Below are 72,089 nucleotides of genomic sequence, written 5' to 3' on the forward strand. Positions count from 1 at the left end.
CCTTGCAGTCCTCGCACAACCTTCTGTCGCATCTCCTGAGGAGGAGATAGTCAATCTGAGTCTTCGCCACCGAACTTTGGTAAGTAACCAAATGCTCATCCCGCTTCGTAAAACTTGAGTTCGCAATGACTAGATCGAAAGCCTTGGCAAAGTCCAACAGCGAAATGCCCCTCCATTCCGCTCCCCGAAACCAAAGCCGCCATGCACCTCAGTGTACCCACCTGCAGATGACCCAATATGACCATTGAAATCTCCTCCTATGAATAACCTCTCAGAAGGCGGTATACTACGAACAATCTCATCCAACCCCTCCCAAAAGCGCCTCTTAATATCCTCATCCAAGCCTGCTTGCGGTGCGTACGCGCTAACGACATTTAAAGTACCCTCGCCCACCACCAACTTAATAGTCATTAGTCTATCATTCACTCGCCTGACCTCTACCACGGACTCTCTAAGATGGCTATCTACCAGGATACCCACTCCATTCTCTAAGATGGCTATTTCCTTATTAATCTGTTCAAAAAAGAGTGGCCCTTTTCTATATTTGGTAATAATTTAACTCTAAATTTCACATTTTACCCTTAATGGCATGCTTTTATAATCACTAAAATGTCATGGCAGGTTTAGAACCACAAGTTTCAAGAAACTTGTCTGCTTTCTTAACTCTATGCTGAGTCAAATTCCACACGTAAAATCGGAGCAGAGGGAGTAGTAAAAAAGAGTAAAGCAAATGGCTTAGAACAGTTAGTCCCGAGGCAGAAAGGGCAAAACATAAACTCCCTGAACCTGAGTGATGTCACAGTATTCTTCTCCTAATGTTTGCTTCCCTGCACCCGTTGTCAGCATATAATAGAGCATTTGCCCCAAGAGTTTTGCCTGGAAAAAAAAAAGACACCAATTCTAGTATTAGGAACGCTATCCTTGGGGTATATGTTCTAGGTAAACAACTTACGAAATTAGAACTGTTAGGCTTCACAAGTAAGATCCAAAGGCTATCTTACATGTCTTTTGGCTCCACAATTGAAAAGGAAAGGTAAAGGAGGAGAGGAAGCTAGCACAATTAATTTTGGTGTTAGGTATATTTGGAAGAGAAAAAAGAAATATACTTCTTCTTTCCCGTCCAATTCTACAGCAAAGAGTTTAATTATGCATAGCCACTGTTTGGATAACATTCTCAGTCATCTTCATAATGAGCCCTCAAGATAAGCAAGTTGCTCTTGCACTGAAATCACGTTGTTCTCTTGATGCTAGATCATTCTAATCATTTTAACTCCTTCTAATCCACTCCTATCCAACATAAAAGGAGTACACAAAATTTTCAACCCACTATTACGTCATTTTCTGATTGCCACCTATAGTTTTCTTTTATTTCTTTGATCTCCTAATGTTATTTGGATGCCATATGGAACTCTAAGCTCTAACCAACTGGGCTTACCCCAGCCAAAGAGGACTAGAATGAATAAAACGTTCTGTGTAAGTTCAAAGTAAAAGGTGAGGGTGACTCTTGCTTAAAAACTCCCAGTGGCTAGTAATCCAATTCCGAAGTTCCAAATTAGGAGAATACATACCAAATTGGAATAAATTCATTCTGACTAGTAATACAATTCCGATACATCACTAGCCAAATGGATTTTGCAATGAAGTTCATTCTAATAAACAGAGTAAATCAATCAGAGAAAACAGATCTCAAGTTATATACAAGGTCCCTTATCCACTATCAACAATAAAAAAAAATTAAAAAATAAAACATTTTTTTACCAACTATTTAGAAACAAAAATCAATCTTTTTTCTTTCCTTAATACACACTGCACATAGTCTAATGAAATTAACAACTTGGGACAACACAGTGTTAGAGCATCAAAAGGAAAAAATGGGAATTACCTCATTCTGGTAAGCTACAGCGACTCTTGTACCTGAAGAAACAGGAACTTACAAATTTCAGAAAGATATACAGTTACGAAGCGAAGCTAACTAAGAAAAAGGGTGTAGTGAGAGAGACCGAAGAGGTGACGGAAAGCATCACGGCAAGCGTCATAGACAAAGGAGGCATACTGGTCATCTTTCTCGGCGGCTCTCATAATCTCCGGCTGCGCCGCCAGTGGGAACCTCTTCACGCTGCCGGAAGTGGAGGCGCCGCCGCCGTGGCTGCTGTTTCCGGCATTGGCTGAAGTTCTAGCAGGTTCCTCCAATCCCATGATTCAGAATTCAGATAGAGTATTGCAGAGTGTTGAACATCGGTGGTCGGGAAGTGAAAAGCTATCCTAGCCTTCGAAACGACGGCATTTTATCAACGGGTTCACTAAATTGGATTACTGGCCTTTGCAACATAATCCGAGGTTGTATTTCGCGAATGATCGTGGCCGTTAAAAAGTATAGTGATATTTGCATCTCTCCCAATAGTTTTATGCAATAAAATACCTCCCTAAGATTTGAATGTTTCCACTACCTCCTCAAATTTATCATGTCTAATTATTTGCTTTATTGTAAGTGAACCTAAAAGGAACATTTTTGCAGATTAAATTCATGTTTTCCTACATTTCTTAACTATTGTTGTTCATTTTTAATCCTTATATTAAATGAGAAAAAAAACCTATATAAAAAATGAGAGATTTGCGTTTCCTAACCATTTAAGAGATTAGAAGTTTTTGCCTTCAGGGAACTTCTCATTTATTACAATTCAACCGCATAAGAACTTTAACCAGTAATGTTAGTATGAAGTCCAGAAAATAATAAAAAAAGAAAGAGAAAATTAGAAAAGCACCTAATATGGTTCAGTTAATTAAAGAATATATAATATATACTTTCATTAACCTTGTATTCTGGAAAATACACCACAGGGTCCTGAGATCCAATCTTAAGTTAAAGTCCATTTGATTCAAATCGTGAATCGAATTCGGCTTACACTTGATTTTGCAGTAGCCCAATAATATTTAGTTTCTGCAGTAGCCCAATCTCATTTAGTACGTGGACAATTCCATCGCCTACAGTCCTATGAGTAGGGCCTCGTTGTGTCAATGTTGGATCAGATAAAAAGAACCAAAAACAAAAGTGAAAAATTAAATCGCCGCCGTCGTGGCTACTGTTTCTGGCATTGGCTAAAGTTCTAGCATGTTCCTCCAATCCCATGATTCGGAATTCAGATAGGATATTGCAGAGTGTTGCACATCAGTGGTCGGGAAGTGGAAAGCTATTGACAAGTTTCTAACGTTGTATCCTAGCCTTCGAGACGACGACGTTTTATCAACGAGGCTTCACTAAATTGGATTACCGGCCTTTACAACGTCATCAAATAATCCGAGGTTGTATTTCGCGGAATGATCGTGGCCGTTAAAAAGTATAGTGATATTTGCATCTCTCCCAATAGTTTTATGAAATAAAATACCTCCCTAAGGTTTGAATGTTGCGAGTACCTCCTCAAATTTATCATGTCTAATTATTTGCTTTATTGTAAGTAAACCTAGAAGGAATATTTTGGCAGATTAAATTCACGCTTTCTACATTTCCTAACTGTTGTTGTTCATTTTTAATCCTTAAATTAAATGAGAAAAAAGGCCTACTTAAAAAATGAGAGATTTGCATTTCCTAACCATTTAAGAGATTAGAAAATTTTACCTTCAGGGGACTTCTCATTTATTACAATTCAACCGCATAAGAACTTTAACCAGTAGTGTTAGTATGAAGTCCAGAAAATAACAAAAAAGAAAGAGAAAATTAGAAAAACACCTAATATGGTTCGGTTAATTAAATGAATATATAACATATACTTTCATTAACCTTGTATTCTGGGAAATACACCACAGGGTCCTGAGATCCAATCTTAAGTTAAAGTCCATTTGATTCAAATCGTGAATCGAATTCGGCTTACACTTTATTTTGCGGTAGCTCAATAATATTTAGTTTCTGCAGTAGCCCAATCTCATTTAGTACGTGGACAATTCCATCGCCTACAATCCTACGAGTAGGGCCTCGTGTCAATGTTGGATCAGATAAAAAGAACCAAAAACAAAAGTGAAAAATTAAATCGCCGCCGTCGTGGCTGCTATTTCCGGCATTGGCTGAAGTTCTAGCAGGTTCCTCCAATCCTATTATTCAGAATTTAGATAGGGTATTGCAGAGTGTTGCAAATCGGTGGTCAGGAATTGGAAAGCTATTGACAAGTTTCTAACGTTGTATCCTAGCCTTCGAGACGACGACGTTTTATCAACAAGGCTTCACTAAATTGGATTACCGGCCTTTACAACGTCATCAAATAATCCGAGGTTGTATTTCGCGGAATGATCTTGGCCGTTAAAAAGTATAGTGATATTTGCATCTCTCCCAATATTTTTATGCAATAAAATACCTCCCTAAGGTTTGAATGTTGCGAGTACCTCCTCAAATTTATCATGTCTAATTGTTTGCTTTATTGTAAGTAAACCTAGAAGGAATATTTTGGCAGATTAAATTCACGCTTTCTACATTTCTTAACTGTTGTTGTTCATTTTTAATCCTTAAATTAAATGAGAAAAAAGGCCTACTTAAAAAATGAGAGATTTGCGTTTCCTAACCATTTAAGAGATTAGAAATTTTACCTTCAGGGGATTTCTCATTTATTACAATTCAACCGCATAAGAACTTTAACCAGTAGTGTTAGTATGAAGTCCAGAAAATAATAAAAAAGAAAGAGAAAATTAGAAAAACACCTAATATGGTTCGGTTAATTAAATGAATATATAACATATACTTTCATTAACCTTGTATTCTGGGAAATACACCACAGGGTCCTGAGATCCAATCTTAAGTTAAAGTCCATCCAATTCAAATCGTAAATCGAATTCGGCTTACACTTGATTTTGTGGTAGCCCAATAATATTTAGTTTCTGTAGTAGCCCAATCTTATTTAGTACGTGGACAATTCCATCACCTACAATCCTACGAGTAGGGCCTCGTGTCAATGTTGGATCAGATAAAAAGAACCAAAAACAAAAGTGAAAAATTAAATTGTCGCCGCCGTGCCTGCTGTTTCCTGCATTGGCTGAAGTTCTAGCAGGTTCCTCCAATCCCATGATTCAGAATTCAGATATGTCGCGACCCGAGATTCCCACCCTCGGGAGTCGTGATGGCGCCTACTGATGAGAGCTAGGCAATCCAACTCTTAACTACCGTTTTCGTTAACAAATTACTTCTTTTAACAATTATCGGTAATATCATGAAAACAACAGAATTAAATAAATATGCGGAAGACTTAAATTAAAGTAACTGAACAATAATGCGGTAATCAACATATGCCTCTACCTAAGAACCGGTGTCACATTACTCACGAACTACTAAGAGTACTAAATACATCTGTTTGAAATAAATATAAACTGTTTGTCTCGAATACATGAGATAACAGAATGAAATAAAGATAGAGGAGACGTCGGGCCTGCGGACGCCTACAAGGCTACCTCAGTGTCTCGGTGGACTGAAGGCTGGCTTCCGCACTACTGCTGCTGTCCAATACCTGGATCTGTGAAAAAGAGCACATAGTGTAGTATCTGCACAACCGACCCCATGTGCTGGTAAGTGTCCAGCCTAACCTCGGCGAAGTAGTGTTGAGGCTAGGACCAGACTCTAAATAAACCTGTGCAGTTCGTATATATATACAGCGGAAAAGAGATACAGAAATAACCAGTCAATGTGGGAGGGGGTAACATGCTGTGGGAAAGATAATAGTTCCGAATAGAAAGGCATCAAGTAAGGAAAGAATCAACATAACTAGAATATTAACAAGGAAACAGAAATCAACAATTTGCACGGCATCACCCTTAGTGCTTTTACTCTCGTTCTCACCGAAATAATACACGACATCACCCTTCATGTTTTACGCTCTTCCTCACCCACACAACAATCACAAGGCAAATAGGGTAAGGGAATCTATAATCTTGAAATAAATCAAATAACAACAAGTAGTAAAAGAAACAACATAACTCGGATATCAATAAAAGAATCAGAAAACAAATTGCACGGCATCACCCTTCGTGCTTTTACTCTCGTCCTCACCAAAACAATTATATAATAAAAATGTGCACGACATCACCCTTCGTGCTTTTACTCTCTTTCCTCACCATATAATCAATAAATATCGGTACGAAATGGTACATCGTACGACACGACATCACCCTTCATGCTTTACACTCTTTCCTCACAATAGCAAACAATGCACGACATCACCTTTCGTGCTTTAACACTCTTCCTCACCCAAACAACAATCACAAACAAAGGGGCAAGGGAGTATACAAATAATGGTAGACATCCAGGCAAGGGAATACAATTAAACAGTTAAATCCCGGCAAGGGAACAATATCAATAAATCTCAGCATCCCGGCAAGGGAGATAATCAACAAAGCAACAAAACATCTCAGCAAGGGAATAATTCAATAACTTTTTCTCTTTCTTTCACTTTTACTTCTCAACTCACTTTACCACTTGAGCCAATGCTCCAAAGGGTTCAATTATCCCATATACTTTCACAGTTCGTATTATAACTCGAGCCAATGCTCCTCGAAATTCAAAGATCACAATTTCCTTCACATGCTTTTTACAACATATAGAAATCACCATTTAGGCATGAAAGATACAACAAAATTAGAATATCCACAATATAAAGACTCACGATCATGCTGGACACCAACGTATAGATACTCGTCACCATGCCTATACGTCGTACTCGACAATTAGCACGTAGCAAATAAGATTCAACTCCTAATCCCTCAAGCTAAGGTTAGACCAATCACTTACCTCGAAGTTCTACAGTCAACTCAATCCTCAAGCACCGCTTTTCCTTTCAAATTTGGCTCCAACTCAATCGTATATATACACAATTGACTTAATATCACCAATAAATACTAAACAGTCCAATTCTAATGCCTAAATATAACTTTCTAAACATTCTTCCAAAAATTCCAAAATCGACCTCAAGCCCGCATGGTCAAAACACGAGGTTCGAACCAAATTTCGATCACCCATTCACCCACGAGCCTGAATATATAATTTGTTTTCAAATTCGACCCCAAAACGAGGTCTAAATCAAGTAAATAAAAAAAAGTCCTAACTCTACCCAGTTCTCTAATTTTCTACCCTTATTCACATGTTTTAGGCCTAGAAATCTAGTAGGTGTTGATAAAAATGGAAGAAAACAAGTTAAGGATTACTTACCCCAGAGTTCTTGGTGAAGAAAAGCTCCAAGAATCGTCCAAGAGCTTTGAAGAAGAGAGGGTTTGTGAAAAATGGGAAATTTCTCGTAAGTGTTCTGTTTTTTGAGGAATTAAAATCACTGGGCGAAATTACCCATCGCGTTCGCGACAGGCTGGTCGCGTTCGCGATGAGTAACACCTGGCAGACCATCGCGATCGCGAGAAGAGTATCGCGAACGCGGAGAATAAAATGTTGGGGTTCAGAAATTGTTCTATGCGAATGTGTGGGACTTCATGCGAACGCGATGAAGGAGTCCTGGAAACTACGCGAACACTAGGTTTGCATGGGAACGTGAAGAGAAAAAGAAGGCTAAGTCCTCAGGGTCAAATAACCCTATGCGAACGCGAGGGCTTGGACGCGAACGCGAAGGAGGAGAAATTATGGCATCGCGAACGCGAATGCGAAGAAGAAACGGGGTCTGCAACAGCTGAAGAGAAATCTGCAATTTTCTTAAGTTCGAAATCACTCCGAAACACCTCTGAAACACTCCCGAGCCCTCGGGGCTCCTAATTAATCACATGCACTAACTCAACAACATCCTACGAACTTAACCGTATGATCAAATCGCCAAAATAACATCAAAACAACGAATCAAACCTAAAAAAAAATCAAGCGTTTTTCTTCAAACTTCATTAAGTTTCAAATTTAGAACTTTAAGCCCAAAACACGTTAAACGACGTCCGATTTCAACCAAACTTTACAGAAACATCTTAAATCACATATAAGACCTGTACCGAGCGCTAGAACCAAAATACATGCCCGATACTAACACGTTCTAATCAATTTTTATTTCAATTTTCCTTAACAATTTCAGAAAAACAATTTCCTTGAAAAATTCATTTCTCGGGCTCGGGACCTCGGAAATCGATTCCGGGCATATGCCCGAGTCCCATATTTTCCTACGGACCCTTTAGGACCGTCAAATCACGGGTCCGGGTTCGTTTACCCAAAATATTGACCAAAGTCAAACTTACTCATTTTAACACCAAAATTTAGCAAATTTTCACAGAATTTCATATTTAAGCTTTCCGGCTACGCGCCCGGACTACACACGCAAATCGTGGAAACTATAAATGAGGTTTTCAAGGCCTCGGAAGCACATAATGGATAAGAACATTCTCCACCTCTAAAACAACCGTTCGTCCTCGAACGGACAGAAGAAGGAAGTACCTGAGTCGGGGAATAAATAAGGATAACGGCTCCACATATCGGACTTGGACTCCCAGGTCGATGCCTCAGGAGGCTGACCTCTCCACTGAACACGAACAGAAGGGAAACTCTTGGATCTCAATTGACGAACCTGCCGGTCTAGAATAGCTACCGGTTCCTCCTCATAGGACAAGTCCTTGTCCAACTGGACAATGCTGAAATCTAACACGTGGGATGGATCGCCATGATACTTTCGAAGCATGGACACATGGAACACTGGATGCACGACTGATAAGCTCGGCGGCAATGCAAGTCTATAAGCCACCTCTCCCACTCGATCAAGAATCTCAAACGGACCAATGGACCTAGGGCTAAGCTTGCCCTTCTTCCTAAATCTCATCACGCCCTTCATAGGCGACACTCGGAGCAATACCCGCTCACCAACCATAAATACCACATCTCGAACCTTACGATCTGCATAGCTCTTTTGTCCGGACTGAGCTGTACGAAGCCTATCCTGAATGATCCTGACCTTGTCCAAGGCCTCCTGAAACAGATCCGTACCCAACAACCGAGCCTCTCCCAGCTCAAACCATCCAACCGGAGATCGACATCACCTACCATACAAAGCCTCATAAGGAGCCATCTGGATACTCGACTAGTAACTGTTGTTGTAGGCAAACTCTACTAAAGGCAAAAACTGATCCCACGAACGCCCAAACTCAACCTGAGGATGAGGATGAAATGTTGTACTCAACTCAACCTGGGTGCCTAACTCTCGCTGAACTGCTCTCCAGAAATGTGAGGTGAACTGCGTCCTCGGTCCGAAATGATAGAGACCGGCATACCATGAAGACGAACAATCTCCCGGATATAGATCTCTGCTAACCTCTCGGACGAATAGGAGACTTCCATAGGAATGAAATGCGCTGACTTGGTTAGCCTATCAATAATGACCCAAATTGCGTCGAACTTCTTCCGAGTCAGCGGAAACCCAACAATAAAATCCATAGTGATCCGCTCCCACTTCCACTCGGGAAGCTCAATCCTCTAAAATAAACTACCAGGCCTCTGATGCTCATACTTAACTTGCTGACAATTCAAACACTGAGCCACATATGTGTCACACCTCCTTTTTACACACCCGAAGGTATATAAGGGAGTTTTTCCAATTTAAGTGACATTATTCGAAATTGGATTAATTATTCAATTCAGAGTCACCACTTGGGATAGTTTATTTGGTGTCCCAAGTCATCGATTTATTTTAAATCCCAAATCGAGGAAATTTCGACTTTCCTTTTGAAGTCTGCGAACCAGAAATTCTGAGTAGGGAATTCTGTTAACCCGGGAGAGGGTGTTAGGCATTCCCGGATTTCGTGGTTCTATCACGGTCGCTTAAACTATTACAATTGGTCTATTATCTGATTTTTAAAACATGTTTCAACCTATGGTATATTTTTAACTTATTAGCCGCTTTTAATTAATTTTTTTGGAAAAATTCAATGTCATATAAAACACGTATTGAACCACGTCACATGAAATGCACCCGCGGTCCACGACACATTTTATCTAACTTTGTTGAGATTTGGATTTGGGTCACATAAAATGCACACCCGAGTTTAGGAAATTAATTTTTCTAAAGAAAAAAAATAGCGCGCCTAAAGCAACTATGCACTTTCAAGTTTGCGAGAGCCATGAAAAATTCAACTAAATGTCACGCCTCGATTTCTAAGGATTAAAATTAATTAAATGAGGGCCATGAGTTTTGAGATTTTATTTGGCATGGCGCGCCTCGATTATTCTAAAAGGATTGTATTCAATTTAAAGCAAACTACAAATATTCATGATTATGTTTCTTCCTAAAACTACTTTGAGATTATTGCAAGGTCATGATTTATGAATATGGAATTATTATTGAAGAAATATATGATTTGAGTTATTATGGACCTAATCACCCATGTCGGTATCAAATTTGCTATTGACTTAACATCCTTTAATTTGGATCCAAGCTATTACATCGTTCTCTCTCCATTTTGAATACATTTTCCTATCTTTCCCTATGAACTACAATCTCATTGAAGAAACTCATTCTGTCTTTCACGAATTCTATTTCTTGATGCTCTTCCTTCATTTTTTTGTTCATATCTTTCAAGTTGGTAGATAACCAAAATATAATATACAAATCAAAAGGAAATACGGTGAAAGAAAAATAATGGAAACATTGGTTAAGAAAAGAATGAACCTTTTATAGATGAATATCTTATTCAATACATATGGAGCAAACAACCATCAAATTTAATGTGCAAATGAACCACAATCAGAGGCAACGAGCGGAAACCTTTCGAACCGAACTTGACTTCGACCTCTTCGGGCTAGTATTTTGGGCTATCCTTTAAATTAAGTTTGAAGCTTTTGGATTTGATTTTTGGTGTGATTTAGCTCCTCTTTTTGAGGTATTTTTTTTTTAAACAAAGTAATGAATGGCTATATGTTTTTTTATTGTTGAAAGAAATAGGTAGAAAGAATAAAACTAGTAGAAATTCTCTTTAGCATAGAAGAAGAAATTTTATTTTCTCTCAATATTCTTCCCTCTTCTCTTCTCTTCTTTTCTTCAAATATTTCTCTTCTATTTATAGGAGAATTTTAAAAAAAAATCAGATTTTTTTTTATATTTTTTTATTTAAAAGAAATTCCACTTATATTTTGCTTTTCTTTTTTTATAAAAAGAATTACCACCTTTCTTTACTTTTATTTTTTAAATTCCAACTTTAATTACTTTTATCTTATTTAAAATCCCACTTTTTTTTACTTTTTTAAAAGAGAATTTCACTTATTTTACTTTTCTTAAAAAAACAATCCACTTTCTTTTACTTTTCTTTAAAAAATTCTACTTTATTTTAATTTAAATTTTTTTAAATTTTCAGCTACCTTTATATTATTTTTTAATTCCAACTTTCTTTTACTTTTTATTTTTAAAAATTTCCACAAAACTTTACTTTTATTTTTAAAATTTTTCACTTTCTTTTACTTTTTTAAAAGAGAATTCCACCTACTTTTACTTCTTCTTTTTTTAATTCCATACTTCCCTTTTTCTTATTTTTTTAAATCTCTCCCAAAAATTTAAAAAAAAAATTAATATTTTTCGGATTTTTTATTATTATTTGAAAATAAGAATAAAAATAAAATAATATTAATAGTAATAAATCACCTTCTAAAATTTTGTATTTTTAACCTACAATAAAAAGTATAACAAAGCTAAAAATTTGTATGTTAAAACCCCCTAAAATATTTACATAGAAGAAGTGACAAAAAAAATTAAATATTGTCAAAAATTAGGTGCTCACAGCTGCCCCTCTTTGCTTGGAAACATGAAGAGTTTTCAAGCAAAGATAAGGTGAGTCATGTGACAAATTTTTGAACATATCTTTTATTCAAAAGAGAAGAAATAAGGATAAGAGAAAAGAGAAAGGGTACAACCGAGTCTTGGTTTTGGATAACCTACATATCCCGGGTTATAAGGGAATCAGGTCGCGTGTAGTTCAAGAAAAATGATGGAATGATGAGTTGAGGAGTCGAGTGAGGTTCTGTCGAGGCTCCGGTCTGCGATCATGTTATTATATCAAAAATCAAAGAGAAACTAAACAAGCCTATCAGCTATGAGTTACAAGATTCCTATCTTTGAGTCTTGTGAAACTTGTCCTTGATCTTGACTGGTTCTTCCTGCAGACCCTAATATGAATCTTGATGCTCGTTAGCTGAAACTGCTGGTTCATTCTTCTTCAGCTTTTCGGATCAAGGCGGGACATGCGAAGCTTGTGACTTCAATCATATTTTGAACAGTCCACATCTTTCTCCACATCAACACTTTGAGTTCATTTCTTTTTGCTCCTTTTCTTCTTTTCTTTATTTTTGATTGAGACTCATTCTTTTGGTTGTCTCAGACCTTGTGCCTCGAGGCCAAACCTGCTCAGACACCAAAACAAGCAAACGAACGAAATTTTTCTGCCCCAGTTTTCAGTAGGAAAATTTCGTAAGTTATTTGTAACTAAAACCTAAACTTTTTTTTGTTTTGTTTTGAAAGCGGTAAAATAAGGATTGTGTGTCTTTAGGAGGAAGAAATTAGGGAATGGAGCCCTATATCTAAAATAACCTTGACTAGGGAGTGGATACTCTATGTTGGAAAAAATGCGACTAGGGAATGGAGGCCCTATGTCTAAAAATCTCAACTCAGGGATTGGAGCCCTAATATTGGAAAAGAAAGGCGACTAGGGAATGAAGGCCCTATGTCTAAAATCTCAACTAGGGATTGAAGCCCTAAAGTTGGCAAAAGGCGACTAAGGAATGGAGGCCCTATATCTAAAAATCTCAACTCAGGGATTGGAGCCTTAATGTTGACAAAAGGCGACTAGGGAATGGAGGCCCTATGTCTAAAAATCTCAACTTAGGGATTGGAGCCCTAATGTCGGTAAAAAGGCGACTAGGGAATGGAGGCCCTATGTCTAAAATCTCAACTTAGGGATTGGAGCCCTAATGTTGGCAAAAAATGCGACTAGGGAATGGAGGCCCTATGTCTAAAAATCTCAACTCAGGAATTGGAGCCCTAATGTTGGTAAAAGATGACTAGGGAATGGAGACCCTATGTCTAAAAGTCTCAACTCAGGAATTGGAGCCCTAATGTTGGCAATAAAGACGACTAGGGAATGGAGGCCATATGTCTAAAATCTCAACTTAGGGATTGGAGCCCTAACGTTGGCAAAAGGCGACTCGGGGATGGAGGCCCTATGTCTAAAAAATCTCAACTTAGGGATTGGAGCCCTAATGTTGGCAAAAGGCGACTAGGGAATGAAGGCCCTATCTCTAAAAAATCTCAACTCAGGGATTGGAGCCCTAATGCTGGCAATAAAGATGACTAGGGAATGGAGGCCCTATGTCTATAATCTCAACTTAGGGATTGGGGCCCTAATGTTGGCAAAAGGCGACTAGAGAATGGAGGCCCTATGTCTAAAAATCTCAACTCAAGGATTGGAGTCCTAATGTTGGCAAAATGCGACTAGGGAATGGAGGCCCTATGTCTAAAAATCTCAACTCAGGGATTGGAGCCCTAATGTTGGCAAAATGCGACTAGGGAACGGAGGCCCTATGTCTAAAAATCTCAACTCATAGATTGGAGCCCTAATGTTGGCAAAATGCGACTAGGGAACGAAGACCCTATGTCTAAAATCTCAACTCAGGGATTGGAGCCCTAATGTTGGAAAAGAAAGGAGACTAGGGAATGAATGCCCTATGTCTAAAATCTCAACTAGGGATTGAAGCCGTAAAGTTGGCAAAAGGCGACTAAGGAATGGAGGCCCTATATCTAAAAATCTCAACTCAGGGATTGGAGCCTTAATGTTGACAAAAGGCGACTAGGGAATGGAGGCCCTATGTCTAAAAATCTCAACTTAGGGATTGGAGCCCTAATGTCGGTAAAAAGGCGACTAGGGAATGGAGGCCCTATGTCTAAAATCTCAACTTAGGGATTGAAGCCCTAATGTTGGCAAAAAATGCGACTAGGGAATGGAGGCCCTATGTCTAAAAATCTCAACTCAGGAATTGGAGCCCTAATGTTGGTAAAAGACGACTAGGGAATGGAGACCCTATGTCTAAAAGTCTCAACTCAGGAATTGGAGCCCTAATGTTGGCAATAAAGACGACTAGGGAATGGAGGTCATATGTCTAAAATCTCAACTTAGGGATTGGAGCCCTAACGTTGGCAAAAGGCGACTCGGGGATGGAGGCCCTATGTCTAAAAAATCTCAACTTGGGGATTGGAGCCCTAATGTTGGCAAAAGGCGACTAGGGAATGAAGGCCCTATCTCTAAAAAATCTCAATTCAGGGATTGGAGCCCTAATGCTGGCAATAAAGACGACTAGGGAATGGAGGCCCTATGTCTATAATCTCAACTTAGGGATTGGGGCCCTAATGTTGGCAAAAGGCGACTAGAGAATGGAGGCCCTATGTCTAAAAATCTCAACTCAAGGATTGGAGCCCTAATGTTGGCAAAATGCGACTAGGGAATGGAGGCCCTATGTCTAAAAATCTCAACTCAGGGATTGGAGCCCTAATGTTGGCAAAATGCGACTAGGGAACGGAGGCCCTATGTCTAAAAATCTCAACTCATAGATTGGAGCCCTAATGTTGGCAAAATGCGACTAGGGAACGAAGACCCTATGTCTAAAATCTCAACTCAGGGATTGGAGCCCTAATGTTGGAAAAGAAAGGCGACTAGGGAATGAATGCCCTATGTCTAAAATCTCAACTAGGGATTGAAGCCCTAAAGTTGGCAAAAGGCGACTAAGGAATGGAGGCCCTATATCTAAAAATCTCAACTCAGGGATTGGAGCCTTAATGTTGACAAAAGGCGACTAGGGAATGGAGGCCCTATGTCTAAAAATCTCAACTTAGGGATTGGAGCCCTAATGTCGGTAAAAAGGCGACTAGGGAATGGAGGCCCTATGTCTAAAATCTCAACTTAGGGATTGAAGCCCTAATGTTGGCAAAAAATGCGACTAGGGAATGGAGGCCCTATGTCTAAAAATCTCAACTCAGGAATTGGAGCCCTAATGTTGGTAAAAGACGACTAGGGAATGGAGACCCTATGTCTAAAAGTCTCAACTCAGGAATTGGAGCCCTAATGTTGGCAATAAAGACGACTAGGGAATGGAGGCCATATGTCTAAAATCTCAACTTAGGGATTGGAGCCCTAACGTTGGCAAAAGGCGACTCGGGGATGGAGGCCCTATGTCTAAAAAATCTCAACTTGGGGATTGGAGCCCTAATGTTGGCAAAAGGCGACTAGGGAATGAAGGCCCTATCTCTAAAAAATCTCAATTCAGGGATTGGAGCCCTAATGCTGGCAATAAAGACGACTAGGGAATGGAGGCCCTATGTCTATAATCTCAACTTAGGGATTGGGGCCCTAATGTTGGCAAAAGGCGACTAGAGAATGGAGGCCCTATGTCTAAAAATCTCAACTCAAGGATTGGAGCCCTAATGTTGGCAAAATGCGACTAGGGAATGGAGACCCTATGTCTAAAAATCTCAACTCAGGGATTGGAGCCCTAATGTTGGCAAAATGCGACTAGGGAACGGAGGCCCTATGTCTAAAAATCTCAACTCATAGATTGGAGCCCTAATATTGGCAAAATGCGACTAGGGAACGAAGACCCTATGTCTAAAATCTCAACTCAGGGATTTGAGCCCTAATGTTGGCAAAAAGGTAAAAGATTGATTTTGGGGCTTCTAAACTACCTTTTTTTTTTCTTCTTATCTATTTTCTTTAAATTCATTTTTTAGTAAAAAAATGCAGGAAAGAATTTGGAGGAGACTTCCCTTTTGGGTTGATTATTGTTGCTAAGCTATTTCTAGCGCTTGCACATTTCTTTTTCCATTTTGGTTACACCTGCTTCTTGCACTGTTGCTTTGGATTGCAACTGTTTCAATTTTCAAACAAAGAACAATTGTTAGTTTGAAACAGTGGTCGGTTTTGTGGCCTTCATTGTTTTTGATCACTTGATCTCGGCCCAACTCTTTTGGCGAGAACCTCTACCGCTTGCTGGCTTTTCTTAAAGATTGGTCTCTCTCCTAAAACCGAGGAATTCAACTTTTCAAAATTTATCATGACGGCTCCCCGTATAGGGATTTGACCCTTTCATTTTAATCTGCTTCTAGGGGCTTTTGACTTTGGATTTTTTTTCATTTTCAATAACTCTGATTTTAGAGCATCGGCTATCATGGCCAGTTGGGATCGACTTGATGTACCCACTTAGGCTGGGTACTTTTCTTTAGACTTGGCTTTTATTAAACAAAATCCTGTAAAACCAATCTTGCCACCTTTTCTTTGTATTAGTTTCGGAACAGAGTTAGACCGAAAGAGATTCAAGGAAAAGTAAAGAAAGGACAAGAAAAAATGAATTTAAGGAGAAGCGTCCCTTTTGGGGGAAAGAAGGACTTATCTGGGGTGCATGCAGACTTCAATAGACATGACATGCTTCTTGGACTGGATACTCGATATGCACAACTATCCAACTCATTGTGAACCACATCTCCAAATCGAGAAACCTGGCCAGGACTCTTTCAGTGGTGGGGGGTGTCTTCTTTTCGATCGACGGCGCCCTTTGCGGGTTTTCGCCAATCGCCTAATAGTACTCTTTACGAGTTTTCACTAACCAGGCTCTCTCATTTTCAATTTTTCTGCTCACCGCCACCTTATGGTGCTCGTGTGGGTTTTCACCCATAAGACTCTCTCATTTTATTTCTCTCATTTTTATTGCATCGGATCCAAGTAACCGTATTCTCTGATCCTTGAACATTCTCACCGATTGATCGGAAGGACTTGAAAGGATTTGGGTAAAAATGATTTGGATCGAATTACAACTTTGGAATCATTCAAGCGGGATTATCGCAGGACCATTACAATATCTGCCCTAGTTTCACTTTTAAGGGAATTTGAATTTTTATTTTGGTATGACTGAACCCCATAGAGAGGCTGCCTACGTCTCCTTTCGGAATCAAGTCGAACGTAGTTCAGGAAAATATCTTTTTTTTTTCATTTTTTTTTTCAATAACACTTTCAAGTTCCAAAGAGGGCAATCAAAGAAGAGTAACCGGCACAAATGGGTTTGCAAAGGGTAGATAGTGTTTGAGTAGTGAGAATAAAAGCCTTCGTCCTCCCAATCGGACAATGTTGTTGTTACAGAAAGACTAAACATAGTACCTTTTGACTGCATCCGCATTTACAGCTGCTTCAGGATCATTTCCTTCGATATCGCCCAGATACAATGCTCCTCTCGGCAATATCTTTCTGATGACGTATGGGCCCTTCCAATTAGGAGCGAATTTTCCTTTCCTGGTGATAGGGAAGAATACGCCTTAAAACGAGTTGCCCCACTTCAAAACTTCTAGGCCGCACTTTCTTGTTATAGGTACGAGCCATTCTTTGTTGGTACAACTGTCCGTGGCAGACCGCAGCCATTCGCTTTTCATCGATCAAGGTTAATTGTTCCATACGGGTTTTAACCACTCACTGTCTTCAATTTCGGCTTTAACAATGATTCAGAGAGAGGGGATTTCAACCTCGGCGGGTATTACGGCTTCCGTGCCATAAACCAAAAGATACGGGGTGGCTCCAATTGATGTGCGCGCAGTAGTGCGATATCCCAACAATGCAAACGACAACTTTTCATGCCACTGCCTGGAACTTTGAATCATCTTTCTCAAAATCTTTTTGATGTTTTTGTTTGCTGCTTCAACGGCACCATTGCCTTTAGGCCGATAAGGAGTAGAGTTCCGGTGCATTATCTTGAATTGCTCACATATCTCCCCCATCAAATGACTATTCAAGTTTGCAGCATTGTCTGTGATAATAGTTGCAGGAATGCCAAAACGGCAGATAAGATTGGAGTGCACGAAATCTACCACAGCTTTCTTGGTGACAGACTTGAGAGTGATTGCTGTAACCCATTTTGTAAAGTAGTCAATGGCAACTAGTATGAATCTGTGTCCATTTGAGGCTTTTGGCTCGATTGGCCCAATGACGTCCATGCCCCAAGCAACAAATGACCAATGTGCAGACATGAGATGCAGTTCTGTGGGAGGTGTATGAATCAAATCACCGTGCACCTGACACTGATGACACTTCCGAACGAAACTAAAACAGTCCTTTTTCATGGTCATCCAGTAATAACCCGCTCGAAGGATTTTCTTTGCTAAAACATACCCATTCATGTGGGGCCCGCATACTCCCGCGTGTACCTCATGCATGATTCTTCCAGCCTCTTCTGCGTCAACACATCTTAACAAATTGAGGTCCGGAGTTCTCTTGTACAAGACATCCCCACTCAAAAAGAAACCACTCGCGTGCCGTCTAATGGTTCTCTTTTGGTCTCCACTGGCTTGCTCGGGGTATTCTTGAGTTTTCAAAAACTTTTTGATGTCATGGTACCACGGTTGGGTATTTGGTGCTGCTTCAATTGTATTACAATAACCATGCCTTTCCCGGATTTGAATTTCCAAGGGATCTATGTGAGCATTGCCTGGATACGGCAGCATTGAGGCCAAAGTAGCAAGTGCGTCGGCTAATTCGTTGTGACAACGAGGAATGTACCTGAACTATATTGACTTGAATCGCTTGCTGAGGTCTTCCACATGCTTCTTGTAAGGGATAAACTTAACATCTCGGGTTTCCCATTCTCCTTGGGCTTGCAGGATAATCAGATCTGAGTCTCCCATGATCAACAACTCTTCGACATTTTGGTCGATTGCCATGTTTATACCTATAATGCAAGCTTCATACTCGGCGGTGTTGTTTGTACAGAAGAACCGAAGCCGAGCTGTGGCTGGATAGTGCTGACCAGTGGGTGAGATCAAAATTGCCCCAATTCCAACACCTTTTGCGTTTACCGCCCCATCAAAGAACATTTTCCAAGCATGAGTGTCTTCAGATATTGCCTCAACTGAATTTACTTCTTCATCTGGGAAGTAAGTTCTCAAAGGTTGGTACTCATCATCAATCGAGTTCTCAGCCAAATGATCTGCTAATGCCTGGGCTTTCATTGCCGTGCGAGTGACATAGACTATGTCAAACTCCGTGAGCAAGATCTGCCACTTTGCTAATCTCCCAGTGGGCATTGGTTTCTGAAATATGTACTTTAAAGGATCCAACCTGGTTATGAGGTAGGTGGTGTAAGCTTGCAAATAATGCGTCAGCTTCTGAGCGACCCATGTCAAAGCATAACAAGTTTTTTCCAATAAAGTGTACCTGACTTCATAACTAGTAAACTTCTTGCTCAGATAGTAAATGACCTGCTTCTTCTTTCCGGTCACGTCATGTTGCCCGAGGACACAGCCAAAAGAATTTTCCAAGACGGTCAGGTACAAGAACAGAGGCCTCCCTGGCTCAGGTGGGACCAAGACTGGCGAATTTGATAGATATTCCTTGATTTTATCATAAGCTTCTTGACATTCAACTGTCCATTTGATTGCCGCATCTTTCTTTAACAACTTAAATATGGGTTCACACGTGGAGGTCAACTGAGCAAATGAAACGACTGATGTAATTCAATCTTCCCAACAAACTCATAACATCTTTCTTGGTTCTTGGAGGAGGCAAATCCCGAATAGACTTTATCTTTGTTGGATCTAACTCGATGCCCCTCCGACTGACTATGAATCCCATGAGTTTTCCGGATGGTACCCCAAATGCACATTTGGCTGGGTTCAGCTTCAAATCATATTTGCGCAGCCGCTCAAAGAATTTTCTCAAGTCCCGAACGTGGTCGTCCTGGGTTTTGGATTTGATGATTACATCGTCCACATACACCTCTATCTCTTGGTGCATCATATCATGAAAAATGGCAGTCATGGCCCTCATGTAGGTTGCCCCGGCATTTTTCAGACCAAGTGGCATGACTCTATAACAGTAAGTGCCCCAAGGTGTGGTAAAAGCTGTCTTTTCTGCATCTTCTTCATCCATCAACACCTGGTGGTATCCTGCGTAACAATCCACAAAAGACTGTATTTCATGTTTGGCGCAGTTATCAACAAGGATGTGGATGTTTGGCAAAGGGAAATTGTCCTTGGGGCTTGCTTTGTTCAGATCTCGGTAGTTAATGCTCTCCCGGATTTTCCCATCTTTCTTTGGCACAGGAAATATATTAGCCAGCCATGTGGTGTATCGGACCACTCCCGCCTTTAACTGTTTTGTGACCTCTTCTTTAATCTTGTCACTGATATCAATTTTGAACTTCCTCTGTTTTTGCTGGATAGGGGAATAATCGGGGTAGGTTGGCAACTTATGGACCACTAAATCGACACTTAATCCTGGCATGTCATCGTATAACCAAGCAAACACATCTTTGAATTCAAACAAAAGTTGGATCAATGCATCCCTGGTTCTTTCATCTGTATGAATGCTTATCTTGGTTTCTTTGACTTCTTCAGAGCTACCCAAATTAACCGGCTCGGTTTCATTTATGTTTGGCTTAGGTTTATTCTCAAATTGTTCCAATTCTCGATTTATTTCCTTAAAAGCCTCTTCTTCATCATATTCCGGTTCTTGGTTCATTATTTCGCAGTTAGACAACGTGTTTGGATCTGGGCATGAAGTCAGCAAGCATGTCATGTTATTTAAAGCCACATTATTAGAGCTGAAAGAAAAAAGAGAAAAAAATAACAAAATCAGAAAGAATAAAGAAGGATGGACGATGAAATATGATTTCATTTCTTTGAATTTGAAGATAACAGGGTTTACATTGGAAATTAAAAGACAAGAAACTAAAGAAAAACATCCGAGTTACACCCTGACATAACTCGCGATGCAGAAAAAGTGGCAGGACAGGTCTACCGGGACTCCCGCCTGATTGGGAATGGCGTAGCCTTCCAATTCGGCAGCTTGGCATTGGGTCCCATATACAACACCTCAACGGTGCTTGAGCCCTCCCCTGGCTGGACCATGTGGGTTTCATATAGTATCTTCCTCATTGCCCCACAGATCTCTTCAATCTCTTCGGCAGTAAAGGCCTCATCTTCTTCTTTCTTCTGGTATTTTAGCTTGACAAATGTTCTGTACAGATGCAGAACCGGATGAGGCAAGACCCAACCATCATTCTTTCTATCATCTGCCCATCTTATATCAGTTGGAGTGGGTCGGAAGCCTACCCCGAAGAACTTTTCACTGGTGGGCAGGGTGATAAGTTCAACTATCCCTTGCAATGATTTCCCAAGTCCCTTCCCCAGTTTGAAGCCATGTCGGATCATTTCTTTGGCCACCATGATTGATGCATTAGAAAGGAAGGGTTGGGGGCAAGAGTTTCCTTCTTTGTACTGGTCTACAACCACAATTTCAAAAGCCTGATAAACTATGTGCTCACTCCCCTCTCTTGCTTCAAGACATGGGACTGATGGGTCCCGATAAATTGATTGCTCATCTTCTCCGTGGACCAAGATCTCTTGATCCTCATGCTCGAACTTCACCATCTGATGAAGAGTAGAGGGTCAGCCCCCGCTGCATGAATCCATGGTCTCCCCAAAAGAAAGTTGTAGGATGTGTCCATGTCTAGAACCTGGAAGGTTACTTCAAAGTCTACTGGGCCGATGGTCAGAATTAGATCGATCTCTCCAATTGTGTCCCTTTTGATGCCATCGAAGGCACGTACGCAGACATTGTTGGGTCGGATTATTTTGGTCCTGATTTCCATGCGCTGTAGAGTTGAAAGTGTGCAAATATCTACTCCAGAACCTCCGTCCAACATAACCCTTTTCACGTAGTGCCCTTTGCATTTGACTGTTAGGTGTAGGGCTTTGTTATGTGCGGCCCCTTCTGAGGGCAAATCATTTTTGCTGAAAGTGATCTGGTTGATTGCGAAAAATCTTTCTACCATTCTCTCCAACTGCTCTACAGAAGAGTCAATAGGCACATATGCTTTGTTAAGGGTCTTGATCAATACCTTCTGATGTTCGGCGGAGTTCATCAACAAAGCCAACAAGGAGACTTGTTCGGAAAATTTTCGAAGCTGGTCAATCACCTCATAATCTGCCATTTTCATGTTTTGAAAGAAAGCCTCTGCTTCTTCGGCGTTCACGGGCTTCTTAAGTGGGAAGCGCTTTCTAGTAGCGTTGTTCACCTCTTCCAAATTGGAATACTTTTCAACAGGGTTATTTTCTTGAACTTTTCCTGGGATTTCTTTGCCCTTATAAGTCACCACCGTTTTGTTGTAGTTCCAGGGCACAGCAGTAGGATCTTTCATGGGCTTCTGTGGCGCGCGTCCAATAACCACGGGCTTATTCAGTCTCGATGGCTTAATTGGCCCCCGCATCACATAAGCCCCCTTGGGCACATACATCTGGGTTGTTTTGTTCAGCTCGAATCTCCTAGGAGGACTCAATGCCATCTGTTTTTCTTTACGGCCTTGAGGGACGTAGAGAACAACATCTTTGGGAGGCGTTGCCCCGGTCTCAACTTTAATTTTCTTCTCTGACTTTGGAGGGGTGGTTTCTTTCTTTTTCTCCCTTTTATCTTGCTTCGGGGCAACTTTTGGTTTCTTTTCTTCGTCAGCAATGGCAATGATGGCCTTCAATGCTGGGTCAAATTCCTTATCCTCACAAATCATTCCAATTACTGGCCCGTTGTTGTAGGCTGGCAGTGGGTTGTTGGTCACATTGGGAACATCTTCATCCCTCAGCACTATCTTCCTTTGTTCTATCAAGTTCTCCACGGCTCTCTTCAGAGTCCAGCAATCATCCGTATCATGCCCTTCTGCCCCTGAGTGATAGGCGCATCGGGTACCGGCTTTGTAAGCGGGTGATGCTGGGTTTTGCCTGGTTTGAGGAACAGGCTGTAGCAGACCCATTTGAACAAGCTTTGGTAACAGGCTGGAGTAGGTTTCTCCAATTGGTGAGAAATTTGGCCTCCTGGGCGGTTCATGAGGGTGGAAATTATTTTGTGGAGGACGGGGGTTGTAGTGGGTTTGGTAAGGAGGTTGGTTTCTAGGAAATGGAGCTTGATTTCTGTTGGCTTGTTGTTGTGGCCGGACATAAGGCTGAGCATTCATAACTGAGTATGGCTAAGGAGTATAGGCCAAGTCTTGGTGAGGTAATAGTGTTGCGGGGTCCTTTCTGAGAAAAAGGATCTGGGAGTACAGTTTCTCCTTGCACCCGACACTGCCATGGATGTTTCTTCCTTTTTCTTTCCCTTTGCTATTCCTCCAGACCCACCCTGAATGGCTTGGGAGGTAGCTCTGATAGCGGATTGGCTTAGAATTCGACCCGTTTTCAGCCCATTTTCAACCATTTCGCCAATCTTGATAGCTTCAACGAACGGTTTACCCATTGCGGACATCATATTTTGGAAGTAATCAGCTTCCTAAGCTTGAAGGAAAACTGTGACCATTTCAAAATCATCCATCGGAGGCTTTACCCTGGATGCCTGCTAACGCCATTTAACTGCGTACTCTCGGAAGCTTTCTGAGGATTTCTTTTTCAAGTTTGTCAATGAATTCCTATCTGGAGCAATATCAATGTTGTACTGGAACTGCCTGACGAAATCTCTAGCAAGATCGTCCCAGATGTACCAACGGGATATATCCTGGTCCATGTACCACTCAGATGCGATGCCAATCAGACTTTCTCCGAAATAGGCCATGAGTAGTTCTTCCTTTCCACCGGCTCTTCGCAGCTGATTGCAATATCTCTTGAGATGAGCAATAGGATCACCATGCCCATCATACTTCTCAAATTTTGGGGTTTTGAATCCCAATGGTAGGTGCACATAAGGGAACATGCATAAGTCGGCATAGGATACACTTTTCTGTCCACTCAAGCCTTGTATGCTTTTGAGACTCTGTTCCATACTCCTCATCTTCCTCACAATCTCTTCTTGCTCAGGAGTTTTGGTGGTCTTTTCTTGCCCCGCAGTGAACTCAAATTGGGGTGGTTGAGGGTAAGTATAAGTAGGAAACTGAGGAGGTTCCACTAGGAAAGATGGTGCTTGAAATGTGAAGGAAGATGAATCAAAGTTAGGCCTGGGTAAAGCAGGTTGTGCCGTAGCTGAACAAGGTGGCGCGGTGAATATGTTTGAAACCGCACTTGAAGCTAACACCTGGGGGCGAAACTCAGAAGTTGTTCCAGCAAAGTGGGCTGAAATGGTAGGATATCCCAGTGGGGTATTTGGATAACTTATGGGGATGTTGGAGGTCCCACTTGCCCTGGGAAAAAGCTCAGGGAATCCAGGGATCGCACTTGGCGGTTCTTTTCCATTGGCCTAGGCGTCCCATATTTCCATCATGCAGAGACGCAGAATTCTATTTTCCTCTGCCGTTGCTGACTCAGAAGTTGGGATGGCCGAGATCGGACTATCCTCTGGAATAGGAACTGTTGGCAGAAGAATTTCCGAAGACATTTCAATGCTTCCTTTTGACCTTGTGAAGTATGAATGTGAAGCCAGACTACCACAAAACCAACCACCTTACTATAGAACCTTTACAATAGTAGACAACAAACCAGTTAGTTTGAAGCAATTAACACATAGAAAATCGCACGTTGGGGTGTGATGCACCTATACAGTTAAATGTGTTTCTACATGTTTCGCAACGGCTGCATGTTTCATCCGGACTCTGCTTATTTTCCCAATTTTCTTTTTCTTTCCACTTTTGGCTTTTGTACTTCTCCTCTTATTCCCATTTTCCACTCTTTTCTTTCCTCTCTTTCCTTGCCCTTTTTTTCGTTTTTCTTTTGGTTTTTCTTTGGCTCTCTTTTTCACATCCCTCTCTTATTTGAGTTATTTACAAAAATCGTGACCAGATCCGATGAGGATTGCCTACGTATCACGACGCCGCGTGAATCAGATCATTACGTAGTTCAAGAAAAACAAGTGCGAAAAATAAAGAAACAATTTTTTGGGAATTTTCAAATTTTCATTAATAAAACTCCTAAACTTTCTATTACAAAAGACTTCAAACTACTCATTTTCTTGGAATTTTAAAACTACCAACAGACTAAAAAATAATTTCCAAAATACAGACTCAATAAGTGAAAATCATGAATACATCAATGCTTCGACTCATGGGGCCCGTGGGACATCATTCGGTCTCATGGGCCTACGTGCGAGATCCCCTTGAAGCCGCTCCAAATCACTCATTATCTGGCGGACAAATGTCATTACAGCAGCGAAGAAAGTGGTCTGAGTCATATCCTCGCATGCGTGGCATTTCATGACGATGTAGTCGGCAATGGCTCTAACCCTCTCTCGGACAATACCCTTTTCCTGAAGTAAACGCCCGATTTGCTGATTCCGGGCTTCCAACACTTGAGTGTCATGATGATTTTGATTCCGCAATTGTTGCATATCTTCGTCCATTTGGGCCATCAAAGCATAACAATGTTCCCTATCGTCTTTACAATTCCTGGCCTGTTTGTCCGCCTCATTTTCAAGGGTGATTAGCTTTCTCTTTAAATTGGCGATTGTCCCCTCATATTTTCTTTTTATTTGTCGCACAAACTTTGCCCGCCCTTCTGCATTCTCTGCCAATTGTGCTCGGACTTTTGCTAGACTAGCCTCAGATTTTTCTAGGTTATCTTGACACTCAAGTACTTTCTTTCTCAGACCGCTTATAAGCCTTTCATCTGCCCGGCTTCTTTCAAGGTTTCTAGCAGTTATTCTCATTTTATGGATTTGAGCTTTGAGAGCTTCGTTTTCCTGAGTTAGCTTTTTCTTTTCCCTTCATCTGCGGCAACTTGGATACTATGGCCAAATTTGAGGTCCCTGATTTGTCCCTCTAATTTACTTATCTTAGCCCTATAGTTTTCTTCTTTTGCCAACCAGCCCCACTGCTCCTGCGAGTCGTTAGTGAATTGTTGGACATGAGGTCTCTTAGCAAGTCTCTCGGGCTCTCGAGGAATTTGAAATCTTTTGCCAAACCAAACCATATAATTGGGGTCCACCTCACCTCTAGCTAGATCCCGCACCATAGTCTTGGGTTCGAGAAATCTGTACTCATTCCAAACTTGGCGAACTCTTCCTTCTGGAAATACAGCCTTTGGGCCCAATTCGACGACATGTACACTCAAATCTTCGTCATGGGGGACGGTTTGAAATCTTTCTAGTTGGCGCAAAACCCTGTGAGGAGTATATGGCTGTATGCTCCAGATGCCCATTAGAAGAAAGTAGCACACTTTAGCTGACATGTATATGACTTCGGTGGCAGGGAGCCATCCGAACGTCCACTCAATTTTATCCGAAGTTAAAGAACTCAAGTGGGCAAACCAAGCTTCGGTACCCTCTGGAAATTCAACCCCCGCCACTCGGCTTTCAAATTCTTCGATGCAATCCAAACCGGTCATGCCGTAGTTCATATACCCGACACGGTGGCAGAGATGTTCCAGTATCCACAATTGTAGTAGTAAGTTGCAGCCTTGGAAGAATTTTCCCCCTTCTTGACAGATGGTCAAAGCTCGGTAAATCTCAGATAAGATCAGGGGAACTAATGTGCCATTAGCTTTCTTGATTGCGACATCAACCATTCCCATGAGGCCTAATTCTATGTTGCCGTCTTTTCGCGGACATATTATAACACCCAAGAATGCTACTATAAAAACCAAACCCCGCCTTGCCGCCCATTTATCTTTATTTCCGGCATGGGTCAGACCAGTATTCGGTGCTTCGAAACCTTGGGATTGCCATAACGTTGGTACAGGAACTGGAAAGTGCAAAACCCTCCAGATAAATTCCCATCCTGAATATCCCGGCTAATACCCAACATATCCAGAAACTTGTGAGGAGATACTGGTCTCGGTGACACCGGGTACCGACTTCTAAGGTTTCCGCTAAGGCCGACGTAACCCGCAATTTCCTCTAGCGTGGGTGTGAGCTCAAAATCAGAAAAGCGAAACACATTGCGAGTCGGATCCCAAAAAGGTATCAAGGCTTCAATCACGTCCAATCTTGGCTTGATGTTAAAAAGTCCGACAAGACCACCCAAAACTTTTATCACAGTTCCTCGGCTACCTTTTCCTAGGTCATTCCACCACATGTGGAGCTGTAAGGGGATCTCTTCAAGAGTTGCGAAGGGTTCGTTTTCATCTGTGCTCATCCTGCACATTTATTAGGGTGATTTAATTTAAAAGGTTATGACTCATTTTGACTCAAGAAAAGGTTATCACTATTTTTTTTTAATTTTCATAAAAAATTCGGCTTTGCAAATACGGCCTTTCAGCACTTCGGGGAAGAAGATTTTAAGGCTGTGTTTGCTAAACGGTCAAAACCTGAAAAAAAACTACTAAAGGTGGTTGTTCTTGCAAAAACGGCCTTCCGGCGCCCTTTTGGGGACATTCAACTATTTTAGACATGAATGACATCACCTTCTTATTTACAATCAAAACAAAATTTTTTGTTCTTTTTGGGCTATTTTTACAAAAATGAAGTTGGACCCGATGGGGGTTGCCTACGTATCCCATATCCGATGAGAATCAAACTAGCGTAGTTCGGGAAGACCAAAAATAAAGTAAATAAACTAACTCTTTTTTTTTGGAATATTTTAATTTCCGCAAAAAAGACTTATAAAGAAGAAAGAAAATATTTTTGATTTCAATTTTTTTTTTTGGAATTTTGATAGAAAAAAAAACTTCTAAAGAAGAAAGAAAAATATTTTTGGAATTTTATTTTGAATTTATGAAAGAAATCCTTCTAAAAAATGAAATATTTTTGAATTTTGAATTTTCTTTTCAATTTTGAAAGAAGAATGAAAATATTTTTGGATTTTTGGAAGAAATTAAAAGAAAATATTTTTGTATATATATATATATTTTTAAAAACAATTAGGTTCTAAAGAAGCAGTAAAAGAAAATATTTTTGTATATATTTTTTTTAAAAAAAACAATTAGTTTTTAAAGAAGCAAGTAATAGAAAATATTTTTTTTTGGATTTTTTGAAAATTGGGGTTTTAAAAAAAGACTGTTCTAGAGAGGAAGTAAAGGAAAATATTTTTGGATTTTTTTTTTGAAAATTATGGGCCGGAACCGATGAGATTTTCGTACGTATCTCACATCCGGTGAGAATCAGACCCGCGTAGTTTGCCAGTTTTGACAGAACATGGCAGTTGAAAACTTTGGCTCATTTGGGATGACTTCTTTTTTTTTTTCTGGAATTTCGGCAGAGTTTCAGAATTTTCTAAATACCTACCTATCACTCCTATATTATTATTTTTTTTTGATTTTTTGATTTTTTTGATTTTTATTTTATTTTCTTCCTCTGTTCTAGAAGCCGGTCAACATGCAAGCCGAAACAAACAGATGCGCAAGTAGCACGTAAGATGCATCAGGATGGTCTTTTTCATTTGGGTACACCTGTCCTAGACAGACCCAACCCCTGTGTTGAGTCTCCAAGGTCAAATGCACATGATGCAAACAAACGTTCCTACTAGGGATCCGGCATGAGGCTTGTTATACTAGGTTTAAAAACCTGGGTTTATTGTTCTAGACCTGGCTTACCCGAGCGGACAGCTCGAGCCGAGGGGGGGGCAGCGTACCGGGAATACAGAAGCTTCACCGGCTTTGCAACTTGTCCGAACCTCGTTCTAAAATTGGGATAAGACTCTAACAGAAAAGAAGTCACACGAAGTGCACACTTCCCAGATGATTTAGAAGACTCAGAGAGAGGAGGGTTTCGTAGCAATTTATATACAGTCCAAACAATATCAAAGCGGTAAAAGCAGCATTTATCACAGTTCCTCGGCTACCTTTTCATAGGTCATTCCACCACATGTGGAGCTGTAAGGGGATCTCTTCAAGAGTTGCGAAGGGTTCGTTTTCATCTGTGCTCATCCTGCACATTTATTAGGGTGATTTAATTTAAAAGGTTATGACTCATTTTGACTCAAGAAAAGGTTATCGCTATTTTTTTTTTAATTTTCATAAAAAATCCGGCTTTGCAAATACGGCCTTTCAGCACTTTGGGGAAGAAGATTTTAAGGCTGTGTTTGCTAAACGGCCAAAACCTGAAAAAAAACTACTAAAGGTGGTTGTTCTTGCAAAAACGGCCTTCCGGCGCCCTTTTTGGGGACATTCAACTATTTTAGACAAGAAAGACATCACCTTCTTATTTACAATCAAAACAAAATTTTTTGTTCTTTTTGGGCTATTTTTACAAAAATGAAGTTGGACCCGATGGGGGTTGCCTACGTATCCCACATCCGGTGAGAATCAAACTAGCGTAGTTCGGGAAGACCAAAAATAAAGTAAATAAACTAACTTTTTTTTTTTGGAATATTTTAATTTCCGCAAGAAAGACTTATAAAGAAGAAAGAAAATATTTTTGATTTCAATTTTTTTTTTGGAATTTTGATAGAAAAAAAAACTTCTAAAGAAGAAAGAAAAATATTTTTGGAATTTTATTTTGAATTTATGAAAGAAATCCTTCTAAAAAATGAAATATTTTTGAATTTTGAATTTTCTTTTCAATTTTGAAAGAAGAATGAAAATATTTTTGGATTTTTGGAAGAAATTAAAAGAAAATATTTTTGTATATATATATATTTTTTTAAAAACAATTAGGTTCTAAAGAAGCAGTAAAAGAAAATATTTTTGTATATATTTTTTTTTAAAAAAACAATTAGTTTTTAAAGAAGCAAGTAATAGAAAATATTTTTTTTTGGATTTTTTGAAAATTGGGGTTTTAAAAAAAGATTGTTCTAGAGAGGAAGTAAAGGAAAATATTTTTGGATTTTTTTTTTGAAAATTATGGGCCGGAACCGATGAGATTTTCGTACGTATCTCACATCCGGTGAGAATCAGACCCGCGTAGTTCGCCAGTTTTGACAGAACATGGCAGTTGAAAACTTTGGCTCATTTGGGATGACTTCTTTTTTTTTTTTCTGGAATTTCGGCAGAGTTTCAGAATTTTCTAAATACCTACCTATCACTCCTATATTATTTTTTTTTTTGATTTTTTGATTTTTTTTTTATTTTCTTCCTCTGTTCTAGAAGCCGGTCAACATGCAAGCCGAAACAAACAGATGCGCAAGTAGCACGTAAGATGCATCAGGATGGTCTTTTTCATTTGGGTACACCTGTCCTAGACAGACTCAACCCCTGTGTTGAGTCTCCAAGATCAAATGCACATGATGCAAACAAACGTTCCTACTAGGGATCCGGCATGAGGCTTGTTATACTAGGTTTAAAAACCTGGGTTTATTGTTCTAGACCTGGCTTACCCGAGCGGACAGCTCGAGCCGGGGGGGAGGCAGCGTACCGGGAATACAGAAGCTTCACCGGCTTTGCAACTTGTCCGAACCTCGTTCTAAAATTGGGATAAGACTCTAACAGAAAAGAAGTCACACGAAGTGCACACTTCCCAGATGATTTAGAAGACTCAGAGAGAGGAGGGTTTCGTAGCAATTTATATACAGTCCAAACAATATCAAAGCGGTAAAAGCGGCATTTAAGCACATTAGGCTCAACATGTAAAAATCAGATAAAACAAGCCAACTATAACAGTTATTCTAAGCTCGAATTCTTGAACCCTGAACCGAAGTTCTGGGTTTGGATCCCCAGCAGAGTCGCCAGAGCTGTCACACCTCCTTTTTACACACCCGAAGGTATATTAGGGAGTTTTTCCAATTTAAGTGACATTATTCGAAATGAGATTAATTATTCAATTCAGAGTCGCCACTTGGGATAGTTTATTTGGTGTCCCAAGTCACCGATTTATTTTAAATCCCAAATCGAGGAAATTTCGACTTTCCTTTTGAAGTCTGCGAACGAGAAATTCTGTTAACGCGGGAGAAGGTGTTAGGCATTCCCGTATTCCGTGGTTCTAGCACGGTCGCTTAAACTATTACAATTGGCCTATTATCTGATTTTTAAAACATGTTTCAACCTATGGTATATTTTTAACTTATTAGCCGCTTTTAATTAAATTTTTTTTGAAAAATTCAACGTCATATAAAACACGTATTGAACCACGTCACATGAAATGCACCCGCGGTCCACGACACATTTTATCTAACGTTGTTGAGATTTGGATTTGCGTCACATAAAATGCACACCCGAGTTTAGGAAATTATTTTTTTTAAAAAAAAAATAGCGCGCCTAAAGCAACTACGCACTTTCAAGTTTGCGAGAGCCATGGAAAATTCAACTAAATGGCACGCCTCGATTTCTAAGGATTAAAATTAATTAAATGAGGGCCATGAGTTTTGAGATTTTATTTGGCATGGCGCGCCTCGATTATTCTAAAAGGATTGTATTCAATTTAAAGCAAACTACAAATATTCATGATTATGTTTCTTCCTAAAACTACTTTGAGATTATTGCAAGGTCATGATTTATGAATATGGAATTATTATTGAAGAAATATATGATTTGAGTTATTATGGACCTAATCACCCATGTCGGTATCAAATTTGCTATTGACTTAACATCCTTTAATTTGGATCCAAGCTATTACATCGTTCTCTCTCCATTTTGAATACATTTTCCTATCTTTCCCTATGAACTACAATCTCATTGAAGAAACTCATTCTGTCTTTCACGAATTCTATTTCTTGATGCTCTTCCTTCATTTTTTTTGTTCATATCTTTCAAGTTGGTAGATAACCAAAATATAATATACAAATCAAAAGGAAATACGGTGAAAGAAAAATAATGGAAACATTGGTTAAGAAAAGAATGAACCTTTTATAGATGAAGATCTTATTCAATACATATGGAGCAAACAACCATCAAATTTAATGTGCAAATGAACCACAATCAGAGGCAACGAGCGGAAACCTTTCGAACCGAACTCGACTTCGACCTCTTCGGGTTAGTATTTTGGGCTATCTTTTAAATTGAGTTTGAAGCTTTTGGATTTGATTTTTGGTGTGATTTAGCTCCTGTTTTTGAGGTATTTTTTTTAAACAAGGTAATGAATGGCTATATGTTTTTTTTTTGTTGAAAGAAATATGTAGAAAGAATAAAACTAGTAGAAATTCTCTTTAGCATAGAAGAAGAAAATTTGTTTTCTCTCAATATTCTTCCCTCTTCTCTTCTCTTCTCTTCTTTTCTTCAAATATTTCTCTTCTATTTATAGGAGAATTTTCAAAAAATTTCAGATTTTTTTTAATGTTTTTATTGTTTTATTTAAAAGAAATCTCACTTACATTTTGCTTTTCTTTTTTTATAAAAAGAATTACCACCTTTCTTAACTTTTATTTTTTAAATTCCAACTTTAATTACTTTTATCTTATTTAAAATCCCACTTTTTTTACCCTTTTAAAAGAGAATTCCACTTATTTTACTTTTCTTAAAAAAACAATCCACTTTCTTTTACTTTTCTTTAAAAAATTCTACTTTATTTTAATTTAAATATTTTTAAATTTTCAGCTACCTTTATATTATTTTTTAATTCCAACTTTCTTTTACTTTTTATTTTTAAAAATTTCCACAAAACTTTACTTTTATTTTTTTAATTTTTCACTTTCTTTTACTTTTTTAAAAGAGAATTCCACCTACTTTTACTTTTTTTTTAATTCCATACTTCCCTTTTTCTTATTTTTTTTAAATCTCTCCCGAAAATTTAAAAAAAATTAATATTTTTCGGATTTTTTATTATTATTTAAAAATAAGAATAAAAATAAAATAATATTAATAGTAATAATTCACCTTCTAAAATTTTGTATTTTTAACCTATAATAAAAAGTATAACAAAACTAAAAATTTGTATGTTAAAACCGCCTAAAATATTTACATAGAAGAAGTGACAAAAAAATTAAATATTGTAAAAAATTAGGTGCTCACAATATGCAACAATATCCTTCTTCATTATATGCCACCAATAATGCTGCCGCGAATCTTGATACATCTTCGCGGCGCCCGGATGAATAGAGTATCGGGAACTATGGGCCTCCTCTAAAATCAACTCTCGAAGCCCATCCACGTTAGGCACACAAACTCGACCCTGCAATCTCAAAACTCTATCACCACCTAAGGTAACCTGCTTGGCACCTCCACGCTGCACCGTGTCTCTAAGGACACATAAATGGGGATCATCAAATTGCCAATCACGGATACGCTTCAATAATGAAGAACGAGCGACCGTGCAAGCTAATACTCGACTAGGCTCAGAAATATCCAACCTCGCAAATCGATTGGCCAAAGCCTGAACATCCAAAGCAAGCGGCCTCTCACCGACTGGAATATAAGCAAGACTGCCCATACTGGCTGACTTCCTACTCAAAGCATCGGCCACCACATTGGTCTTCCCCGGGTGATATAAGATAGTGATGTCATAATCCTTCAACAACTCCAACCACCTTCTCTGCCTTAAATTCAAATCCTTTTGCTTGAAAAAATACTGAAGACTCTTGTGATCAGTGAACACCTCACATGCCACGCCATACAGATAATGCCTCCAAATCTTCAATGCGTGAACAATGGCTGCCAACTCTAAATCATGCACTAGATAGTTCTTCTCATGAATCTTCAACTGCCTCGAAGCATAGGCAATGACCTTACCATCTTGCATCAACACTGCACCAAGCCCAATACGGGAAGCATCACAATAGACTGTGTAAGGCCCTGAACCTGTAGGCAATACTAACACTGGTGCCGTGGTCAGAGGTGTCTTGAGCCTCTGAAAGCTCGCCTCACACTCATCCGATCATTTGAACTTGGCACCCTTCTGAGTCAACCTGGTCATCGGGGCTGCAATAGATGAAAACCCCTCCACGAACCGACGATAGTAGCCTACCAATCCCAAAAAACTCCGAATCTCTATAGCTGATGCTGGTCTCGGGCAGTTCTTGACTGCCTCAATATTCTTCAGGTCAACCTGAATACCCTCTGCTGATATGACATGACCCAGGAATGCAACTGAACTCAACCAGAACTCACACTTCGAGAACTTCGCATATAGCTGACTATCGTTCAGAGTCTGAAGAACCGCTATGAGATGTTGCTCGTACTCCTCCTAGCTGCGGGAATATCAAAATATCATCAATGAAGACGATCACGAACAAATCCAAATAAGGCCTGAACACTCGGTTCATCAAATTCATAAAAGGTGTTGGGGCATTTGTCAACCCGAATGATATAACCAAGAACTCATAATGTCCGTACCGAGTGCGGAAAGCTGTCTTAGGGACATCAGATGCCCTAATCCTCAACTGATGGTAGCCAGATATCAAGTCAATCTTTGAAAATACCTTGGCACCCTGAAGCTGATCGAACAAATCATCAATCCTCGGCAATGGATACTTATTCTTGATGTTGACCTTGTTTAACTGTCGGTAATCAATGCACATCCTCATCGAACCATCCTTTTTCTTAACAAACAACACCGGCGCACCCCAAGGTGAAACCCTGGGTCTAATGAAACCCTTCTCAAGCAAGTCTTGCAACTGCTCCTTCAACTCTGGCGGGGCAATGCGATATGGCGGAATAGAAATGAGCTGAGTGCCCGGAGCCAAATCGATGCAGAAATCAATATCCCTGTCGGGTGGCATCCCCGGCAGGTCTGAAGGGAAAACCTCAGGAAACTCACAAACCACAGGCACATAATCAATAGAGGGAACCTCAGCACTAGAATCACGAACATAAGCCAAATAGGCCAAACACCCCTTCTCGACCATACGGCGGGCCTTCACATACGAAATAACACTGGAGGTAGAATGAACAGGAGTCCCTCTCCACTCTAAATGGGGCAAATCCGGTAAGGCTAAGGTCACAGTTTTGGCATGGCAATCCAAGATAGCATGGTACGGGGATAACAAATCCATCCCCAATATAATATCAAAGTTGACCATGTTTAAAAGTAACAAATCAACACGGGTCTCAAAACCCCCAATCACCACAATACAAGAACGATGAACTTGATCGACCACAATAGAATCACCCACCGGTGTAGACACGTAAACAAGAATACTCAATGAATCACTAGGCATGACCAGTTACGGTGCAAAATAAGATGACATATACGAATACGTAGACCCTGGATAAAATAGAACTGAAGCATCTCTATCACAAACCATAATAGTACCTGTAATAACTGCATCTAAAGCCTCAGCCTCGGGCCTAGCTGGAAGGGTGCAACATCGAGGCTGGGCCCCACCACCCTGAACTACCTCTCTGGGATGGCCTGCTACTAGCTGGCCTCCACCTCTGGCGGCCTGAGCTCCACCTCTAGGACCTCTACCTCCACCTCTAGCACCTCTACCATATGAATCTCTACTTCCATACAAGGTACCACTGAATCTGCCTGAATGGCGGGGCCTCTTATCCGACCCATGACCACCTCTCTGTGATAGAACCATCTCAACTCTGCAGGCCACATTGGCCGCCTCCTGAAATGCGATCTTGCTCCCGGCCTCCTTGGCCATCTGAAGATGAATCGGCTGAATAAGACCATCAATAAACCTCCTCACCCTCTCTCTCTCGGTGGGAAGTATGACAAGAGCATGGCGAGCTAGATCAATGAACCTGGTCTCATACTGAGTGACCGTTGTAAGCACGTGATTTTTGCCCTATATGAGAATTACTCCCAAAAAATTCAAAAAATAAAGTAATTTTTCTTGGTGTGCAATTTTGTGATATTTTGTGATATTTTTGAATAATTATTTGTATTTATCTGTGCATGTTTATTTGATAAATTAATAAAAAATACAAAAATATGTCGCATTTTGCATGTAGGATTTAATTCTATAGTTGTTAGTAATTAAATTTGTTTTACAAAAATTAAAAATTACAAAAATAGGCATCGTTTGCATTTTTAGCATTTAATGTCCAAATATACAATTTTATGCTTAATTATTACTTAATTGTGCGTTAATTGTTATTGGGAGTTAATTTGCGCTTTTATAACTTAATATAATTCTTAATAATAGTTTAAGTATTTTTATAATTTAGTTTTAGAGAAATAAAAGAAGAAAAAAGAGCGAAAATATAAAGAAAGTCGGAATTGGGCCTCTTCTTCAATTTCAAGTTATAGGCCCAAAAAATGGCCCAATCTTCCCTACGACCCAGTCCATTTCGAACTGGGTCGACCCAGTCCATAACCCAAAATACCCAAACCCCTTTGTCTTACATTTTACAAAACAAAACAAAAATTAAAAGACAAGAAACCCTAACACTAAACCAATCCGCCCCCACCCCTCCTATCTTCTTCTTCTTCCTCAAGCTCCAAAACACCCCATCCATGGCTACCCGTACCAACCTCCTCCTAGCATCGTCCCCAACTGCGACCATGTTGCCCCCAGTTCCACCATAACACCCCGCAGCCATTGCTTCGTCATCTTCGTCGCCAAGCTCAAGCTTGAGCTCCCATGGCGATTTTCCTTCTCGACGACCAGCTTCGTCCCCAGCTGCTTCCTGCTGCTTCTGTGTCGAACGGTAGCTCCAAACCAAAAGCCAAGCAGTTTGCTTCATCTTCTTCATCTTCGTCGAGCTCGAACTCGAGCTCACATGGCTGCCTCACCACCGTCCCGCGTCACTGCTGCTGCGTTTCTCTCTTCATTGATGCGGTGCTACTGCTTTTGCTTCCTCCGTCGAGTTGATGCCGCCCGTTTCTGCCACTGCTGGGTCGTCGCCGCTGCTGCCTCGTCGCAACAGTGACGCTGCCGCTGCTACTCTCTTCCTCCGCCGCTGCTTCTGCTTCTCGACGTCGTGCTGCTGCTCGTCACGGCAGTAGCTGCGGCTGCTTCTACTTCTTCTTCGTCTTCGTCGTCCTTCGTTCGAGCTTTGGTCGAGGCTCGGACAGATTTGCTTACAATCAAAGTGCGTCGTTGATTCATCTCCGGTTAGTTGTTTTTGAGTTTTATTTTTGTCCATATTTTGTTTGATATTTTCCGGATCCAAATCGTTAAATGATTTAATCCTTGTTTTGTTCGTTGTTCGTCGTTGAAATAATTTTTAGTTTGTTCATATGTTTCGTTAAATTAATTTTCAGATTTCAAAATAGAAGTTTAATTAGTTGTTTTCATGTTTATTTCATGTTTGTATTATTGTTTAAGTAAGTATTTGTTAGTTTGATGTTTGTTAGATTCAAATTGAAATTTAATCAACTATTTCTTCAATTTGTTTCATGTGTTTATGTATTGTTAGAAATTGTTAATATTGTTAAGTTCAAGTTTAAGTTCATAATTGTTTCTTCGTCGATCTTGTTATTTGTTTAAAGAATTTAGTTGTATTAAAGGAATATATTGTTTTAATCGTTTAATCCGTCATGTTTGTTGTCTTAAAATAGATTCATTCATGTTCATACTTTGTTTGGATGATCTTGAATCCGAATTTTGTATAGTTTGATTTCTTGTTTACCATTTATGATTATTGCTTGAATTGTTCTCATAATCTTGTTTAAAGTTTAATATAAGAATTGTTTGTTGTAATGTTGTTAGAGTTGATTTTAAGTTCAATATGATTGAATTTAGAAATCTTCATACTTTGTTTGTTGTTGTTGTTGAATCCGAAAATAGGATTGTTTGTTGCTAAAATATTGTTCAATCAAATTTTAGTTGTTCTTTGTTGTTCAATTCGTGTTCATGTGATTTGTTGTTGAAATGTTGTTAAAATTGTGTTCATGTGATATTGTTGTTATGATGTTCATCCATGTTCATATTGTTGTTTGAACATTGTTAGAAATTGATCATATTGTCTATATTTTGGTTAAGTTTGATTAATTGATGTGTTATATCTGATGGGTAGTTTGGTAAATTTGTAGTACGTTCAGGGGTAGTTTGGTAATTTCAGTAAGGTCGGAGGGGGTAGTTTAGGAATTGTACATTTTGAAATTGTTTATTTGAAGCATGGGGGACAAAATGAAATGGGGTGGGTTGTGATATGATTATTTAATATAAAGGGGGGACAAGATTTAAATTAAAGGGGAATCTTGCATTATTTTAAATAAAGCATGGGGGACAAAATATAATGGGGTGGTGTGATATGTTTATTTAATGTAATGGGGATGAGTGGGAAGATAATGGGTTGGGTAGAGAAAAAGTATTGATTTAATTGATTAAAGGATTTATGGGATGAGATTATATATATGTGAAGTCTTGAACACAAGAGAGAAGAGACAACAGAGAGAGATACGAGAAAAACAGAAACACAGATAGAGAGAAAAAACGGACAGAGAATAGAAGAGAGAAAAATTCCGAAAAAATATTTAAGCTTTCAAAATAAAAATAAAAGCTAAAAAATCTACTGCTTTCTTTTTTTGTTTGAAATTAGTATTAATGGTTGTTGTTTCATTTAAAGCTTAAAGCTTTTATTTTTGGGATTACTACTCCACCGGTCTGTTATCGGTTTGTTACTGTTGCTGGGCAGTTGTTGCTGTTGCACTGTTATTACTGTTGCTGATTTTCATCTTCATTTTCTTTTGCTTCCAATATCAGGTACATATCTTTTAAACTCATGTTGTGAAGAGCTTCAACATGGCAAGTAAATGAAGTTTGGAATTATAAGGATGTCTTCTACTCATTTAAATTTTATTAGTTTAAATTTCAGTTTTGTTTTAGTTGGTTAATATAGTATTAAATCAATTAGTAGATTAGTTCTCTTTCTTAATAACTAATGGCTTAGTTATTTTAGGAACGCGATCAACTCATTTCTTTTAATATATGAAATAATGTCAATGATTTTTTTACAAAATATAGAGTTAAGTGTTTGCAAATAGTCGCATAGGCAGAGAATAAGAATTGGTTTATTTATCTCAAACTCAATCTTTGTAAACAAATTAACCAAACAATTATAACTTTGGACTAAAAACAAGTATATGAGAAGGATATGGGATTTACAAGCACGAATTGCAACATTTTATGTCAAGGATATGTAGAAATAGAATTCGCATTAAATATAATAATAAAAATTCTTCAGAAACTATTAATTTGTTTATCAAATTAATTCTTTTTCCAGTTTTATATGCGATTCGATTTTTGGATATGTTAATGTTGTATCCACGATAAAAATGGTAGTATTTTTAGTTACATGTTGTTTGTTTCTTTTTCATATCATTAATTCTTTAAAATTTGAATAGTTTTGAGGTATATAATTCATACGCGTAAAATAAGACTTGTAGCAACGCCTAATAAATTTTGAATTCTTTGTCAAGAAATTTGGTGGCATCCCAATCGGTAATTCTCCACGATTCTTACATTTAAAAATAGATGGATGCAATAAACATTTATGGAAAATCTATACTACTATTAAGAATCTTTTGCGTGATTAGGGATGCGTTCGCGTAACCTGATTATATTTCTAAAAGCAATTCGGATTATGCGTTCGCGCAACTTCGAACGAACATTTAATAAAAAGGGGGCTCTTCGGAGAATATCAATATTAATTTCATATAACTCGAGATGTGCGGTTCAATATTTAATTATACAAGAGCGACGAACGTTCTTAATTTTATTTTTAGCACAATTTCGAACTTAAGTCTTTTTTTTTATAATAAAAAATTTCGAAAAAGAATAATAATTATTATATTATCATTGTGTATACGTACGCGTGACACGATTTTCACGTTAAAAAATATTAATATATAAAACGAATACACGTACGCGTGATTCGATTCGAAGAAGGGTCTTTAATTATAAACAATCTAAATAGAAGCGGTAATAATAAAATCATGCAATAAAATTGTATTTAACAAATCAAAATAATCAAGCCAAATAAAACAGTTGAGCGACCGTGCTAGAACCATGGAACTCGGGAATGCCTAACACCTTCTCCCGGGTTAACAGAATTCCTTATCCGGATTTCTGGTTCGCAGATAATAAACAGAGTCATATTCTCCTCGATTCAGGGATTAAAATTGGTGACTTGGGACGCCTTAAAATTCTCAGGTGGCGACTCTGAAACAAACAAACAAATCCCGTTTCGACTGTCCTTTAATTGGAGAAAACTCCCCACGCGCCCCGCGGGCGCGGTGAAAAGGAGGTGCGACAGCTCTGGCGACTCTGCTGGGAACAACTACCCAGAACCACTGGTTCAGGGTTCAAGAATTCGAGCTTAAAATAATTGTTATAGTTGGCTTTATTTATTATCTGATTTTTTTACATGATATATGCCCAATGTGCTAAATGACACTTTTACCGCTTTAATATTATTTGAATTATGAATATATACAACTGCTACGAAACCCCCTTCTTTCTGAGTCTTCTAAATTTATGGTGCACACGTGCGCGTGGCCCACCTTTCTGTTAAAGTCATACCAAATAAGACGAAGTTGGGACAAGTAACTAGGCCGGGTAGACTTTCGTGCTCCCGGTACGTTGCCCCCGCTTCGGCTCAAACTGTCCGTTTGGGTAAGCCAGGGCTAGATCAATATGCCTCAGGTTTTTTCACTTAGAATAACTCAGCTTCATGCCGGATCCCTAGTAGGAGCGATTGTTTGCATCACGTGCATTTGACTTTGGAGACTCAACACAGGGGTTGGGTCTGTCTAGGACAGGTGTACCAAAAAAATGACCATCCTGATGCATCTTACTTGCTGCTACTTGCGCATTTATTTGATCCGGATTTGTGTGTTGACTGACTTTTGAATATCATGAATAATATTTTAAAATTGAAAAAAAGAAATAGCGGTTAGGGAATTGACTGTTTATTTTTGAAAAAAAAAACCAATGCCCAAATACTGTCAAAACTCTGCCGAAATTTTGAGAAAATGAAAAAAAAATGTCTTATTAGTTTGTTTTATTAAAACCAAAGAAAAAATAGAAAGAAAAAAAAATCGTTGTTTTGTCTTATTTTTCAAAAAAACTAAATATATATATATATAAAGGAAAATAGTTTGTCTTCCCCTGAAAATGACAATGAAAAAGAGTCTTACTTTTAAAATAGTTTTTTTTTATTCGTTTCTGAAAAATTCAAAATAATAAAATAAAAAGAGTCGCGTTGAAAGTGGTTTTATTATTTGTTGCAAATATATATATATATATATATATATATATATATATATATATATATATATATATAAATCCAAAAAGTTTTTCTTTATTTCCAAAAATGTATATATATCTTTATTTGTTGCAAAAATATTTGTCCTGCCAAAAAGTCTAGAAAAGTTTTTTTTAGACTCCCAATTTTCAAAACAAAAAATCCAAAAATATTTTCCATTATTGACTTCTTTAAGAAAGTCTTTTTAATTATTAAATATATATATATATATATATATATATATATATATATATATATATATATATATATATATATATAATAAAATAAAACAAGTTCGAAAATATTTTCCTTCTTCTTTAAAAATTGAAAAGAAAATTCAAAATTCAAAAAAAAATAATATTTTTTTTAGAAAGCATTTCATTTATTAAAGGTAAAATTCCAAAAAAATATTTTCTTTCTTCTTAGAATAATAAAGAACAAAAAAAAAAACTTCCTTTTACTTTTGAAATTCTCAAAGTTCAAATCAAAAGAAAAGGAATTCTTAGAAGTCTTTTTTCAAAAAGAAAATCAATCAAAAATTCAAAAAAAATATATATACTTCATTTCTTCTTTCAAAGCAGTTCTTTTACAAATTCAAAATAATAATAATTTAAAATTAGTTTACTTACTTTATTCATGACCTGCCCGAACTACGCGGGTTTGATTCTCACCGGATGTGAGATACGTTGGCAACCCTCATCGGGTCCAACCCCATTTTTTTTTGCTAAAATAGCCAAAAACCAATAAATAAATAAAAACGTGTCAAAATTTTAATTTTGTCATAAATAAGTCGGGTGGTGTCTAACCTCCCCTGTTGCTAAAAATAGCCGAAAAAAAAATATGTAAATTTTAATTTAGTCATAAAGAAGTCGGGTGACGCTGTTTTATCAAGACATAGCCGAATGTTCCCGAAAGGGACGCCGGAAGGCTGACTTTGCATAAACAGCCACCTTTGGGTCATTTTTTTAAAATTTGGTTCAGTTGACCCACACAGCCTTAAAAAATCTTCATCCCCGAGGCGTTGAAGGTCCGTGTTGCAACACCTGGTTTTTATTGTAATTAAAAAAAATAAAAATAAATAGTCGGCGGTCAGGTGAATACCGTTTGAATTTTGTCATAATAAGCCGAGCCAGCTTCGGCCGCGTCTTAAACCGTTCTTGCCGAAATAGCCTCAGAGTATCTTTCAGTTGTCGAAAGGCTATTTTCGTAAAAGAACGGACAAGTGTGTAAAGTGTCATAAAATAATCCTCTCCGGCCTCAAAATTTGGAAGGGGCCACATTTGCAAAAAATAACCGTTTGGTTGCATTTGTCAAATGGAGAAAGGAAGCTGGCCGTTTGTTTTGGAGTTTGTAAAACTTTTGATTATAATATGTGGTTTGTTTGATTTTCAAGTTTGCAGGTCATTTTTAAACCTTTGAAACCCAATATGAAAATTGAAAAAAATGATTAGTATTGCTTATCTTTTATTGGTCCGAACTACGCAAGGTCTGATTCATGCGGGGTCATGATACGTAGGCAATCTCTATAAGATTCGACCACCACTGAAAAAGAAAAAAAAAGGGAAGAAAGAAAAATAAAGGAAAGCGCAAGTGCATCGCATTTCTGATAGAACAGTTTAATTGCTTAGGTGCATTGCATCTCTAATATATGATTATCTGTCAAATGCCCTGACACTAATGTGCTGGCTTCCTTTTGTTGTGTTCATATATAGAAAAGTGGTTGGTTGTGGTAACTCCTCCCTGCAAAGCAAATGACACAGAACATCAAAACAGGATGGGTCGGTACTGATGACCGACAACAATTGGTCGAACAGAACAACGGGTTGGTAGAAGAAGTGAAAATGCTGAGACAACATGTGGCAGACATGTATCAAGCATGGATAACTGGGAAAGCACCACCCCCACCACCGCCAAGCTTTTCAAACTCTGGCATTACCCATCCCCCATACTCTCCATCCCAACCCACTTATGACAGTTTTCCTAGCTACCCGAGTAGCTCCATCACTCGCCCACGCTACTCCCATCCCCGATGCTACTTCTCTCCACGAGGTTCCCAAAGATGGGCTTCACTTTCCAAATACCCAGCTCCACAGAAGGCCTATCCACCCTCACAAGCCTACCGGAAGCCCCCTGGATCAGGTTTCCGGCCCAATCAAGCATTTAGGAACGAAAGGTTGCTGAAACGAGGAAAGGCTCTCACCCCTATCGGAGTATCTTATGCAAGTCTGTTTGAAAGGCTAAAGCATGCTGGCTTGATTGAGCCGCTCCCCGCATATACTCCAGATCCACATGCAAGAAACTTTGATCCGGCAGCGCAATGCGCGTACCACTCCAATGTCATAGGGCACAACATTGAGAGTTGTCGTAATTTGAAAAGGGAAGTAGAGAAAATGATCCAAGAAGGGCGGATTGTGATCGATAACAGTAACATGGAGCACTCGAACCCTATCGAGAACTTGTTGACGGAGGTTGATGATATGGAAGCTGATAATGGTCTTGGCAATACTAATGCAAAGCTTAGTGGCTAAGATGCCAATTTTGATAAAATGGGAGGACGCTCCGTTCCTTGGTTAGCAAGAGAGAAGCTGTTGGTGGTTTATTTTGTTGTCATTTCTGTTATCCGGATTATTCTTAGGGTTGTAATCCGAATATTGTCTTGTGTCAAACCTTCTTATCTTTCCATTTTTGTCGTATCAGTTTGTTTAAGTCTCGTTAATGTTGTGTTAAGATTTTATTCGGGTTGTTTTGTTTGTTTTTCTAACCATTTCGCCGGAAGTTTAATACAAAAGCCGGTCTTTTATTATTTCCAGTCATCTTTTTATTTAGTCCTTTTGTCATTTTCGTTCAATGCCGATTCTAGGGACATGACATGCGCACACAGTTTGGGCCTAGTCTATAAAGTTAATCATAAAACCCTGGGAAGGTGATCAAAGCATTTAAAGGAAATAAGAACGGTTTGAGATTATTTGAAGCCCGAGTCATGTGGAACTGGGGCAAGTAAAACATAAAGAAAACCGTTAAATGCAAGATTCGCCAAATTGGCATGAGGGTCGTGCATGAGAGTGAGAGTGTCGCCCAGCAGTGCTTTAGAAAGGACAAATGAAAAGTAAGTGTTTAACATAATTGTCAAGGCCAGCACCGTCGGAAGAGACTATAAATCTATGTTCAATTGTGTTGTTTGCACTTGGCATGTTTTGAAGACTGGAATGACGAAGGCATTTTGTTCTGCTACCTAAACACTTTATCCTTCGTTACCCCTTTTGAGCCTTATTTTATTTTCTTTCATACCCCTCGTTCGGAATCAATAGCAACGACTAGGAAATACGAGCCTGGAAGGTAAAGAAAAAATCAACAACAAAAAAAATAATAATAAAAAAGAAAAAACGAAAAATAAGAGAAAAATGATAAAAGAAAGTCAGAAGAAAACAGAGGAATTGGGAACTACGTTTGACCTGATTCCTCAAAGAGGATACGTAGGCGCTTCACGGCTCAGTCATAGGGTGCATAGTGCGCATAATGTGCGTAGTATGCATAGTGTAACAAAAAAATTTAAAAAATATATATAATAAATAAATAATCCCCAAGCAAGAAACTGGGGCAAGGGTTGCGCTTGTTATAAACAAATATGATTTCGAAGGTTGTAATTTTGAACCCCAAATTGATTTGTTTTGAGCCTTTAATACCCTTTATTTCTAAGCCTATCCAAAAAAACCCACATTACGGTCCAAAGAAAGACCTTCTGATCAGTCTGCAAAAGATGCCAAGTCAGACAAATGAGAGTCTTACCGGCGAACATAACATTCTGTTCCACAGCAGAAAGGACTCTAATCTCCAGCAGAGAGAGTCATACCGGCAACACTCCAAATCCCCAGCTGGAAAGTGATACAAATGAGAGAGTCTTATCGGTGAAAATCTTCACGGACACCATAAGGCGATGAAAGCTGAGAGAAAAACCAAAATGAGAGAGGCTTGATAGTGAAAACCCTTCGGGCACTACAAGTTGAATAAGATTGGGAATCAGATGGGAAATTGCCAATTGAAGGTCTTGAAAGACGATTGACGGCAGAGGATAGGCCACAGGTGCATGTCATGACCATTAGAGTTGGTATATGCGTTTGATAGGTTTTTCTTTATAGTTTCTTTTGTTAAAGAGTCATCTTTTTCCGTTGTCTTTTATTCTGTTTCCTTTTATCTTTTCCTTTCATAAAAATTTCCCCAGTAGAGTCTGTTTGGTCAGAACCAGTGGGAAATGACTTCAAAATAGGCCATCAGCTTTCCAAGATAAGATCTGACTAGTACATACAAATGGTATAGTCAGCAAGGAACAAGCGCGAGGCCAGTATCAAGAAAGATATCTCCAGTAAAAGGAGATTGACAAAAGGATCAACGAGTGTCAAGAGGGATATCCTTGCCAAAATCAGAGGTTATTAAAACCTCAAGGCCAAGGCCCGTGGACAAAACAAGGAGAGCAATAAACATGACTTGGAAAATTCATGCGAGACTAAAAGGTCGGGAAAATGCAAGTGTCCGAGCCATGCCACGAAAGAAGAGGGATATCCCCAACAGAAAAGGATTATCCCCAGCAAATAATATCATCCCTTGTGGAATGCAGAGCAAGGAAGGAAAAAGGGAAAAGTCGTCCTAGTGGAGTATCACAACCAACTACCACGCTTTAAGCTAACAAATTTTGTTTTGAAACAGGTAAAAGAAATGGCATTGATGACAGAAATGCATGCCATAAGGGAGACTGTAAAACTGGGGCAGAAAATTTTCCTTTCATTTGGAAAATTTTCTGGAAGTCAGGTACCCATTTGAGGAAGAATAAAAAATAACACCAGTCTCAAGAGAAGTGGTCTTTGAACCAGTGTTGCCCCATTATAATAAGTTTCCAATGGAGGAAATTGATACCCAGCAGACAGAACAAAGGGATGACATTTGTGCTCAGAAAAACAAAAGCCATTATCATCCCCAGGAGCTTCCAGAAGAATGAAGCATCGATTTGAAGGGATAAAATTCCCCAACAACGTTATCCTCAACGACGTTATCCCAAGAAGATAACACTTTTATCCCCAGTAGTGTTGAGAGAAAATTTAAAAAAAAAAAAAAATTTGAAGGAGGGGAAGAAAGGAGACTCCCATAGTGGTATTATCCCCAGCAAGCAAGAACAAAGCAGAGCGAAGGATGAAAAAATTGAAGAAGAAATCAGGCGTCCACCTGGAGAATGAGGATGAAAAAAAAATTGAAGAAGAAATCAGGCATCCACCTGGAGAATGAGGATGAAGAATTTAAGAAGAAGTCAGGCGTCCACCTGGAGAATGAGGATGAAGAATTTAAGAAGAAATCAGGCGTCCACCTGGAGAATGAGGATGAAAAAATTGAAGAAGAAGTCAGGCGTCCACCTGGAGAATGAGGATGAAAAAATTGAAGAAGAAATCAGGCGTCCACCTGGAGAATGAGGATGAAGAATTTAAGAAGAAATCAGGCGTCCACCTGGAGAATGAGGATGAAAAAATTGAAGAAGAAGTCAGGCGTCCACCTGGAGAATGAGGATGAAAAAATTGAAGAAGAAATCAGGCATCCACCTGGAGAATGAGGATGAAGAATTTAAGAAGAAGTCAGGCGTCCACCTGGAGAATGAGGATGAAAAAAAATGAAGAAGAAGTCAGGCGTCCACCTGGAGAATGAGGATGAAGAATTTAAGAAAAAGTCAGGCGTCCACCTGGAGAATGAGGATGAAAAAAAAAAATTGAAGTCAGGCGTCCACCTGGAGAATGAGGATGAAAAGAAAAATTGAAGAAGAAGTCAGGCGTCCACCTGGAGAATGAGGATGAAGAATTAAAGAAGAAGTCAGGCGTCCACCTAGAGAATGAGGATGAAGAATTTAAGAAGAAGTCAGGCGTCCACCTGAAGAATGAGGATGAAAAAATTGAAGAAGAAGTCAGGCGTCCACCAGGAGAATGAGGATGAAAAAAAAAATTGAAGAAGAAGTCAGGCGTCCACCTGGAGAATGAGGATGAAGAATTTAAGAAGAAGTCAGGCGTCCACCTGGAGAATGAGGATGAAGAATTTAAGAAGAAGTCGGGCGTCCACCTGGAGAACGAGGATGAAGAATTTAAGAAGAAGTCAGGAGCCCCCCTGAAGAACAGAATGACGATATATTGGTTGAAGTCAGGAGCCCACCTGAAGAGAGGAATGGCGATTATTTTCAAAGTTGTTGTCAGGAGCCCGCCTGAAGAGAGGAAAGGCGTTTTAAAAAAGTTGTTGAAAACTTGCCAACCTAAAGAAAGGAATGACGATGTATGGTTTGAAGTCAGGAGCCCGCCTGAAGAGAGGAATGACGATTATTTTTAAAGCTGTTGTCAGGAGCCCGCCTGAAGAGAGGAAAGGCGTTTTAAAAAAGTTGTTGAAATCTTGCCAACCTAAAGAAAGGAATGGCGATGTATGGTTTGAAGTCAGGAGCCCGCCTGAAGAGAGGAATGACGATTATTTTCAAAGTTGTTGTCAGGAGCCCGCCTGAAGAGAGGAAAGGCGTTTTGAAAAGTTGTTGAAATCTTGCCAACCTAAAGAAAGGAATGGCGATGTATGGTTTGAAGTCAGGAGCCCGCCTGAAGAGAGGAATGGCGATTATTTTCAAAGTTGTTGTCAGGAGCCCGCCTGAAGAGAGGAAAGACGTTTTTTAAAAGTTGTTGAAATCTTGCCAACCTAAAGAAAGAAATGGCGATGTATGGTTTGAAGTCAGGAGCCCGCATGAAGAAAGGAATGGCGATTATTTTCAAAGTTGTTGTCAGGAGCCCGCCTGAAGAGAGGAAAGGCATTTTTAAAAGTTGTTGAAATCTTGCCAACCTAAAGAAAGGAATGGCGATGTATGGTTTGAAGTCAGGAGCCCGCCTGAAGAGAGGAATGACGATTATTTTCAAAGTTGTTGTCAGGAGCCCGCCTGAAGAGAGGAAAGGCGTTTTGAAAAGTTGTTGAAATCTTGCCAACCTAAAGAAAGGAATGGCGATGTATGGTTTGAAGTCAGGAGCCCGCCTGAAGAGAGGAATGGCGATTATTTTCAAAGTTGTTGTCAGGAGCCCGCCTGAAGAGAGGAAAGACGTTTTTTAAAAGTTGTTGAAATCTTGCCAACCTAAAGAAAGAAATGGCGATGTATGGTTTGAAGTCAGGAGCCCGCATGAAGAAAGGAATGGCGATTATTTTCAAAGTTGTTGTCAGGAGCCCGCCTGAAGAGAGGAAAGGCATTTTTAAAAGTTGTTGAAATCTTGCCAACCTAAAGAAAGGAATGGCGATGTATGGTTTGAAGTCAGGAGCCCGCCTGAAGAGAGGAATGACGATTATTTTCAAAGTTGTTGTCAGGAGCCCGCCTGAAGAGAGGAAAGGCGTTTTTAAAAGTTGTTGAAATCTTGCCAACCTAAAGAAAGGAATGGCGATGTATGGTTTGAAGTCAGGAGCCCGCCTGAAGAGAGGAATGACGATTATTTTCAAAGTTGTTGTTGAAGTCAGGAGCCCGCCTGAAGAGAGGAATGGCATTCATTTTTGTTGTTAAAGTTGGGAGCCCGCCCATAGAACAGAGGCATACATTTCAGTCTTTAATTTTCAAGCATTGAACTTGGGAGCCCGCCCAGATAACAGAGGCATACATTTCAAGTCTTTAATTTTCAAGTATTGAAGTTGGGAGCCCGCCCAGATAACAGAGGCATACATTTCAAGATCAAGTCAGAGAACAATAAAACAGAGGGTTACAATAGGAATCCCCAGCAGGAAACAATAAAATTCCCCGGCACCGGGGAAGCAGAAGGTTGCAACAAGAGGTCACAGCACAAATTCAAGTGCATGTGTCAAAAGAAGAAAAGTACCGGAAGAAATGCAAGCAGACAAGGAAGCAAGGCAACAAAAACAAATTGTACTCTAGCCTAGCTTCTTGTTTTCTTTTAAGCACGTTGTAACAAGGAAATCGGTAAGCAGTAGTAATAGCATGCAACAACAGTAACAGTGCAGTCCAACGGTAGTCCCAGCTACCAAAGTTTCCCGAACTACATTGACCTGATTCCTGTTTAGCCCAGGATATGTAGGAAACCTTTGAAGCAAAGGTTCGGTCAAATCTTTTTCAAAAAATGCTTCAACGGAGTACTCGAATGGGCAAAAATCGCTCGCTTTATCTTTGCACGAAAACCCTTCGTGTCTTCGGGCAAAGAGGGGCAACTGTAAGCACGTGATTTTTGCCCTATATGAGAATTACTCCCAAAAAATCCAAAAATAAAATGATTTTTCTTTGGTGTGCAATTTTGTGATATTTTGTGATATTTTGAATAATTATTTGTATTTGTCTGTGCGTGTTTATTTGATAAATTAATAAAAAATACAAAAATATGTCGCATTTTGCATGTAGGATTTAATTCTATAGTTGTTAGTAATTAAATTTGTTTTACAAAAATTAAAAATTACAAAAATAGGCATCGTTTGCATTTTTAGCATTTAATGTCCAAATATACAATTTTATGCTTAATTATTACTTAATTGTGCGTTAATTGTTATTGGGAGTTAATTTGCGCTTTTATAACTTAATTTAGTTCTTAATAATAGTTTAAGTATTTTTATAATTTAGTTTTAGAAAAATAAAAGAAGAAAAGAGAGCGAAAATATAAAGAAAGTCGGAATTGGGCCTCTTCTTCAATTTCAAGCTATAGGCCCAAAAAATGGCCCAATCTTCCCTACGACCCAGTCCATTTCGAACTGGGTCGACCCAGTCCATAACCCAAAAGACCCAAACCCCTTTGTCTTACATTTTACAAAACAAAACAAAAATTAAAAGACAAGAAACCCTAACACTAAACCAATCCGCCCCCACCCCTCCTATCTTCTTCTTCTTCCTCAAGCTCCAAAACACCCCATCCATGGCTACCCGTACCAACCTCCTCCTAGCATCGTCCCCAACTGCGACCATGTTGCCCCCAGTTCCACCATAACACCCCGCAGCCATTGCTTCGTCATCTTCGTCGCCAAGCTCAAGCTTGAGCTCCCATGGCGATTTTCCTTCTCGACGACCAGCTTCGTCCCCAGCTGCTTCCTGCTGCCTCTGTGTCGAACGGTAGCTCCAAACCAAAAGCCAAGCAGTTTGCTTCATCTTCTTCATCTTCGTCGAGCTCGAACTCGAGCTCACATGGCTGCCTCACCACCGTCCCGCGTCACTGCTGCTGCGTTTCTCTCTTCATTGATGCAGTGCTACTGCTTTTGCTTCCTCCGTCGAGTTGATGCCGCCCGTTTCTGCCACTGCTGGGTCGTCGCCACTGCTGGGTCGTCGCCACTGCTGCCTCGTCGCAACAGTGACGCTGCCGCTGCTACTCTCTTCCTCCGCCGCTGCTTCTGCTTCTCGACGTCGTGCTGCTGCTCGTCACGGCAGTAGCTGCGGCTGCTTCTACTTCTTCTTCGTCTTCGTCGTCCTTCGTTCGAGCTTTGGTCGAGGCTCGGACAGATTTGCTTACAATCAAAGTGCGTCGTTGATTCATCTCCGGTTAGTTGTTTTTGAGTTTTATTTTTGTCCATATTTTGTTTGATATTTTCCGGATCCAAATCGTTAAATGATTTAATCCTTGTTTTGTTCGTTGTTCGTCGTTGAAATAATTTTTAGTTTGTTCATATGTTTCGTTAAATTAATTTTCAGATTTCAAAATAGAAGTTTAATTAGTTGTTTTCATGTTTATTTCATGTTTGTATTATTGTTTAAGTAAGTATTTGTTAGTTTGATGTTTGTTAGATTCAAATTGAAATTTAATCAACTATTTCTTCAATTTGTTTCATGTGTTTATGTATTGTTAGAAATTGTTAATATTGTTAAGTTCAAGTTTAAGTTCATAATTGTTTCTTCGTCGATCTTGTTATTTGTTTAAAGAATTTAGTTGTATTAAAGGAATATATTGTTTTAATCGTTTAATCCGTCATGTTTGTTGTCTTAAAATAGATTCATTCATGTTCATACTTTGTTTGGATGATCTTGAATCCGAATTTTGTATAGTTTGATTTCTTGTTTACCATTTATGATTATTGCTTGAATTGTTCTCATAATCTTGTTTAAAGTTTAATATAAGAATTGTTTGTTGTAATGTTGTTAGAATTGATTTTAAGTTCAATATGATTGAATTTAGAAATCTTCATACTTTGTTTGTTGTTGTTGTTGAATCCGAAAATAGGATTGTTTGTTGCTAAAATATTGTTCAATCAAATTTTAGTTGTTCTTTGTTGTTCAATTCGTGTTCATGTGATTTGTTGTTGAAATGTTGTTAAAATTGTGTTCATGTGATATTGTTGTTATGATGTTCATCCATGTTCATATTGTTGTTTGAACATTGTTAGAAATTGATCATATTGTCTATATTTTGGTTAAGTTTGATTAATTGATGTGTTATAGCTGATGGGTAGTTTGGTAAATTTGTAGTACGTTCAGGGGTAGTTTGGTAATTTCAGTAAGGTCGGAGGGGTAGTTTAGGAATTGTACATTTTGAAATTGTTTATTTGAAGCATGGGGGACAAAATGAAATGGGGTGGGTTGTGATATGATTATTTAATATAAAGGGGGGACAAGATTTAAATTAAAGGGGAATCTTGCATTATTTTAAATAAAGCATGGGGGACAAAATATAATGGGGTGGTGTGATATGTTTATTTAATGTAATGGGGATGAGTGGGAAGATAATGGGTTGGGTAGAGAAAAAGTATTGATTTAATTGATTAAAGGATTTATGGGATGAGATTATATATATGTGAAGTCTTGAACACAAGAGAGAAGAGACAACAGAGAGAGATACGAGAAAAACAGAAACACAGATAGAGAGAAAAAACGGACAGAGAATAGAAGAGAGAAAAATTCCGAAAAAATATTTAAGCTTTCAAAATAAAAATAAAAGCTAAAAAATCTACTGCTTTCTTTTTTTGTTTGAAATTAGTATTAATGGTTGTTGTTTCATTTAAAGCTTAAAGCTTTTATTTTTGGGATTACTACTCCACCGGTCTGTTATCGGTTTGTTACTGTTGCTGGGCAGTTGTTGCTGTTGCACTGTTATTACTGTTGCTGATTTTCATCTTCATTTTCTTTTGCTTCCAATATCAGGTACATATCTTTTAAACTCATGTTGTGAAGAGCTTCAACATGGCAAGTAAATGAAGTTTGGAATTATAAGGATGTCTTCTACTCATTTAAATTTTATTAGTTTAAATTTCAGTTTTGTTTTAGTTGGTTAATATAGTATTAAATCAATTAGTAGATTAGTTCTCTTTCTTAATAACTAATGGCTTAGTTATTTTAGGAACGCGATCAACTCATTTCTTTTAATATATGAAATAATGTCAATGATTTTTTTACAAAATATAGAGTTAAGTGTTTGCAAATAGTCGCATAGGCAGAGAATAAGAATTGGTTTATTTATCTCAAACTCAATCTTTGTAAACAAATTAACCAAACAATTATAACTTTGGACTAAAAACAAGTATATGAGAAGGATATGGGATTTACAAGCACGAATTGCAACATTTTATGTCAAGGATATGTAGAAATAGAATTCGCATTAAATATAATAATAAAAATTCTTCAGAAACTATTAATTTGTTTATCAAATTAATTCTTTTTCCAGTTTTATATGCGATTCGATTTTTGGATATGTTAATGTTGTATCCACGATAAAAATGGTAGTATTTTTAGTTACATGTTGTTTGTTTCTTTTTCATATCATTAATTCTTTAAAATTTGAATAGTTTTGAGGTATATAATTCATACGCGTAAAATAAGACTTGTAGCAACGCCTAATAAATTTTGAATTCTTTGTCAAGAAATTTGGTGGCATCCCAATCGGTAATTCTCCACGATTCTTACATTTAAAAATAGATGGATGCAATAAACATTTATGGAAAATCTATACTACTATTAAGAATCTTTTGCGTGATTAGGGATGCGTTCGCGTAACCTGATTATATTTCTAAAAGCAATTCGGATTATGCGTTCGCGCAACTTCGAACGAACATTTAATAAAAAGGGGGCTCTTCGGAGAATATCAATATTAATTTCATATAACTCGAGATGTGCGGTTCAATATTTAATTATACAAGAGCGACGAACGTTCTTAATTTTATTTTTAGCACAATTTCGAACTTAAGTCTTTTTTTTTATAATAAAAAATTTCGAAAAAGAATAATAATTATTATATTATCATTGTGTATACGTACGCGTGACACGATTTTCACGTTAAAAAATATTAATATATAAAACGAATACACGTACGCGTGATTCGATTCGAAGAAGGGTCTTTAATTATAAACAATCTAAATAGAAGCGGTAATAATAAAATCATGCAATAAAAATGTATTTAACAAATCAAAATAATCAAGCCAAATATAACAGTTGAGCGACCGTGCTAGAACCACGGAACTCGGGAATGCCTAACACCTTCTCCCGGGTTAACAGAATTCCTTATCCGGATTTCTGGTTCGCAGATAATAAACAGAGTCATATTCTCCTCGATCCAGGGATTAAAATTGGTGACTTGGGACGCCTTAAAATTCTCAGGTGGCGACTCTGAAACAAACAAACAAATCCCGTTTCGACTGTCCTTTAATTGGAGAAAACTCCCCACGCGCCCCGCGGGCGCGGTGAAAAGGAGGTGCGACAACCGTCATGGAACCCTGCTTGAGGCGCTCAAACTGCCTCTGAAAGGCCTCTCTCTGAGTCAGGGGAGAAACTTCTCCAGAAACAACGCTGTAAACTGCTCCTAAGTCAAAGATGGCGAACCGACTGGTCTAGCTAAGCAATAATCCCTCCACCAAGTCTTGGCAGATCTAAACAGTCGAAAGGTGGCAAAATCAACTCCATTGGTCTCAACGATCCCCGTGTTCCGAAGAACCTCATGACAACTATCCAGATAATCCTAGGAATCCTCAGTAGATGCACCGCTGAATGTGGACGTGAAGAGCTTGGTGAACCTATCCAGCCTCCACAAGACATCGGCAGACATAACCGCTCCATCGCCGGTTTGAGCTACTACACCCGGCTGAGCTGCCACAGTTGGTTGAACTACTAGAACCTGAACCTGGGGAGCTACCTGCTCCGGAGTGCGCGTAGTAGGAGTCTGAGCCCCTCTTCCAGCCTGAGAAGTGGCTGGTGCTACTGGAAGCAAACCTGCTCGGGTGACACTCTCCATGAGGCCCACCAATCGGACCAGAGCGTCTTGAAGAACTGGAGTGGCAACGAACCCCTCTAGGACCTGAGCTGGGCCCACCGGAGCTGCTGGGGCCGGAACCTCCTCCTCAAAATCAACCTGAGGGTCTGCCACTGGTGCTGCTGCTCGGTGCTGAGCTCTGCCCCTACCTCGACCTTTAGCACGGCCTCGGCCTCGCCCTCTGCCCCTAGTGGGAGCTGCTACTGGGGGTTCGGGCTGCTGAGCGGTAGATGAGGAAGCGCGTGTTCTCGCCATCAGCGAAAGAACAGAGTAGAAATCCAATTAGCATTTGAGGAACAAATCCGTACGACAAGAAAGAACAAATGTGAAATTTTCCTAACTCTGTAGCCTTTAGGGGATAAATACAAACGTCTCCGTACCAATCCCTCATACTCTACTGAGCTTGTCTATAAGTTGTGAGACCTATGTAACCTAGAGCTCTGATACCAACTTGTCACGACCAGGAATTCCCACCCTCGGGAGTCGTGATGGCGCCTACTGATGAGAGCTAGGCAAGCCAACTCTTAACTACCGTTTTCGTTTACAAAATACTTTTTTTAACAATTATCAGTAATATCATGAAAACAACATAATTAAATAAATATGCGGAAGACTTAAATTAAGATAACTGAACAATAATGCAGAAATCAACATATGCCTCTACCGAAGAACTGGTGTCACGTTACTCACGAACTACTAAAAGTACTAAATACTACCGGTTGAAAGAAATATAAACTGTTTGTCTCGAATACATAAGATAACAGAATGAAATAAAGATAGAGGAGACACCGGGCCTGCGGACGCCTGCAAGGCTACCTCGGTGTCTCAGTGGACTGAAGGCTGGCTCCCGCACTACTGCTGCTGTCCAATACCTAGATCTGTGCAAAAGAGCACAGAGTGTAGTATCGGCACAACCGACCCCATGTGCTGGTAAGTGTCCAGCCTAACCTTGTCGAAGTAGTGACGAGGCTAGGACCAAACTCCAAATAAACCTGTGCAGTTCGTATATATATACAGCGGAAAAGAGATACAGAAATAACCAGTCAATGTGGGAGGGGGTAACATGCTGTAGGAGAGATAATAGTTCCGATAGAAAGACATCAAGTAAGGAAAGAATCAACATAACTAGAATATCAACAAGGAAACAGAAATCAACAATTTGCACGACATCACCCTTCATGCTTTTACTCTCGTTCTCACTAAAACAATACACAACATCACCCTTCGTGCTTTATGCTCTTCCTCACCCACACAACAATCACAAGGCAAATAGGGTAAGGGAATCTATAATCTCGAAATAAATCAAATAACAACAAGTAGTAAAAGAAACAACATAACTCGGATATCAACAAAAGAATCAGAAATCAACAAATAGCACGGCATCACCCTTCGTGCTTTTACTCTCGTCCTCACCAAAACAATTATATAATAAAAATGTGCACGACATCACCCTTCGTGCTTTTACTCTCTTTCCTCACCATATAATCAATAAATATCGGTACGGAATGATACATCGTACGACACGACATCACCCTTCGTGCTTTACACTCTTTCCTCACAATAACAAACAATGCACGACATCACCCTTCGTGCTTTAACACTCTTCCTCACCCAAACAACAATCACAAACAAAGGGGCAAGGGAGTATACAAATAATGGTAGAAATCCCGGCAAGGGAACAATATCAATAAATCTCAGCATCCCGGCAAGGGAGATAATCAACAAAGCAACAAAACATCTCAACATGAGAATAATTTAATAACTTTTTCTCTTTCTTTCACTTTTACTTCTCAACTCACTATACCACTTGAGCCAACGCTCCAAAGGGTTCAATTATCCTATATACTTTCACAGTTCGTATTATAATTCGAGCCAATGCTCCTCGAAATTCAAAGATCACAATTTCCTTCACATGCTTTTTACAACATATAGAAATCACCATTTAGGCATGAAAGATACAACAAAATCATAATATCCGCAATATAAAGACTCACGGTCATGCTAGAAACCAACGTATAGATACTCGTCACCATGCCTATACGTAGTACTCGACAATTAGCATGTAGCAAATAAGACTCAACTCCTAATCCCTCAAGTTAAGGTTAGACCAAACACTTACCTCGAAGTTCTACGGTCAACTCAATCCTCAAGCACCGCTTTTCCTTTCAAATTTGGCTCCAACTCAATCGTATCTATACACAATTGACTTAATATCATCAATAAATACTAAACAATCCAATTCTAATGCCTAAATATAACTTTCTAAACATTCTTCCAAAATATCCAAAAATTGACCCCGGGCCCGCTTGGTCAAAACACGATGTTCGAACCAAATTCCGATCACCCATTCACCCATGAGCCCGAATATATAATTTGTTTTCATATTCGACCCCAAAATGAGGTCTAAATCAAGTAAATCAAAAAAAGCTCTAACTCTACCCAATTCTCTAATTTTCTACCTTTATTCACATGTTTTAGGCCTAGAAATCTAGTGGGTATTGATAAAAATGGAAGAAAACAAGTTAAGAATTACTTACCCCAGAGTTCTTGGTGAAGAAAAGCTCCAAGAATCGTCCAAGAGCTTTGAAGAAGAGAGCGTTTGTGAAAAATGGGAAATTTCCCGTAAGTGTTCTGTTTTTTTTGAGGAATTAAAATCACTGGGCGAAATTACTCATCGCGTTCGCGACAGGCTGGTCGCGTTCGCGATGAGTAACACCTGGCAGACCATCGCGATCGCGAGAAGAGTATCGCGAACGCGGAGAATAAAATGTTGGGGTTCAGAAATTGTTCTATGCGAACGCGTGGGACTTCACGCGAACGCGATGAAGGAGTCCTGGAAACTACGCGAACGCGAGGTTTGCATGCGAACGCGAAGAGAAAAAGAAGGCTAAGTCCTCAGGGTCAAATAACCCTACGAGAACGCGAGGGCTTAGACGCGAACGCGAAGGAGGAAAAATTAAGGCATCACGAACACAGGAGGAAGAACGCGAACGCGAAGAAGAAATGGGGCCTGCAACAGCTGTAGCAAACTCTGCAATTTTCTTAAGTTCGAAATCACTCCGAAACACCTCCGAAACACTCCCGAGCCCTCGGGGCTCCTAACCAATCACATGCACTAACTCAACAACATTCTACGAACTTAACCGTGCGATCAAATCGCCAAAATAACATCAAAACAACGAATCAAACCTCAAAAAAATCAAGAGTTTTTCTTCAAACTTCATTAAGTTTTAAATTTAGAACTTTAAGCCCGAAACACGTTAAACGACGTCCGATTTCAACCAAACTTTACAGAAACATCTTAAATCACATATAAGACCTGTACCGGGCGCCAGAACCAAAATACGGGCCCGATACCAACACGTTCTAATTAATTTTCATTTCAATTTTTCTTAATAATTTCAGAAAAACAATTTCCTTGAAAAATTCATAGGAACTCGGAAATCGATTCCGGGCATATGCCCGAGTCCCATATTTTCCTACGGACCCTCGGGGATCGTCAGATCACAGGTCCGGGTTCGTTTGCCCAAAATGTTGACCAAAGTCAAACTTATTCATTTTAACACCAAAATTTAGCAAATTTTCACAGAATTTCATATTTAAGCTTTCCGGCTACGCGTCCGGACTGCACACGCAAATCGAGGCGACTATAAATGAGGTTTTCAAGGCCTCGAAAGCACATAATGGATAAGAACACAGGTGATGAACCCTTTGGGTCGTCACAAGATAGGGTATTGTAGAGTGTTTCACATCGGTGGTCGGGAAGTGGAAAGCTATTGACAAGTTTCTAATGTTGTATCCTAGCCTTCGAAACGACGACGTTTTATCAACGAGGCTTCACTAAATTGGATTACCGGCCTTTACAACGTCATCAAATAATCCGAGGTTGTATTTCGCGGAATGATCGTGGTCTTAAAAAGTATAGTGATATTTTCATCTCTCCCAATAGTTTTATGCAATAAAATACCTCCCTAAGGTTTGAATGTTGCGAGTACCTCCTCAAATTTATTATGTCTAATTATTTGCAATACCTCCCTAAGGTTTGAATGTTGCGAGTACCTCCTCAAATTTATCATGTCTAATTATTTGCTTTATTATAAGTGAATCTAAAAGGAACATTTTGGCGGATTAAATTCACGTTTTCCTACATTTCTTAACTATTGTTGTTCATTTTTAATCCTTAAATTAAATGAGAAAAAGGCCTACTTACAAAATGAGAGATTTGCGTTTCCTAACCATTTAAGAGATTAGAAATTTTTACCTTCAGGGGACTTCTCATTTATTACAATTCAACCGCATAAGAACTGTAACCAGTAATGTTAGTATGAAGTCCAGAGAATAATAAAAAAGAAAGAGAAAGTTAGAAAAGCACCTAATATGGTTCAGTTTATTAAAGAATATATAACATATACTTTCATTAACCTTGTATTCTGGGAAATACACCACAGGGTCCTGAGATCCAATCTTAAGTTAAAGTCCATTCGATTCAAATCGTGAATCGAATTCGGCTTACACTTGATTTTGTGTTAGCCCAATAATATTTAGTTTCTGCATTAGCCCAATCTCATTTAGTACGTGGACAATTCCATCGCCTACAGTCCTATGAGTAGGGCCTCGTTGTGTCAATGTTGGATCAGATAAAAAGAACCAAAAACAAAAGTGAAAAATTAACTTGCCGGTGCCGGGGATCGAACCCAGGTCATCCGCGTGACAGGCGGGAATACTCACCACTATACTACAACGACTTTGTTGTTAAGTTACATTAAATTGTATTATATATTCGAAATATTAAAGGGATGTTAACTCACCGACAAGTAACAGGTTTATAACAAATGATCGCACCACAAAAGAAACAAGGGTACAACTAAGACATGAACAACTGCTACATTATAAACAAAAACTTCTAACACATCACTACGACAGACTTGTACTTCCAAGAAATGTCAGAGAAAAAAGAACAACAACAACCAAAAAAAATTTCACTAGTGAAGTCTACAGAGGATAATGTACGCAGACCTTATCAATGGCGGAGTCACAATCAACCAAGGGGTGTCAATCGACACTGCTTCGCTGAAAAATTATATAGTATTGCTCGATAAATTTTTTATTTTATGTCTATTTAATGTAGGTTGACTCCCCTTGAATTTTCGATCTATTTAATGGATTATATTTTGACACCCCTTACTGAAAATCTTGACTCCGCCTCTGGACCTTACCCCTACCCCTAGGGAATAGAGAGGGTGTTTCCGAAAGACGCTTAGCTCAAGAAGACGAAAAGAGACAATATCAGTACCACCAATAGAAATCATAGGAAAATTAACATGATAAAAATGAGAAAGTAGATGCAAAGCAAAAAAGAAATGATTAAAGAAATGAATCACTATTTTGGAAATGATTAAAGTTTATAAAAAAAGGAATAAGAAGTAATTGAAAAAAAAAACTGAATATGTTGATTAAAAAAAGAAAGAAACAGATTCGTAGCAGTCTCCGATTGACCTACTTCTATTGCTCGACTTCTCACCCTCTATACAGGTGGTGCTAGAAGCATATGTAGGGGAGATAAAAGTAAGGGTGTTAAATGGGTCGGGTTAACTCGTAACCGGACCAGCCTAGACCAAAAAAAATCAGAACCGGACCGGCCTGGTACATAGGGGTCGGGTGGGGCTGGGTAGGAGGGATAGAGGGGGTTGATCCGTTTATTTTTTGGTAACGGTTAACCAGACCACGTGCACAATACCGTGTACCGGTTTAACCGGCCCGGTACAACGACTATAACGTTGCCCACTAACCGTTGGCAACGGTCAGACCTGGAATTGATCCGTTGGCCAACGAGTCAATTGCATAAATAACCTCTTTTTTTTTAATTTAAATTTAACCTTTTTTCAATTTACAAAATTAACCTTCTCTAAAACTATAAATACCCCCCTCTTCTTCCTTTCTTCACTCAACTCTCATTTCTCAATCTCAATTTCTTTCATTCTCTCATTCTCCAATTTTCAAGACTTCAAGTCTTCAATTCATCTTCTAATTTTATTTGGCTCTTTTTTCTTGAATTTAATTTATCGTGTTTTATCATTTGGATTTTGAAGTTTGAACAATTGAACTTCAAAATTGAAATACTTGCTTGACGTTTATTCGTGGTAACATCGGAATTGCGTAATCAAGTGCTCAATTTATTGTCGAATTCGGTGCACTCCTTCCAACTCTTTCTCTTATTTACTATTTTAATTGCATATTTAATTTTAGCTTATACTTTAATTTTTACAATATGTTTAATGCTGCTAAAAGAGCGTGTAGAAAAGTTACTGGTAGGGGAAATAAAAAATGAGGTAGTCCTTCAGCATCTGGTAGTAATAGTAATACCCCATTAACATTTACACATGTTTCCGAAACATCGCCTAATGATAATATAGATTATGAACAATTACAAGAAGATTTTGGAATAGAAGATAATGAATTAGGAATGGAAGATGAGGTACCAGCTACACCTACTAGTGCTGGAGCTAGTAGTGTTGGAGTTGCTACAAGGGGTGGTGGTCGTGGCACATGTGGCTCCGACTACTAATCGTAGAAAAAGAAGTAAGGTTTGGAATTTTTTTGAAATAATAGAAGGTACTGATAGAGTTAAATGCAAACTTTGTAAAGGTGATTTTAAACATTTGACTGGAGAAAATTTAGGAGGGACTAGGACGCTTAGTATACATATGAAAACCAAACTTTGTAAAGGTGATTTTAAACATTCGACTGGAGAAAATTTAGGAGGGACTAAGACGCTTAGTATACATATGAAAACTGAGCATCCCATAGAATGGGGCGCTGATGGTGATGGAAATCAAACAACTCTTAACCCTACTACTGAAGATCTTGTGAAATATGATAAAATGAAGGATCGTGAGGAGTTAGCAAAAATGATTGCTTTGGGTTGTCTACCTTTTTCTTTTGCTTCTTCATCATATCTCATTATGTATATTCAAATGATTTACAATCTTTTATTTAAAGGTATCCCTAGAAGCACTTGTAGAGCTGATATCTTTAGACTTCATGGACAATATCAAACATATATATGTTATTTGTTTAGCCACCTTCCTTGTAGAGTTTCTCTAACTTCTGATATTGGCCATGCTGTTAATGGAAATGATTATTTAACAATTACATGTCATTGGATAGATGGTATTACATGTATGCAAAAACGTATTATCGCTTTTAGATATGATGAAGATCAGAGTCATACTGCCGCGTTTATACGTAGTACTATTTGTGAAGTTGTTGAATTTTATAATCTCAAGCAAAAAATTTTGTGTATGTCTTTTGATAATGATTCTAACAATAATGCCGCAATTTCAATATTAAAATTGCATTTGCAACCACCTCTTGATGAAATTTTTCATGTTAGGTGTGCATGTCATGTTTATAATTTAATTGTTAAAAGTGGCCTTGATTTATTTTCAACTGAGATTACTCATGTTAGAAGAGCAGTTGGTGTTATTCAAGGAAATAATAGACAATCTAGAATAAAGGAATTTAAGAATAAGTGTGTCCAGTATAACCTTAAACCCAGATTCATGCCAGACGAAATTGTTACTAGATGGAATTATACATATATATTTTTAAAATGTTGCTACAAATATAGATTCCCAATAACTGAAGTTGCTAATGCGCATTGTACTGATCCAAACCGTATGTTAACAACTACTACTTGGGAGGTCATTAATGATGTTAAATTTTCACATAAATTTTATACAGTTACTGTTGAGTTTTCTGGAACATATTACCCTACTGTTACTATGACTTTAGTACATATAGCTGGAATTTCTTTTCTACTCTTTGAATTTAAGAAGAAAGAAAAATATAGGGATGTTGTTGAAAAAATGCAAGCAAAGTTCAAAAAATATTTCTTTCCAATTCCTCTGATTTACTTAATTGGTGTTGTTTTAAATCATTCTATTAAGATGTCTGATTGTCACCAATTAATGAATGCTTTATATACTTATATGGGGATTGGACCAACTGAAACCCCAGATTTATATATTTGTATGAATAAGCTAAATGAATATTTACAACAATTATATAATTATTATGCAAATGTAATTGATGATGATGCTCGTACTGTAGGCAATGTTAATCCCACTATGCACTGTACCACTTCTGCTACTGTGGATGATGAAGAAGGCCTTGATAGTTTTAATATTTTTTCTACATTTTCTAATACTCAAACCAGCATCAAGAATATTGATGAACTTCAATTCTACTTGCAGAAGCAAAAAGAGCCTCGCACAAAGGAATTTTCACCGTTGGGATGGTGGCATGAGAATGGAAAGCAATTTCCTGTTCTTTTTGCTATGGCTCGGGACGTGCTGAATGTGCCAATTTCTACTGTTGCATCGGAGAGTGCATTTAGCCAAGCAAGACAACAACTTGGAAACACCCGTCACTCATTGGGAAGCAATGCTTTGGAAGTTTTAGTATGTTTCAGCGATTGAATTAGGTCAGAACGAAGAAATCAAGAACGTGAAAATGTTGATAGCCCAGAAGACGAGGAACTTGGAGATATATTAAGACATGGTAACCCATCCGAATTTAACACTCCAAAAGAAGGTCACTCAGTTCATATTGATTATGAAGAACTTACTAAGGCAATGCAAAACCTTTGACTTTACTCTTTTTTGGTTAATTTACTTGTTGTTAAATGTAAACCTTTCAATTTGTAAGTTTGAATTTTGAAATAAATGTAGCACTTGCAATTTATAAGTGCAATTTTTTCCCATCTTCCTTGTATTCTTTATGTTAATACTTTGTATTAATATAACTAAATAGTTATACAAAATACAAAAAAAAAAAAAAATTAAAAAATACACTAAACCCGACCCTCTCAACCCGTAACCCTTACGGTTCAATTTTTACCCGGATGAACCCGAACCCGTTAAGCCCCAACCCGTAACCAGTCCAGACCATAACCCGTACGGGTCCAAAAAATCCCAACCCAGCCTGACCCGGCCCACCCGTTTAACACCCTTAGATAAAAGTAGTGAATGCAAGACTCACAGGATAAGAGCTTAACAAGAAACCGGGGTTCAGAAAGTACAACTTTTGAAAAACAATGTGAAGACTCTTAGGGGTGTGTTTGGTATAACGAAAAATATTTTCCGTGGAAAATATTTTTTTGAAAAACAAGCAGTAATCGTATTCCTTTTCCAGTGTTTGGTACGCAAATTACGGAAAATGACTTCACAAGAGTATTCATAAATAATTTAAATATAATAAACACGAAGTCATAAACTTTCAAACAAACAACCTTCCGAATCCACAAATTTCATAAACTTTCGAAACCGCAAAATTTCGAATCCGTAAACTTTATAATTTCTAAACTCGTAAACTTCCAAACACATAAACCTCCGAACTCATAACTTTGGTACTTGTAAAATTTTGAACCTTTAAACCGATAAATAAAAAACTAAAACTGAAAAATATATTTAAAAAATATTTTTTTTCGGGGGGAGGGGGGAGGGAGGCAGAAAAATGAAAAAAGTAGAAATTTGAAATTACAAAAAAAAGTAAAAAAAATTTTTTTTGCAGGGAAGAGAGAGGGGGTGGGTGGTGGAGAAAAATAAAAAAATAGAAATTTGAAATTGCAAAAAAAAAATATGGTCAAAAAAATTGCGGGAGGAGGGGGTGGAGATTGGGGGTGGGTGGAGTGGAGTGGAGGGGTAGTAAGGTGGGTGGTAACAGAAAAACTGAAATTTGAAAAGAAAAATACCTTTTTTGGAGAAAGGGGATGGAGTGGGTTGGTGAGGATGGAAATGTTGAGAAGGAATTTTGAAAAATGTTTTCCCTTTTCTTGATAAGGTTGGAGGAAAATGAGTTGATAAGGAAAATGTTTTTCAAAACATTTAAGCCAATCAAACATGAAAAAATTAAAAAATATTTTCTTTCGTACCAAACACACTCTTATACTGAACTTTGTTCGATTCTGTTCTGCTTTGATTATATTCAATATTATCTACACAGACGAGACACTGTACGACTGGAGCTTAGCCAGAAGCAAGGCGCTAAAAAAACATTCCCTCCATCTCAATTTTGTGATACTTTCACATCTCGAGATTCAAATTATAAAAAATTTGACCAATATTTTAAAATATTTTTCTTATAATATTGGCGTGAGAAGAGTTACAACTTATAGTACTTAATTTTAATTTTAAAATATTAATTGAATCCAATTTAACTTCGAAAATTAATCAAATTCTATGCGCCAAAATAAGGGTGTTCTGATTCAATTAGGTTTTATTTTCATCTAAACCAAAACAAAACCTTGATTTATTAGATGTACAAATCGAACCAAACTAGACCAAATAAAGTCTATTTTGTGTTCCAATTTCGGCCTTCTTTTATTTTTCTTTTTGCACGAAGTACAAATTCATCTTATTCCATTTTATTAAAATTAAAGACATAATTTCACATATATCATTTGTTTAGCAATTACTGAAAAAGTTAATTAAGCTATTATATTGAAACATAAATCTGCAACAAATTTGACTATGCATGAGATATAAAATTAATCACTTTCACAGATCAAACTTATCCAACCTTAATATTTAGAACAACAAGCAAATCACTCCTAACTAATTACAATATAGAAGAATAGAAAACTCATGTACACCACAAATACGTCAATGACTTAAAATATATAAGACATCCCTATAAAATAAATACATATGGTCATATAAGTTTATAAATGGATATACTTCTTGTTTTTTTTTTTCTTAAATGCCAAACCAAACTATATACCGTCGATTTGTTTAAATTGAAAAACAAACCAAAGCAAACCAAATCAAAAGATATGTTAGATGTTTCACATCTGATTTATTTGGTTTTTGATTTGGTTCAATTTCTTAATGTCATAAACTGGCCCGTATGATTACCTAACTAATTAAAACAAAATCTAAAAGACAATATTAGATACAGAATGTTTTAATGTGATGCATTCAATTTTCATTATGGTTCTCGTTCCTTTTTTTGGTTGCGAAACGAGTACTTTAAGTTGAATTCGATGAACTGTTTTAGTCTTTTAGAAAACATAGTGACTGTTTCTTTTTCTGGTAAACAACTGTCTAGCTTTCTAGAAGACAAAAGACAATACAAAGCATACATACGTGAAAAAAGTTTATATATACATGCTTAGCAAATACTAAATACGCGTTTAAAAAGACAAGAACCTATCAGAACATGAAGAAACAAAGTCATGTTAGTTTCATTTGTTTGTTTAGAATAAGTGCAATTTTGACATTTTAGTGAAGATCCATAACTTCTTTAACGAACTAACATAGAAAATTATATCAGCCAAAATACAGATCCATGTATCGGAATTGAAGAGTTTAAACCACTAATCTAAGCTGGGCCAATCGACCAATGAAGTACATTTGAAATGCTAAATGAGCAGATTTAAATCTGTAAAGTGAAACCGTATTGAATGAGATGATTCATGACGCAACACCCCAAGTTAATATAAGTGGATCAAATTAAACTAGCCAATAAGTCAAAAGCCTATAAATGTCGCGCACCAAAACCCACCCAGCAACGCAAAATTTTGGGCGGGACTGATTCAGAATAAATGAAATAATTGTTATGAATAGTTTGTACATTGGATGCTACATTGGATGCCCATATTGTGAATAACTTAAAGATTAAATTTTCTACTTTATTTTCATCATCTTTACTTTTTATGCCTATAAAAGGCCATGTAATTGCAATGAAAAAATACACCAAAGTGAAAGAAGAAAACACTTCTCCCTTCTTTCTATCTCTTCTTATTTACATTTTACTGCATTACTTTTATTTTAGTAACACGTTATCAGCACGAAGCTCTAATTTTATTCTTAACTCCCGCTAAGTTGAGCCATATTTTATTAAGGTATGTATCATTATAATCATTTTATTTATGGCAGTACATATCATATGCTCACTGTTTGCAGATTACTCGTGCGCTTGGGCATCTTAAATAGTTAAGTACATTGCAGTGATAAAATAACTATTTCCTTCCGGGCTCAACTCTTAAAGGACCTCAAAGTCATCAAACTAGCTATGCACTAATGTCATACTTATAATATGTCATGGACTCCCTGGATCAAAACATATCTTTAAGGCATTTTGAAGAACTGTGAGAAATGAATTGACAAGCAATAATTTTTTAATTACTTTATATTTATTGGAACATATAAATAATGTTAGTCACGTTCAATTCTATTAACACATATATATCAATAATATAAAGTGAAATGAAACAAGTATGTAATTTCTACTTTATGGCAAGAATAAAATGAAATAGTAGATTGTTAACATGATATAGCTCTATTTTCATTTCTTTTACCTTAATCGTTTTGTTTTCATTAATTGTTTATTATTATAATTATTTCTCTAACTTATTCATCTTTTATGATAGTTTTCACTATGTCAAATTTATCAAAACTTGAATTTGTGGCACTTGACATCACCGGAAGGAACTATTTATCATGGGTTCTTGATGCTGAAATTCACCTTGACGCTAAAGGTCTTGGAAATACTATTATACAAGGAAATGAAGCATCAAATCAGGATAAAGCGAAGGCCATGATTTTCCTTCGTCATCATCTACATGAAGGGTTAAAAACTGAATATTTAACCGTAAAAGATCCACTTGAATTATGGATTAATTTGAAGGATCGATATGACCACCTAAAACTTACGGTATTACCGAAAGCTCGGTATGAGTGGATACATTTAAGGTTGCAAGACTTTAAAACCGTAAGTGAGTATAATTCTGCTATCTTTAAAGTAAGTTCTCTATTAAAATTATGTGGAGACACTATCACAGATGAGGACTTATTGGAAAAAATATTTTCTACTTTTCACGCTTCAAATGTGGTGCTACAACAACAATACCGTGAAAAAGGTTTTAAGAAATATTCTGAGTTAATCACATGCCTACTTGTGGCTGAGCAGAATAATACTCTATTAATGAAAAATCATGAAGCCCGTCCCACTGGGTCAGCTCCATTTCCGGAAGTGAATGCTGTAGCAACATATGATAAGTTTGAAAGAAAACAAAATAATTACCGTGGTCGTGGACATGGTCGTAAACGTGGACGTGGCAGGGGGCGAAACAATTATCGTCATTATGGTGGAAATAAATTGGAGAACAATAAGGGTTCTCAAATTAATCATTCAAAAGGTAAAGCTAGTATGTGTCACCGATGTGGTATGAGAGGTCATTGGGCACGCATTTGTCGTACGCCAGAACATTTTGTCAAACTTTATCAAGCCTCCCTCAAGAAAAAAGAAAATAATGTGGAGGCACACTTGACCTTTCAAAATAATGATGATGAAGCAGGTCCCTCAAATAAATATGATTCTAAGACACATCTTGCATATAAAGATGATGATTTTGAAGGCCTAACAAATATTACTCATTTAGAAGTTGGAGACTTCTTTGAGGATATTGACTGAAGAACTAATCATCTTACTGGGGAATGAAGCTATAAAAGTTGTTATTTTTATGTTTGCAACTAGTTTATTTTTCTTGAGTGTATTTTCCTAATGCATCATGTGTTGCTAGTTTCTACATTCCTAATGTATTTCTTAATATTTTTTTTCCCGCTTGTCTTTCATATTTCTTATGATGTGTTATTTGTTTTTTTATGAAGAATATGAAAATTCCCCAGTATTCAGTTGGACTCAAGATTAATAAAGATGATCTATGTCTTCTGGATAGTGCTACAACACACACTATTTTAAAAGATAAGAGATATTTCTCTTATTTGGTAATGAAAGAAGCGAATGTTAATACAATATCCGGTAGTACAAGATTAATTGAAGGTTCTGGAAGAGCCAATTTATTACTACCAGGAGGAACAAATTTGGCTATTGATGAAGCACTATATTGTAGTAAATCTCAAAGAAACTTATTAAGTTTCAAAGATATTCGCCAAAATGGCTATCATATTGAGACTACAAATGATGAAAAGATTGAATATCTTTATATTACTACAATAATGTCCGGTAAGAAATATGTGCTTGAAATGTTACCTGCTCTTTCCTCCGGCTTATACTACACAAGTATTAGCAGGATTGAAACACATGCCATAGTAAACGAGAAGTTTACTAATCAAGATAATTTTATTATTTGGCATGACCGGTTGGGCCATCCTGGTTCTAATATGATGCGTAAAATAATTGAGAATTCACATGGACATGCAATGAAGAATCAGAAGATTCTTCAATTTAAGGAATTCTCTTGTGCTGCATGTTCTCAAGGAAAATTAATTATTAGACCATCAACTATTAAAGTTAGGATGAAATCCCCTGCATTTCTGAAACGTATACAGGGTGATATATGTGGGCTCATTCACCCTCCACGTGGACCATTCGAATATTATATGGTTTTGGTAGATGCATCTACAAGATGGTCACATGTGCGCTTACTATCAACTCACAATATGGCATTTGCGAGATTGTTGACTCAAATAATAAAGCTAAGACACAATTTCCAGATTATGCAATTAAGACAATTCGTCTTGATACTGCTGGTGAGTTTACATCTCAAGCCTTTAATGATTATTGTATTTCAACTGGATAACAATTGAGCATCTGGTTGCTCATGTTCATACACAAAATGGTCTAGCAGAATCATTGATCAAACACCCACAATTAATTGCTAGACCAATGCTTATGAGAACAAAACTTCCCATTTCAGTATGGGGTCATACTATTTTGCACGCAGCAGCACTTGTGCGGATAAGGCCCATAAGTTATCATAAAGTCTCCCCATTGCAATTGGTTTTTGGTCAGGAGCCAAATATTTCCCATTTTAGGATCTTTGGTTGTGCGATATATGTTCCAATTGCTCCACCACAACGCACAAAGATGGATCCTCAAAGAAGGTTGGGGATATATGTTGGATATGAATCTCCTTCTATTATAAAATATCTAGAGCCGATGACTGGAGATTTATTTACGACAAGATTTTCTGATTGCCATTTTGATGAATCAGTATATCCAACATTAAGGGGGGAAAATAAGCAACTGAAAAAGAAGATAGATTAGAATGCATTATCACTGTCTCATTTAGGTCCTCGAACAAATCAATGTGAACAAGAGGTTCAAAAGATTATTCATATACAAAATATTGCAAATCAATTGCCAGATGCATTCACTAACCTACCAAGGGTGACTAAGTCACATATTCCAGCTGCTAATGCTCCGATTCGAGTTGATATCCCGACAGGACAATTAATTAAAGCAAATGAGTCTAAGCCATACTTGAAACGTGGTAGACCAATCGGTTCTAAAGATAAAAATCCTCGGAGAAGAAAAGGAGCAAGTGATCAAAGTGAACATAACACAGAGGTAGTGGCTCAAGAAGAGTCCCAAGACGTAACAAATGATAAGACCTTAGGAGAGGTCCAGGAACCTGAAAATAATGAAATGAAGAGATACTAAAAAGTTATGTCTCAACCGGGAAAAGATGAAACCGAAATAATATTGTTATCGATAACATTTTTGCTTATAATGTTGCTGTTAAAATAAAGCAACAAGATGAGGATCTTGAACCAAAATCTGTCAATGAATGTAGACAGAGAAATGATTGGCCAAAATGGAAAGACACTATCCAGGCAGAGTTAACTTCACTTGGAAAACGTGAAGTCTTCGGACCCATAGTTCGAACACCTGAAGGCATAAAGCCAGTAGGGTATAAATGGGTTTTTGTGCGAAAATGAAATGATAAAAATGAAGTCGTTAGATATAAAGCGCGACTTGTGGCACAAGGGTTTTCCCAAAGGCCTGAAATTGATTATATGGAGACATATTCTCCTGTAGTGGATGCTATCACCTTCAGGTATCTCATAAATATGGCAGTGCAAGAAAAACTTGATATGCATCTAATGGATGTTGTTACAGCCTATTTGTATGGATCATTAGACAACGAAATTTTTATGAAAGTACCTGAGGGATTTAAAGTGCCAGAAGCATATAAAAGTTTTCGAGAAACTTGTTCAATAAAGCTTCAGAAATCTTTATACGGATTGAAACAATCAGGTCGTATGTGGTACAATTGCCTGAGTGAATACCTGTTGAAAGAAGGGTACAAGAATGATCCAATTTGTCCTTGTGTCTTTATAAAAGGGTCTGGATCTGAATTTGTTATAATCGCCGTGTATGTTGATGATTTAAATATCATTGGAACTCCTAGGGAGCTTCCAAAAACAGTAGACTGTTTGAAGAAAGAATTTGAAATGAAAGATCTTGGAAAGACAAAATTTTGTCTTGGTCTACAAATTGAGTATATGAAAGATGAAATATTTGTCCATCAATCAACATACACCGAAAAGATTTTAAAGCGATTTTATATGGATAAAGCACATCCATTGAGTACCCCGATGGTTGTGAGATCACTTGATATAAAGAAAGATCCATTCCGACCTCATGAAAATGATGAAGAGCTTCTTGGTGCCGAAGTACCATATCTTAGTGCAATTGGGGCATTAATGTATCTTGCCAATAATTCCCGACCAGATATAGCTTTCTCAGTAAGCTTATTGGCAAGATTTAGTACTTCGCCAACACAAAGACACTGGAATGGTATTAAACATATATTCAGATACCTCCAAGGGACCATTGATATGGGTTTATTTTATTCAAATGAATCCAAGCCATCATTGATTGGTTATGCAGATGCAGGATATTTGTCTGATCCACACAAAGGTCGATCTCAGACAGGCTATTTATTTACAAGTGGAGGTACAACCATATCATGGCGTTCGACAAAACAAACTATGGTTGCTACTTCTTCAAATCATGCAGAGATAATAGCCATTCACGAAGCAAGTCGAGAATGCGTTTGGTTAAGATCTATAACTCAACACATTCAGCAAACATGTGGTCTTTCTTCGAAAGAGAATATTCCAACAATATTGTATGAAGACAATGCTGCATGCATAGCTCAATTGAAAGGAGGATATATCAAAGGAGATAGAACAAAACACATTTCACCGAAATTCTTTTTCACTCATGATCTTCAGAAGAATGGTGAAATAGATGTACAACAAGTTCGTTCAAGTGATAATTTGGCTGATCTGTTCACTAAGGCGTTACCAACCTCAATATTTGAAAAGTTGATATATAAGATTGGAATGCGTTGTCTTCAAGACATTAAGTGATTTTTCATCAGGGGGAGTAACTACACGCTGCACTCTTTTCCTTAACCAAGGTTTTGTCCCACTGAGTTTTCCCGGTAAGGTTTTTAATGAGGCAGCAAGCAATGCATATTATAAATAACTATGTACATCCCAATATTTTTTTTGTAAGTTTTTAATGAGGTACATTATCTTACATGGACATCCAAGGGGGAGTGTTATGAATAGTTTGTACATTGGATGCTACATTGGATACTCATGTTGTGAATAACTTAAAGATTAAATTTCCTATTTTATGTCCATCATCTTTACATTTTATGCCTATAAAAGGCCATGTAATTGCAATGGAAAAATACACCAAAGTGAAAAGAAAACACTTCTCCCTTCTTTCTATCTCTTCTTATTTACATTTTACTACATTACTTTTATTTTATTACAACAATGGATTAATCTGACACAAAACCAAACTAATCCATTCAAAAAAGAGATTTTTACCTCCTATAATAAAGGTTAGCACCTTATTTATTTTAAATAAATACTATTTTAAAAAATTATATTCTATAGATACCTTTTAATGTTTATAGCAAAATATCTTATTTTGGTTACCTCCTATCCCTAAGCCACTAAATACGCTAATCAGTTACACTATTTTCTTTCTCTTTCTACTTTGATACATGCTATTCTCTTTCCCTAATCCCTGAAAATACGATGCTCAAATCTCAAAATTCCTCTCACCCACATCACCTACCATTAGTTTACTAAAAATATTTTTTCAGGTACCTAACCCCATATGCGGTGGCAGCAACTGCGGCTTCAACCTAACCTACGGTGGCTCCAACATAGAAGCAAGTCTCTCACAAGACACTTTCACACTCTCCACTGACGCCGTGCCTTCATAAACCTTTGGTTGTGTACAAAAGGCCACC

General features: G+C 38.0%; 2 protein-coding genes across 2 annotated transcripts in view; both read right to left on the reverse strand.

Annotated features, from left to right (window-relative positions):
* The window catches only part of LOC104219814 (peroxisome biogenesis factor 10), a 10,468-nt gene extending 8,166 nt beyond the window's left edge, over window positions 1–2,302 (reverse strand). Inside the window, exons 1-3 of the mRNA XM_009770554.2 lie at window positions 2,001–2,302; window positions 1,883–1,914; window positions 787–876 (exon numbers count right to left, since the gene is read on the reverse strand). Of these exons, the coding sequence (XP_009768856.1) occupies window positions 787–876; window positions 1,883–1,914; window positions 2,001–2,196 (318 nt within the window). The 5' untranslated portion in view covers window positions 2,197–2,302. The remainder of the gene's footprint in view (window positions 1–786; window positions 877–1,882; window positions 1,915–2,000) is intronic.
* An 18,442-nt stretch (window positions 2,303–20,744) lies between these two features.
* Window positions 20,745–22,954, reverse strand: LOC138876061 (uncharacterized). Its single transcript, XM_070154951.1, has 2 exons — window positions 21,560–22,954; window positions 20,745–21,380 (listed from the first exon to the last, which is right to left on the reverse strand). The coding sequence occupies exons 1-2, from the start codon at window positions 22,952–22,954 to the stop codon at window positions 20,745–20,747; spliced, it is 2,031 nt and encodes a 676-aa protein (XP_070011052.1).
* Between the last annotated feature and the right edge of the window lie 49,135 nt (window positions 22,955–72,089).

This window comes from Nicotiana sylvestris, chromosome 8 (genome assembly GCF_000393655.2).
Source record: "Nicotiana sylvestris chromosome 8, ASM39365v2, whole genome shotgun sequence".
Taxonomy (NCBI): domain Eukaryota; kingdom Viridiplantae; phylum Streptophyta; class Magnoliopsida; order Solanales; family Solanaceae; genus Nicotiana; species Nicotiana sylvestris.

What these genes read in the sequence shown, in the direction of transcription:
- LOC138876061 (XM_070154951.1), bottom strand. Translation starts at nt 22,954, where the DNA reads ATGAATGCTCAGCCTTATGTCCGGCCACAACAACAAGCCAACAGAAAT. An exon ending in TCCGACCCAACAATGTCTGC is followed by an intron (nt 21,381 to 21,559) that starts GTACGTGCCTTC and finishes ACTCTTCATCAG; the next exon opens with ATGGTGAAGTTCGAGCATGA.